The sequence below is a fragment of the Mytilus edulis genome, chromosome 12 (genome assembly GCF_963676685.1).
Source record: "Mytilus edulis chromosome 12, xbMytEdul2.2, whole genome shotgun sequence".
In the NCBI taxonomy this organism is placed as follows: Eukaryota; Metazoa; Mollusca; class Bivalvia; order Mytilida; family Mytilidae; genus Mytilus; species Mytilus edulis.
In genome coordinates, this window is record NC_092355.1 from 47,091,655 (window position 1) to 47,163,743 (window position 72,089).

General features: G+C 31.4%; 2 protein-coding genes across 5 annotated transcripts; one reads left to right on the forward strand and one right to left on the reverse strand.

Moving 5' to 3' along the window:
* Positions 1–826: 826 nt before the first annotated feature.
* On the forward strand, positions 827–27,168 carry LOC139498660 (uncharacterized). Of its 4 annotated transcripts, none has more exons than XM_071287157.1 (9): positions 827–874; positions 10,890–11,038; positions 13,441–13,600; positions 14,311–14,371; positions 14,997–15,088; positions 15,744–17,005; positions 20,998–21,179; positions 21,939–22,050; positions 26,241–27,168. In XM_071287157.1, exons 3-9 carry the CDS (start codon positions 13,485–13,487, stop codon positions 26,714–26,716), a joined length of 2,301 nt encoding a protein of 766 aa, XP_071143258.1. In that variant the 5' UTR covers positions 827–874; positions 10,890–11,038; positions 13,441–13,484; the 3' UTR covers positions 26,717–27,168. The 4 variants fall into 4 exon arrangements, with proteins under 4 accessions (XP_071143258.1, XP_071143261.1, XP_071143259.1 ...); XM_071287160.1 differs by having other exon boundaries at positions 851–874; positions 10,890–10,961; XM_071287158.1 differs by having other exon boundaries at positions 863–949.
* Positions 27,169–39,629: 12,461 nt separating this feature from the next.
* LOC139498635 (platelet-activating factor acetylhydrolase-like) lies at positions 39,630–61,546 on the reverse strand. Its single transcript, XM_071287117.1, has 9 exons — positions 60,928–61,546; positions 50,572–50,686; positions 49,937–50,099; positions 48,033–48,204; positions 47,596–47,709; positions 46,166–46,257; positions 44,734–44,907; positions 43,663–43,811; positions 39,630–43,211 (listed from the first exon to the last, which is right to left on the reverse strand). The coding sequence occupies exons 1-9, from the start codon at positions 61,189–61,191 to the stop codon at positions 43,120–43,122; spliced, it is 1,335 nt and encodes a 444-aa protein (XP_071143218.1). The 5' UTR covers positions 61,192–61,546; the 3' UTR covers positions 39,630–43,119.
* Between the last annotated feature and the right edge of the window lie 10,543 nt (positions 61,547–72,089).

The following is a 72,089-nucleotide window of genomic DNA, read 5'->3' on the forward strand; positions in this document are numbered from 1 at the left end:
TTTTTATTTGATAGTATTTGCATAATGCTGCATGATTTTTTTTTATGTGATAGTCGGTTAAAGAGCTCACCAGAGCTCATGTTTTGTCTGTCACAGTATTATGTATATATATGCCTCGGGGAGGGGGGGGGGGGTTATTTTTTTAACTTAAATATCGAGTTGTTGTTCAGAAGCAAAATAGTCGCAATTTAATATCCTTTTCTTTTCCAATAAATTCGTCACTTCTTAAACACTTTATTCTTATTGTCCATTTTACATTTATCATTATGAAGATTTAAATTTGAAAATACAATACATATAAAAGACGTTTGGTCAGATCATAGATGGTATTAGTATATACATCTATGGTCAGATAAATCATGTAATATCACCCCAGAGTGTAACACCTTCACTGATTTTAACATGTTTAAATATTAATTAAAAACTGATCGTGACAAAGTTACATTGCCGTTCCCTCTTGAAGGATGCTGTCACAATGGAATTCTTTAAATAACTGTTATCATGTTTTATGTATACAAACCCTTGAATGTTAATAAGGTGCAAATGTCAAAATAGTTGGATTTATTGCATCTATCACTGGTATCAGTGGAAATACCACATCACCCTTTTCATATATCATAGAGCATGAACAAGTCACCTATTCCAGCGGCTCATCCCTACCACTAATTTTATAGCAAGTGCCCCCCCCCCCCCCCACCCCCACCCCCCGAGATATATGCCGACTCTAAATAAAATTTACTTTAACTTGCAATGTACAATCATACTTTGATAAATCCGGAAAGAACGTTTTCAGGTTTACCGAAACTGTTTTTTTATAATCCGGAGCTGCATAATATTGTACTCGTGAATAATAGATAACTTCCTGTTTTGAAAGGTAAAATTATAAGCTTGTTTATTTGTGATTCACACTGATTGCTTATACTTTACCATTGAAAAGCTAAATGCTGAGGTACAGACTGATTTTACTGTTTACACCAATAGAACATGTTTTTTCCCCCATCTCAGTTCATAACTTCAATTTCAAACAAAAAACAAGATAAATTATTTTTCAACTGTTCAGATGATTTCCCCACCGTTGATTTTACTGCATCTTTACCTAGTTGGGGGAAGATCCTTATCAACCCTAAATCAATTATCAGTTCACAATGATTACAATTTTGCTTCTTGATTTAAAGATTTTATTTATATAAGATGTATAATATGATTGCTGTCCACCAAAGTTCAAATGAAGTTGAAGCAAACATAGGTACCCTGGAAGCCTTCAACAAAGAGAAACCCCATTACTTAAATCTGACTACAAAAGGCCCTGGCATGAATAATATGAAACGTAGTTGTGAAATAGTCTAATTTATAAAAAAAAAACACCCCATATACATATACTGTATATACAATGTATGATACAGGTTGGGAACAAACCTTCTATATGGTGATTATACCTGTATAGAGGGATAATCCTTCTATAGAGGGGTACATTTATCCCTCTATAGAGGGGTATTTTTGTTTAGACTGGATTTAAATCAAAATAGGGCAGAATGGCATTCTCTACTTATTATGGCAGTAACCTGGAACAGTTGATGCACCAATTGATGTACTTAATTTAATATGCACATGCCCAGTTTGATGCTTATCTGACTAAATATAAAATCTATTGTTCACCATGATTGAAAGCTGTGATGATCAGGTAAATTCTACTCACTTATGCCTCACTGAACAGAATTTCTGTTGTTAGATTTAACATGAAATTTAAAGGTCAACTATTCCTTTTGTTGTTGATCAGGTGTTCAGAGAGGTATACAATAGATTGCAAGTTTTGTCACTTTAGCAGAAAACTGGTTATCCCAATTTTTAGTAAAGTGCATATGTCACTGTATGTTGATGCATATAATGCTAGAGATTATAGCCAATATAACTAGAAAATGCCATTCTGCCCTAATTTGCTTTAAATCCAGTGCAAACGAAAATACCCCTCTATAGAGGGATAATTTTATCCCTCTAAAGAAGGATTATCCCTCTATACAGGTATAATCACCATCCAGGGGGTTTGTCCCCAACCTGTGATATACAACATGTACAATGTAGTCCACATAAATTATTTAGTCATGACATTTTACAATACACCTTATCGCTATTTGTCCGCCATTTCGGGAAATCACACAGGTTCCCGTAATATTTTGACGTCATAAAACAAAATATCTGACGCCACAATGGAAAAGGGATTGTTGTTTGCGTCAAAATTTCAAGAGGCCGGGTCAGCCAGGATTAGCGATAAGGTGTATGCTTGGTAATTAACAGTGTTCCAGCTTGGTTGTTTTAACAGGACGACAATCAGCCCGTCCTTCTACAAGTGCCACCCTGTGCCCTTCTTCTGACGCCCTTCCCTTTTTAGCATGTCCATGCCTTTACGTTTATTGTCATAATATTTTGGTGAATTACCATTATTCTACCTGTCTTAATATATATTTATGAAAAGTTTATGACCCTCGGCTAGTTAATATTTACAGCAGGTGTGATATGTTGTGATAACAGATAATACGTTTATCGCCACCAGAAGGTTGATTGTAAAAAAGAAGATGTGGTACATGTACAAAATGTATGATGCCAATGAGACAACTGTCCACAAGAGACCAAAATGACACAAAAATTAACAACTATACCATGTATACTGTACATGTAGGTCACCGTATGGCCTTCAACAACAGACTACACGAAATACGTCGGACTGTCGGACAAATCCCGTGAATAATGGATCTGTCTGGTAAAATTTTGTTAAATTCCGGTCCGAATGTCCGGTGTGTTTTTTTCATGGATTTTTTGTAACAGTCTTGCAAAATTGCCAAACGATTTCAAATTCATTTTCATCATTATTATTCATCACAGCGATGTTTATTTTGTTCAACCGCTAGCTTTATGCCGAAAATCGCCAACCAGAAATGTGTAAATCCGGGTAAAAACGTATCTGACTGTCAAAAACAACAATGGCTGCCATCATTGGCACAACCGGAAATGTAAATAAAACGTTTAAAACCGATTCTGGAAACGGATAAGGATAATTCCGGGTTTGCCGATTAAATACAATAAATGAATAAAAATCCAAGCAGATCACAATATTCAGCTATGAAATATAAACACTAGAATTGAAAACCAAAAAATATGAAAAAGGAAATAATATTTTATACAGAAACTCTAAATTATGTTTAGTTCACAAACATTGTCAAAATCCAATAAAATGGGACATTAGGCCATTTAATTTTCTGGGGGGGGGGCCTATGGTTTTTTTTTCTGTACAAACTTTTATTTACGCGACAAGTCGAAAACAATTTTTTCTTTCAATTTTAGCATTACATTTAGTGGCAGATGAGGGTGTAATAAACATTTTTTTTTTTTCAGAATTCAAAACAAATTATTTTTTTCTCCTAAAACTGGATACAAACTTTTTTTTCAAGAAAATCAAATGGTTGCTGCCTTACTCTTCACTGATATGCATTCAAGCAATTGTGCACAACTTTCATAACAATATACCCTCTTGTAACATCATTTTGTTTTTGTGCATTTAGGGAGGAGTAGGGCACAACAAAGTCATATGTTTGTTGTTTTTTTCCGGATAATATACAATTAGATGTAAAAAAAATCGGTCTGGTAAAATTTCATTCGGTCTGGTAAAGCTAGGATGCCTACCAGACCGAATGTCCTGTAAAAATAAAATTCATTCGTGTAGTCTGCAACAATGAGCAATGCCCATACCTCATAGTCAGCTATAGAAGGCCCCAAAATGACAATGTAAAACAATTCCAACCAGAAAACTCACTGCCTTATTTTACATGTTTTATATATCATGTATATATATATATTATAAAAAAAAATGAACGAAAAACAAATATATATATGTAAAACATAAACAAATGACAACCACTGAATTACAGGCTCCTGACTTGGGACAGGCACATACATACATAATCATGATAATGAGGCAGGGTTTAACATGTTAAATTGGGATCCCAGGGATAGAAATTAAGACTTTGGCAGTGGTACAAAATGTGGCCCACAGCTTAAATTTTGTAGCCAATATATAAAGTCCTATACAAGAAAAGCAGAAATCTAAGTAGCCCACACCAAATTTTAGGGGCCATTGGCCTGTGGGCCCCTGCTAATTTCATACCCTGGATCCAAATCCACCCCTAACCTGGCCTGGGACAGTGGTCAGGTGGTATAACAGTACAACATAAGAGTGAACTATAAAAATCAGTTGAAAAAGGCTTTTAACTCATCAAATGGACAAAAATACAAGTGGAAGTGGATTAATCCATTAATCAAACCTCATTCATTGTCAATGATCATAATTGACCATTGTAAATATTTAGCCATTACATTCTGTCTGTCGGCATTTCAATTTCAGGACATCATGGACATACAATGTAAATGCTCAAAAGACCACAATTTGCCGTTTGTTTATCCCTGGACGTTTTTGTAGTTTTGTCAATTTAACAATTGTTTTTGTTTTCCCCGTTGATTGATAGTGTTGCAGTAATTTAATTTCAAAATTTCTTTGAGGATTACTTACAAATGTATTCCAACTTGGTTGACGTAGTTTCGTCATTTGAATGTATTTTCATCGCAATTTATAAAACTTTTCATTGAAATCAAACTTATTTTTTACGATTCAAACATGTGCTTTCTTTATCGTGAACAGTGTATATGTATATGTATGTGTGAACGTATCTTTTATAAATTTAATACTCACTTAAATGTAAAATAGGAAATTATTTAGTATCAAATTATTATTAACCAGAGAGACAAATATATTTTAAAAAATTTATAATTTCTTGTTTAAAAAGCACAAGTACATGTAAATGTGATTTTGAATGCTCTAATCTCTTATTAAATACATTTAAAATAGACATGATGGACAGTCTTTATAATAAGTCGTTACAATTTCATTTATGCCTTGAACATGTCAAGAAAAATGGAATCCAACTTTTGTTGATCAGGATGTCCAATTAAATAACTGAAATTGTGAACTAAATGTTCTGGTTCCTTATGAGTTGTTCTTGGATGTCTTATCTTCTTATTTAACCATCAGTGATCACACCTGGTGGTACTAGTAAAATCATTCCACTGCCTACATTTATTGCATGCCTAAGGCATTTAAAGATCCTTGTCCTTGAAGGACCTGGGCATATTTATAGCTAGTTTTAATACTATTAAAAAGCCTTTATCCTTTACTGTTACCCAAAATAAGGTTTTGATTTTCATCTTGCATAAACATGATAAAAGGGATTAATCCCCCTAAAAAATTCTTGCTGAAACCCCTGCAGTCTACATATACATGTACATGTATAAGACAATTTTTGGCTTGCCCTTTATTCAATCATATTTTTAAAGTGCCATTTTCATGATTATACATCAAGTTTCCATACCATATAGGGATGGTTAGGATTGATTTTGGGGGTTATGGCTCAACCGTTTGGGAATAAGGTGTAAAAAAGTGGGAAAACAAGGGTTTCTTTGTTAATGGACAATTTTAAAAAAGGACAAATTATATGCTTTTAAATTATGTATTAAGAAATGTTGTATTGTCTTGAGGTGATTATGCCACACCAATTTAATTCCTTGTTCGACAGACCCGCCCGCAGTTTAGAATTATTTTTTTTATTCCCGCTTTCAACATCCGGAAATGTAATCATGTCTATTTCCCGCACTGTTTTTTTTTTGGTAAATGTAATAAAAAGATATTATCACTTGTTTTAAAATCACAGTCTTATGTTATGCACCTGTCCAGATTGATTTGGGGCCATTACTATTTATGTACCAAAAATCTGTAGTACTGGAAATCTACTTTTAATAATGAGTACTTTTTTGTTACTTAAGAATTATTGTAATATTTAGGTACCTGTATTTTACAGTACTTGATTTGTACTTGAAATTTAAGTACTACAGTAAAGTAAAGAAATAGTACTAAATATTACAAGTAAATTTCCAGTATTACAGATTTAAGGTACAAAAATAGTACCTACAGATGCATAAGTAGCTGTGTAGAAAGCATTTTTTTCCTTGATTGAAAACTTCTGATATTAACTCCAATTTCATTTAAGTTTAACCAATATTTTTACATAACTACATTGAAATTCAAATGCAGAAAACATTTAGTTCCAATTTTACTTTGATGGTCGACATAAATATATGAGCTCACTTAATTCAAAATGGAAGTTAAAACCAGATTTCATTTATTGACAAATTGAATAAATTTTCTTTTCCATAAATTCGTTTATAATATGTGTTTTCTAATTTTTGTTCTTTATTAACTTTTTGAGCCTTACAGCTCATCAGTATAAACAAGTACATGTATAGTGTATACATATGGCATAATATTACAAACAATATACATAGTAAACAACAGGTGACGTCAGAAGATTCATTAGTACAAAATATATTTTATTAAAATAAACTGTTTCTTAATTTAAAGAGAAATGTATATATTTTCCTGAAGTAACAAAGCTGTTTTGTGTTTTCACCTGACAATAATTATTAATTAGATCAAGTAATAAAAAATTTCAAACAAAATAATGACAATCAACCACTTTTTATTTTGATATGATAATCTTTCTTTATTGCATTTTATATATTGATATTGTTATTAAGACAATAAAATTTTACTACCCAATTCCAGCTCACCTATTGTTTGTTAAAAAAAATGGAAGTGGTGATTAACGCCTGTAAAAACATTAATGGGTGTCAATTATGTCCCAACAGACAATAAAACTATACTTAATTAATTTTTCCTTATTTGTTCAGGTTTTTTGTTAATTAGGCAGTTGGTTAAAATTTGTAGAAAAAAATAAAGTTACATCTTTTACATAGAGAAAGGACATGCACTTGTCTGTAATAGCTATTTTATCAAATTACACATGTTACACACTGTACTTGTCTATAAATTCTTTTAATTAAGGCTTTTAAAAAAATCACCAAAATTAGCTTTTTTGTGAGGATAAAAAATTATAAAAAAAAATTTGATATTGCAATATACAATGTAATCATAAGTAATCTAAAGTAATCATGATTACTTTAAAGAAAAGTAATCTAATGTAATCGATTACATTTTATTAGCAAAGTAATTGTAATTTAATCGATTACATTTTAAAGTAATCGACCCCATCCCTGGTGTACACTAGTAATTTTGGGGTCCCTTATGCCCTTATAGCTTGCTGTTTGGTCTAAGTCAAAGCCCTGTGTAAAAGGCAGAACTATGACCTGAATTTGTTATTATCAGGTTGGGAACAACCCTCCCTCAGGCAAGGTGTCATTTTACTGTTGTAGAAAAGAAAATAGAAAAAAACCAAGGATTTGTTTAGTACTACTATACAAATTCTTGGAAAACCTTAGAATTTTTTGCTTAAAAAAGAGCAGAAATGCATCATATTTCATAATTTGAAACTTGTAACTTTTCTAAAAGAGGGGTCCACTTTAATTTTTTGAATAATTTAAAAGTAAATAATATGTGTTAACAATTGGATCATGGTTAAAATCCAGGAATATTACAAAATTTTTGTACATGTTTTGACCATTTAATACCAGATAGATTTTGGGAAAAGTGTATCCCTTTTGTCATGTTTGCACTAAAAAGTGTTTTTTACAAAAAAAATATATTATAACTTATACATGTTATATTGCAATGCATTGAGCCCTCATAAAAGGGATATTTTACAACATTGAGGGGTTGTTCTAAACCTGATTATGACTTGGATGGAGCCATTGGCACACATATTTACCACATCTAATCATTGCTAATCATTTCTTGGTGAACACTGAGGGAAATAACACTTCATAAATTAAAGAAATGTGAGAACACAAGTGATATATATCAAGTTTTAATATTGTCATAACCTACTATTTTATGTTTACAAAAAACTGTAGTGCAAGAATTTAAATTGGTGTGGCCTTAGCTGTCAATTTATTTTTAGAAGCTACTATTAACATGATTAATATTTAATGCTGATTAAGGAATATTAATTTTAGCCATGAATATGTACAAAATGTGTATCATTTTCTATTTTAAGACTTTTATGATGTATTTAAATGGCATGTTCTGGGTAATTATGATTGCAAACTTCATTTGAAATTTGAAATGCTGTAGATTTTGGTTAAACTCAATCAAAATACAGTAAACTATGTATTTGGTTTCCTTATTAATGGTACGTATATATACATGTACATGTATTGTAATGCACATACCATGTATACTGTGGATTCATTTTATTATTATTCGTTGGATACCAATTTTTGTGGATTTCGTTGATACAGGCGAACCAAGAAATTAAATATTCAACAAGGAACATATTTTCTATAGGCTTGTATGCAGACTTTTGCAAAACTACGAACTTAAATATCCACTTTCTAACATGTAGGTTTTCCTTGATCCACGAAAATTAGTACCCATGAAAATAAATGAATCCACAGTATATGTATTAATTCAAGATCTGAACTTCATGAGAGGTTATTTTTGTCATAGCATACAGTATTGTATACTCAGTGAATTTGTAACATCATCATGATTTTATCATTTGCATGATTTGTGTACATGTTCCAAAAAATGAAACACTACAGTTCTTTCAATTCTGAAAATATTGATTTAACTGCAGTTAGATTCAGTTACAACTATTCATTATCATCATGATCATAAAATAAAAGTGAAACTCAGGTTACAATAATGATGATAGCTATAGGACATTGAATGATTTTTGTCTTAAACATGTTAAATATGTTGAAACATTTTAAATTTTGTTACTGGAGAAATATGTTGGACTGAATGGTTTGTCAGTTTCCCTTTTGAAATCAATTTTATATTTGTATATATATATATGTTGTGTACAAGTTATCATTTTGTACAAATTATAATTTGTACAAATGTATTGTACAAATTATAATTTGTATTTTGACTTTGTACAAATTGTAATTTGTACAAAAAGTGCTTGTACAAATTACAATTTGTACAAAAACGGGCAAAAAATCACTTATAACTTGTACAATAATTTATCATATGGATATTTGTGAAAAAAAGCATTGATACACATTATTGAATTGCTATTAAATGACCTCACAGTACATCTAAGTTACAAAATTCAAAATTAAGCAGGTGATGTAGTGATTTATGAAATCGTGTATTGCACAACATTTTTTGACTCTCAAATCAATGACGACCAAGTTTTAACTGCTTCACATAGCAAGCGATGAAGCTCATGAACCGTTGCTGTGAATAAAAATGTGTATTTCACTGTCACAGTTAGGGGTTTAGAAAAATAAATATCCCTAAAAGAAAGCAAGATTAAACCCACGATTTGGTTAGGAATATGACTTTGCTAAAGTCAGGAATATGTCAGATGTTTTTCTGTCGTTTTTTATCAATGTTTTTTTTTTAACAAGGATCTTTGTTTTATAAATAAATATGACTGTGCATACAACTTAACAGAAATCAGTTGAGGCAATAAAAAACTTTAAAAACAAAATACAACTTATGCAGAACAGACAGACAGACTTTTATTTTTATAAGAAAATTAGTTGGTGTAGTATTATAAAATCATCAGACCCAATGGCATTGAACCATCAATCTTTTCACAAACAAAATTTAAGTGGAATAAGTCATGTAAATCCAATCTTTTGATTTACCAATTACAAATATAAATCATCACTTGTTTAAAGAAAGATTTGATTGTTTCCTTGGACTTTTTGAAATAATGAATAAGTGGCAACAAATCTGTCGAGATCCTTTTCACGATCCATAATATCAAATTTTACAAATATACTCATTTTTGCAAAGTTTCTGAATTTAAAAAAAAAATCCAAATATCGACTAGAACTAATTATGCAGTACTATTGAATGATACTTTTTTGTAAAGGAAAAGTGGTTTATGTATTAAAAATTTGAAAAAAATCGTATTTGTTTACTTTTTTTCTCTCAAAAATTACGAAATTCAATCTGCCTTTTGTAGTCGTGTGAAAACGGTGTATTTTGTTTATAAGGTTTAATGTGTGGTCAGTAAATTACATTTCTATATGTGAATCAATGCATTTTTCACCAAAATTCATATTTAAAACTGTTGTACAAGTTATAAGTGAATTTTGGTCAAATTTTGTACAAATTGTAATTTGTACAGGCACTTTTTGTACAAATTATAATTTGTACAAAGGCAAAATACAAATTATAATGTGTACAATATTTTTGTACAAATTATAATTTGTACAAAATGATAACTTGTACACAACATATATACTGTATATATTAAAAATGATCTTTCTTATATATTTTCAAAAAAGAGTCAATTTTAGATTTTTGCCATACATTGCCATACATCATTTTTTTGTACATTGTAACCAATGTAGGAAATGACAAAATGTTTAAGCATTGTTTAGTATTATTGTTATTAGGTTCAGCAACATTTCAGTTGCCATAACCTTCATTAGACCTTTTTTGTATACATTTTTAATTACTACAAACTTGTGTAACTTTGAATTTGAAATATATACATGGCATGATACAGTTGTACTTAATCATCCACCAAAGACAAACATATGCCTTCTCAACACAATTATTAGTTCTCAATGGAGATCTGACCCCTTGCAGTAATGTTAGATTATTGACATTTATTGTCTTACAGAAGGGAATTCTTATATATATTAAAAAACAAAATAAACTATTTGTGAAATATAAGAGATAATGTTCACACACTTTACAAAATGTATGTTTATCTTGAGTTTATAAGACCTTGCCCTTTTGTACATGTATTTCAATAATGTAAACATGAAAATTAACATTTTTTCCAAACAAGATAGATTATCAATAATGATAGTAAGATGTAACTGAAGGCCATAATTTGATCATTTAACATTATTTGTTACAGGTGAAATTCTTGTATCCTGATGAATATCTATGTTTGGACATTTGTGAATGAACATGAATGGAATACCTGGGGGTAGGATGACTAATTAACTGTGTTTAACATATTGATTATAAAGTATTGATGTTTAGAAAAGGATAGGTATAAATAAGGTAAGAATGCATCCACATGTCTTTGTTTCTGGTACTTAACTAAAGGGGTGTTTAACTTACATGTTAGGGACCCCCCTTTACACATGGTCATGATTTTTGTTAAAGAGTTTGGAAGCAGGTCTTTTTAATATCAGCAGTCATTTCTAGGACCAGATTATGCATCTTTGAAGCTATTTCACCTTATTCAATTTCCTAAATTCTTTCTGTTTATTTTATAACTGGCATGCTTAGGGAATATTGGGGCTAACTTCAAGTCTCCAGTAGAACAGCATTATACAGGTACTACATTTGTTTTGATCATAAAAAAAATGATTGAAATGGATATAAACAGATAAATGGAAGCTCTGTGATAAATTCTAGGATACTATTATCATGATTATTGTGAAGCCGATATATATGTACCTGTTATATAATTACATAATTTGAAATCTGCTGAAGACCATCTTTGGAATGAGTTTAATCTAAAAAAACAAGATGTAAAACATTGTTGTACATTTGTGTTGTACATGTACAAATGATGTACTGGTATTTAAATTTTTGACCTTTCTACAAATGACACTTCAATGGCTCATGATAAATTAGAAAAAATACTCAATATGTAATACATCAATGTTTAATATATATATATATAGAAGGATAGTGATTGCAGAAATAATAATTTGCTAAAAGGCACAAGCTAAGATATACATTGTACTTATAAATTCAAATTGAAAGTACTCAGCCATCTGGCCATGTAACCATGCTTTTTGACAATGGTAGAATGCTGGAAGTTTTTGTTGTTGTTGAAATCGGTGCCAAATGACATGTCTGATCAAATTGAGAAACAACAAAAAATAATATTTTCAACAGATAATTAATATTGCAATATACATGATATAGACTTAATTTGAGTCATTTGGGACAATAACAAAAATATCAAGTTGTTTCATTTGCTTCCAATATAAATGATATATATATAATAATATATACATGTATCATCATTGATCATGACTTAAAAATTCTATGTAAATTTAACTTAAGTAAGTTTGAATTTAATCTACACATATATATATATATATATATATACATGTTGATATGTAAATGGAAATGAATGGGTTAGAATTTAGATTCAGTCTGAATCATACCTTGATTTTGATACACCAGGTACATTGTATTTAATTAATATAGAAACTGAACAATGTTTGTCAGTTTGAGTCTTGAAAGATCTAAATTACATCACTATTGACATTAACTGACCTATTGTGTTTTTATATCAGAACAGTAATATAGTTATACTTGTTAAAGAAGGATGAAGGAAGATGGAAATCCTAAAATAGACTTAATACTCAGATAACTTTGCACTTAACACATGCTTAAGAATTAAATTAAAAGTATTTGTATGTCATTTTCATAGCAGAAAGAAGCAGATTTGATGTATATATATTTAGGGTAAAAAAATAGACATTATATACACGATACTGTATATATATTAAAGGTTTAAATTCAATAGAGCATGAGCTATTTGGATGTAAACATCGATTCAATTTGAAAACTTAAAGGAGGAAGTAAAATTTAAAAATACTTTTTGTTGCTGTAAATAGATAAACTGGATTTTGTTGAATAGTTGTTTTGTTAGGGATAAAAAAATCAGGAAGTAACTTCCCTTGGCATCTTTTCTGCCAGTGAAATAATTACTGGTTGCATGTAAAATCTTTCTTTTGTCTTCAGGAAGTTACATGTACCATGTGTACCTGCATATTTAAGGTAACATTTCATTTTGTTTAAAATTTTCTTTAAATAGTAGAAATGTACAAAAATTCATTTCAAATTTTTAAAACATCTAATCCATTCAATGTTGATCACAACTGAAGCTTCATGAGTATAAGGTAGGACGTCTTGGAAATTTATATTTTCAAACTTTGTCATTAACTCCTACACATTTTCTGTTGTTTATATAAATTCTTACATGTGACTTTTTTGTAAACTGACATAAATGACAAGAGTAACCCCAGTAAGTCATGAGAGTTAGAATTGAAGTAAGCAATTATAGGCATAGGTCACCATAAAACATTCAGTATTGAGAAAAAGCATACTGAATACATAGTCAGCTATAAAAACTTTTAAAAAAAATTACCAGTATGTTCATCATGTTCATCATTTCACTCAACTCATGTGAATGCCAGGAACCTTATCATTAGTTAAGTTAAACTGCTTAAAATTCATCTAAAGAATATAATAGTTTTATGTCTAAATGATGGACACAGTACTTGATTAAACAGTGCTAGATGTATTCATGCTTGCAGTTTAAGATATCTTGTTTATAGTCAGTATTTTATTTCAATGATTTACCTTATGTTAATTATAATTATTTCCACTATCAACATACCAGAATCAATATATATGTATAATTGTGTTTTTTTCAGGTTTTGAAACAAGAGAGCTAAAAATGTAAACTTTGTATGTGAAGATGACTGTTGCTGTGACAACAAGTTTGTTGTCCCAGTCGACTGCTGTAGCTGTTGGTGGTCTGGTTTCCTGTATTGTACTGTTTGTGCTGGTTCTACTTTGTGTTTGTGGAGACAGGTAAATTACTATGTATAGACAGTAATGTGTTTGTTGAAAAAATGTAAATCAATAGATAATTGAGACATCTCAAACTACATGCACTGAATTTTGTTCCTGAATTGTTTACTACTCAGAAAATTTTGTAAATCGTGCAGAATACATGTCATAAATATATTTTTTGCAAAATTTACTAGACAGAATGTTAAAGTATAAATATTAAGAAAGCAATAGTCAATTACTGGACAATAAAACAAACTACAAAAACCATCTGTACATGCATATAATATATAGACATACTCCATGTAGATTCATGATACACAAACTTCAACTCTACTTATACATGTTATACATTAAGATGTAAAATAAATCTAGTTATGTCAAATAAAAATACCAAAATGTCTTATTCAAGCTGAACCCTGGGGAGCATTTTATTTTGGTATTTTGAGACACTATACATATGAGGATAGATTAACTAAAGTTTTAATAAGGATAGCTGGTCATCTGTCTATATCACTGACTATTATATATGTGGTCAAAGCATCTTATGGAGCATGTTTGATATAAGGCTACCAATCTGAATAAAATATCTGCCATATATACAAAATGTTGATGGTGTCAGACAGTCTAACATGGTGTAATATGTGTTCTCTTATAATTAATTAGTTTAAAATTCATGTTACATGTACATATATTTTTAAAGTTTGGAGCATTTACAATATATTTTTCAGTGACAAAAGGAAAGAAGATGAAATAGCAGAAAATGGCAAAAGTGGTACTTTTATCAAAAATGTAAGAGAAAAGTCTTGTGTTTAAAAGTAATATTGATTAAAATACATTGTAAATAAACAGCCAGCAATTACGAAAAAGTGCAGATTTTAAATAAAGAATCTACATAAAGATTAATATTTTTTTGTAAGATTTGTGTTACATCGATAAAGTCAATACAAATATATCAAATACTCCATTACCTGAAAATGTTAGAAATCTGCTTTGATTACCAACGAGAGAGTTTAAATAAATAGACCACTTTTGAGTTTGTCCTTCCCCGGGAAAAACTCATCAATTATGCATGCCTTTATGATGTCATTTACCAGATAGAGGGGATCGCCTGTATCCCTGTTCTATTAACGTTCATCAAGCTTCTTACTTATCATCTTTGTGCAGGATAAACTAGAAATAATGTTTGTTCTGTAGGTACTTAATCACAATTCCCTAATGACAGCAGTGCACAAAATAAAATTTACATAAAGACAAAGACAACTTCTTTGAAATTTAGTTATAGTTCAGATTGTCAGGTCAAGCATATTTTGCAATACTTTTAATACAAGGTTGACATTGTCTTTGACTTATATAATCACAAAAGAACATACAAATACATAGAAGAAGTTATAAGATATATTTGTTTCTCTTACAGGAATCCTTGGACCCCCAGAGTGTAGTTATCAATGTTGATAATGGGGTAACGCCAGTAGATAATGGTCATTTACCACCAGAACCAGGGTCAAGGTATGAACACACTATTAAATAGCATATTACTAGCTTTCATTAATAATTGATACTGACTTAACATGCTGAATAAAGAACTAGAAATAGTCTAAAATATTATAAAGACAAACAAATTATATAATACATATACATTCTTATATAAGAATGAGTACAGAAATTAGCAATACAATTGTATAGAACAACAGATTTGAAAGCAAGTGATAGCTCATTTGCATAAAGCTTGGAAAGATTTAGAAAAACTTTCTAAATCCCTTTTATATTGCTTAATACTTTCAAAAATTTAATTAATTTCTTAGATTCAATTTTAAAAGAGTTTAAATAAACATGGGCAGCTACTGTAATTAATAAAGCATTTAGTTTATATTAATGTTATGAGATAAAGGATGAAACCCAATGCATTGATGTAATGTTTTTGTCTAACTCATGACATAAGATTGTAACAATTGAACACATACTGTAAATATTTATTTCTATATTAACTATTTTTCAAAAACACTTAAGATTGTCTTCATGGATAAAAGTTATGTGACAGCAATGTATTTTGTTTAAGATTGTCTTCATGTATGAAAAATATGTGACAGCAATCATGCTAATGAATTTTGTTTAAGATTGTCTTTATATATGTTATGTGACAGTAATGTATTTTGTTTTCCAGAAGTTCCTACAGAAGTTCTGGTTCTTCACCTCAGCCTGGTGGACAAAGGGAATTGCCAGCGCCACCTACATCCTCTTTAAATTCCTCCCTCAAAACAGCAGAAGATGAGGAGGAGGAAGATGCTGATTATGATCATCTTACGACATCTAAAACTTCAGCCAAGCGTGCCTCAAATTATGACCACATTAAGATGTCTGCCGAGGGAAAAGTTCTAGTAGAAGAACATAAAACCCCAGAACATTTTTATAGTGAAGTGAAATCCAAGAAAGAGAAAGACAATGTGATAATTGATCGGCCATTATCTAGTGCTAATAAAGTGGCTGAGGATGAAGAAGGAGATTATGATACACTAAATGAAGGAAGTGATGGCTCAGTGGCAGAGGTCAAAAGAGTGTCAGTTGTCAAGGTTAAATCAATTGAGGATCCATATGCAAAATTGAAAGAAGAAGGTTCGGGTGGAAGCTTTACTGACATTGATCCGTATTCAAAGGTCAAGGATGATCCTTACTCAAAGTTTAAAGATGACTTTGAATCAGATTCGGGTCAAAGTTTTAATCCATATTCCAAAGTAAAGGATGATCCATATTCCAAAGTTAAAGATGATCCTTATTCCAAAGTAAAAGACGATCCTTATTCAAAAATGAAAGATGACCCTCAATATTCTGGGGTTAAAGATTATGACCCATATAATAGGGTTGATGATGATATAGATTCACTAGCCAATAGTCAGATTGAGGATCCGTATAATAAAGTGAACGAAAGAGACATGGAAAGTGGTGCTTCAGGAACATCTACAGTTATTGATGCATATGCATCAGTGGAACCAAAGTCTTCAAGAACCAATCAAGTCACAAGAATAAATGTTACAAAAAGTGCAAATATATCACACAATGGAACAGAGTTTAATATTGTGGAAAATTCAACCAATGAATATGCTGTGGTGATGAAGTCGAGGTCTGACACAACACCAACACCTACCTCACAACATCCATTTACTTTCCAGTCCCAAGAAACTGATCCTTACATGTTACCGCCAGAACCTCCAAGAAGATATAATGAGTATGCTGAGCCTGATGATGCTATACTTGGTGGGGCAGGGTCACAAAGGTCATCAGTTCAAGGAGATTCACAAAGGTCATCACTGGTACAGATCAGTTCACAAAGGTCTTCACTGATACAGATAGGTTCACAAAGGTCATCATTAGTACAAAGTGATTTGTCATCACCAGATCAAGCAGTCGCAGCTGGTGCAGGTGCAGCAGGTAAAAATAACAAAATATAATGTGTTTTCAATTAAAAGGAGGGATTTACAACTAATGTACACAAGATCATGAAGATAGTACATCATAACAAATGTTTTACTATTCATTGAATCAAACGATATATGAAAAGTAAAAACAGCTGTTGGACAATGTGGTCAGCTTGTGATCAGCAGCATGTTTTGTTTCCACAAACAACTCATTCAATAAGGGAGATAATCTTTTTATAAAAAAAAAGTACAAAAAATGACTTAATAAATAATATTTCATTAAACATGTTAAAGATTTTCTACAAATTTATACAGAATACATATCATATGAAATACTAGTCCTGTCTCCAGGTTATTTTTTTATTGCGTAATAAATAATTTTCTCAATCATGTTAATTTATGTTCTAATGTATACATGTATATGACGTAGATAAGCATGAAAACACAACACAACTGAAACAGTCCCAGAATTGCTCTTCTCTAAGAGGGAAGTCACGTCTCCCTCTTCAAATTCTAAGACTAGGCTCTGACATTTTTAAAGATATGTAGAGAAACTATTCATAACAACAGTTCAACAAACGACAGATCTTTACCGCAAATCATAACTTTTTAGCTCACATGGCCCGAAGGGCCAAGTGAGCTTATGCCATCACTTGGCGTCCGTCGTCGTCTGTCGTCGTCTGTTGTCGTAAACTATTTCAAGAATCTTCTCCTCTGAAACTACTAGGCCAAATTCTTCCAAACTTCAAACTTCAAGTGAATGTTCCTTAGGGTATCTAGTTTATAAATTGTATCCAAAGTTTTGATCTATCAACAAACATGGTCGCCATTGCTAAAAATAGAACATAGTGGTCAAATGCAGTTTTTGGCTTATAACTCAAAAACCGAAGCATTTAGAGCAAATTCGTCAGGGGTAAAATTGATTATCAGGTCAAGATCTATCTGCCCTGAAATTTTCAGATAAATCGGACAACCCGTTGTTGGGTTGCTGCCCCTGAATTGGAAATTTTAAGGAAATTTTGCTGTTTTGGTTATTATCTTGAATATTATTATAGATAGAGATAAACTGTAAACAGCAATAATGTTCAGCAAAGTTAGATTTACAAATAAGACAACATGACCGAAATGGTCAGTTGACCCCTTTAGGAGTTATTGCCCTTTATAGTCAATTTTTATTAACCATTTTTCGTAAATCTTAGTAATCTTTTACAAAAATCTTCTCCTCTGAAACTACTGGGCCAAATTAATCCAAACTTGGCCACAATCATCTTTTGGGTATCTAGTTTAAAAAATGTGTCCGGTATCCCAGCCATCCAAACAAGATGGCTGCCACGACTAAAAGTAGAACATAGGGGTAAAATGTCAAAAACCAAAGCATTAAGATCAAATCTGACTGTGGTTGAATTGTTTATCAGGTCAAAATCTATCTGCCCTGAAATATTCAGATGGATCGGACGACACGTTGCTAGGTTGCTGCCCCTGAATTGGTAATTTTAAGGAAATTTTGCAGTTTTTAGCTCACCTTTCCTAAAAGGAAATGTGAGCTTTTCTCATCACTTGGCATCCGTCGTCGTCTGTCGTCGTTAACAATTTTTCAAACATCTTCTCCTCTGAAACTACTGAATGGATTTGGATGAAACTTGCCATGATTGTTCCTTAGATTATCCTGCACAAACTTTGTGCTTCGATTTTTGATCCGTCAAAAAACATGGCCGCCGTTACTTAAAATAGAACATAGGGTCAAATGCAGTTTTTGGCTTATATCTCAAAAACTAAAGCATTTAAAGTAAATCTTACATGGGGTAAAAATGTTAATTAGGTCAAGATCTATCAGACCTGAAATTTTCCTATGAATCAAACAACCCATTGTTGGGTTGCAGCCACTTAATTGGTAAATTTAAGGAAATTTTGCAGTTTTTGGTCATTATCTTGAATATTATTATCATGATTATAGACATGATAGATAAAGATAAACTGTAAACAGCAAAAATGATCAGCAAAGTAAGATCTACAAATAAGTTAATATGACACAATTGTCAATTGACCCCTTAAGGGGTTATTGTCCTTTAATGACAATTTTTCACAATTTGTTCATCATATTTGCTAACTTTAAAAAATCTTCTCCTCTAAAACTACTCAACCAAATTCAACCAAACTTCATTTGAATGATCAGTAGGGTGTATAAAATAAAGTTTGTGTTTTATTTTCTATTTCGTCAAAAAACATGGCCGAAGGCATTGTTTACCAGGTGAGCGATTCAGGCTCTTGAGAGCCTCTTGTTCTAAATGAAATGCAATGTTAGTAATCAGGTCACTGGTGTTCATATCATGTATATTACCACAGAAGACATCTCAATCCAGAGGAATATTACGGATATGGTTATCATGGTTATACTTTTTTTGGTTGGTTAAATGATACATGTCAATTAATTTTAAAATGATGACAACACTGTGCCTGATACTACATGTATACATGTAAATGTATATATATCATGTATATACATATTTGCTGTTACACAGATCAAAGGATTGATTGATTAGCAGTTATCTATCAACATTTAATTCACTGTTATAAGTCATTCTTCTCTGATAATTGTGGATAATTTTGTTACAAGCAAACATGACTCAATCTACATAAAACATTAATTATGAAAAAAAGACCTTGCTGAAGTTTCATTTGTTTCTGATGAAGAGTTGTCTTATTGCATTGGCAACCATACCACATCTTCTTATTTTTATAAGCACAAATGCAAATGCTCAGATTTTTATGCGACTGCAAAAAAAAATAAAAAAATGGTTGTATATTGGTATCACGTCAGCGACGTCTTAGACCGATGATTTCCAGATAATAACTTTAGTATAAGTAAATAGAAAGAAATCAATAACATTTTAACACAAGGTTAACATGTATAACCATTAAAGGAAGGTTGGGATTGATTTTGGGGGTTTTGGTCCCATCAGTTTAGGATAAGGGTCAAAAAGGTTCCAAAATTAAACTTTGTTTGATTTCATCAAAAATTGAATTATTGTGGTTCTTTGATATATATGCCGAATCTAACCGTGAATTTAGATTCTTAATTTTTGGTCCTGTTTTTAAATTGGTCTACATAAAGGTAATATGAAGGTCCAAAGGGTCAAAAATTATACTTTTTTGATTTCAAAAAAAATTGAATATGTGCACGTGGGGTTCTTTAATTTGATATGCTGAATCTCAATGAATATAACCTGGCATGTATTTAGATTTTGATATGTGGACCCTGTTATCAATTGAGATCTAAAGGGTCCAAAATTGAACTTTATTTGATTTCATCAAAAATTGAATTCTTGGCTTATACATGTTATATATGCTGAATCTAACCATGTCATGCATGTATTTAGATTTTGGATATTGGATTATAAAGGTAAACATGGTGAATGTCCAATATAAATTTTTTACGTTCTTAGACCACATTTATTCTGTGTCAGAAACCTACATGTATGCTCAGTATGCTGTGTCAACTATTTAATCACAATCCAAATTCAGAGCTGTATCAATTTTAAAAATTTTTATTTAACTATTTATGATTAAAACATAATTTTTCTTTTTTAGTTAAATGAAAATCCCCTTCGAGTGCCTTTCACATTCCACGAAGTTGTCAATTTCAGTAAGACCTGTTAGCATATTTTGATTCATCCAGTTTTAAAAATGTAGCTAAAAAGGTTATGACCCTTAAAATCATCCAATGATCTTTTGAGATCACCGGCAACCACACATGGATTAAATATTTTTATACAATGGGTTCGGAAAGGGATAAATTTCCAAAGAATTAGAGAAACTTGTTTATGTATTGCCATAGCATGTTATTTATGCTTTCGCATATAAAATATTCATTCAATAGACTTGTTAAAAATTTGTGTTGACATCAAATGCTCTTATACAACATTTTCACTGATTATAGCAAGCTTGAGTAGCAACAATAGTGTCCTCAGACATATTCATCTTTTATTTATATAAATGTAATTTTAGGAACAACACAGCAGACCACACAGAAAAGAGAACCACCATATCACAAGATAACAGCTAGAGAATCCTTAGCTAGTATCAACCAAAGATTGGCCAGAAATACTTACGAAACAGTAGCTGAAACTGTGGCTGATGTACAGACAGAAGCTGTAACGTTACCATTATTGGAAAACTTCTACGCAACAGTAAATTTTTTTTTATTAATCTGACATAATTAATGAACATTAGCGAGCTTGTTAGTTTAGGATAACCAGGAAAAATGTTAAATGAAGTATAAATACCATATTAGTTTAAATTCAAACAGACTTAAAAAACCATCAAATGAAATATTCAAATAATCATCTGAAAATCATTTTTTGTCAAAATTGTTACCCTCAAGTATAACCTTATTATATGAATTCACAGTAATAAAAGGACCAAAAATGAACCCACGACCACTTGTATTTTTGTCCATCTGATGAGTTAAGCCTTTTTCAACTGATTTTTATAGTTTGTTCTTATGTTGTACTGTTATACCACTGTCCCAGGTAAGGGGAGGGTTGGGATCCCGCTAACATGTTTAACCCCGCCACATTATTTATGTAGGTGCCTGTCCTAAGTCAGGAGCCTGTAATTCATTGGTTGTCGTTTGTTTATGTGTTACATATTTGTTTTTCGTTCATTTTTTTAACATAAATAATGCCGTTAGTTTTCTCGTTTGAATTGTTTTACATTGTCTTATATAGGCCTTTTATAGCTGACTATGCGGTATGGGCTTTGCTCATTGTTGAAGGCCGTACGGTGACCTATAGTTGTTAATGTCTGTGTCATTTTGGTCTTTTGTGGATAGTTGTCTCATTGGCAATCATACCCCATCTTCTGTTTTATATACTAACCTTATGTATTGTTGACTTCGTTTGCAAAAAAATGTTTAACATTAGTTGATAATTAAATGTGTTTTTCAGGTTGAAGGTGGCTCTGGAGATGGTGTTGTTACAAATCAAGGTAACCATGGTAGCAGGAATAGATTAAATCAATCTCCAATTATGGACCATTATGCTGAAATAGGTGCCACAGGTTTGTTTGATTAGTTTATTAATATATATATATCATATATATATATATGTTAGCGGCAATAAGTGAAATAAGGCTTATTAAGCTTAAATCCTAGGCAATAAGCTTACGCCTAGGCAGTAAGTCTATTGCCCAAATGATTGTAGGCATTAGTCTTAAATCCTGAAAAAAGTGTGCAGGTATTAGGCCAACAAAATTTAATTAGTAGATTTTCATCCAAATTTTTGAAAAAAATGTGGCGGGTGGGAGGATTTAATTTTTTATTTTTTATTTCATATCAAACCATCTTGTGACGTTTCCTTCATATATGCAAGAGTAATAATAAGCTTCTAGCATGTATATATGTACAAGGAATCGTACATGATTTTTCAAATTCTTAAAATTAATATCTCTGATTGGCAAACACTGTTCTACATGTATTGGGGCAGAGATTGTTTGCTGTTTCTGAACAAAAAAACATGGATAAATCTACAAAATGTATGTTTGCCGACTTTTTGAACTCAATATATCTCAAAAATCTAACAAGTTCGAGCTTGTGTTAATTGTTTTAATCCAGTTATTTTTGTACCAACGTGTTCCACAATTCTTGAGCTTGGGATATCGATTCATAGTCCAAAATTCCCGACACAAAGTTTTTGACATTTTACAGTATCAATAATAATTTCCACGGTTTTTGTCGAGCCTGCAACTTTTGTTGCAGAAAGCTCGACATAGGGATAGTGGCGGCGGCGGTGTTAGCTAACTTCTTAAAAGCTTTATATTTTAGAAGGTGGAAGACCTGGATGCTTCATGCTTTGTATATAGATGCCTCATACTACGAAGTTTCCGTCAGTCACATGTCCAATGTCCTTGACCTCATTTTCATGGTTCAGTGACCACTTGAAAAAAAATTCAAATTTTTTGTAATGGTTGAATTCCCTCTTATTATAAGTAATAGGATAACTATATTTTATATGTGCGTACCTTGCAAGGTCCTCATGTCTGTCAGACAGTTTTCACTTGACCTCGACCTCATTTCATGGATCAGTGAACAAGGTTAAGTTTTGGTGGTCAAGTCCATATCTCAGATACTATAAGCAATAGGGCTAGTATATTCAGTGTATGGAAGGACTATAAGGTGTACATGTCCAACTGGCAGGTGTCATCTGACCTTGACCTCATTTTCATGGTTCAGTGGTTATAGTTAAATTTTTGTGTTTTTGGTCTGTTTTTCTCATACTATATGCAATAGGTCTACTATATTTGTTGTATGGAATGATTGTAAGGTGTACATGTCTAGCAGGCAGATGTCATGTGACCTTGACCTCATTTTCATGGTTCAGTGGTAAATGTTAAGTTTTTGAGTTTTGGTCTTTTTATCTAATACTATATGCTATAGGTCAACTATATTTGGTGTATGGAAATATTTTATGATCTTTATGTCAGTCGCGCAGGTTTTATTTGACCGTGACCTCATATTCACGGTTCATTGCACTGTGTTAAGTTTTTGTGTTTTGGTCTATTTTTCTTAAACTATAAGTAATAGGTCAACTATATATGTTGTATAGAAGCATTGCTAGCTGTACATGTCTGCCTGGCATGGTTCATCTGACCTTGACCTCATTTTCAAGGTTCATTGGTCTTTTTTTAGTTATCGTGACAGATGTTATAAAGCATAACTTTATACTTAGGACTATCAACATAATATCAATGATTAGTATAGAAGGCGAGACATTTCATTGTGTGCACTCTTGTCTTATCATAGAAATTTGTGTCATGCCGCAGCGATTTGCATTCTTGGAACAGCGTATTAATCGTAACCTGAATATGTTATGCCCTTCCCGTAATCAAGCTCTATTCTCGGTAGATGATGTTGTCATCATAGATCTGTAGAGATATTCTAAATTACTCGAAGCAATATGAAAAACGAAAATTGAAACAAGAAGTTTTGAAAGAAACGAAATCATTGACGTTTACCGGTAACGGAAATTAACAAAACCCGGAAATCGTAAATTTTTCAAAATAAAAAAAATCTGGGCGGGACGATTTCAGAGGGGCGGGCGGGGGATGAAAATCTATCAGTTAATTTTAATTGGCCTTAAGCTTAATGCCTAAAATATTAATGCGAGTAAATAAAAGACATTTATTCATATAAATAAAAATATATTTGTTACATAATAACTTTATGAGAACTGGGGCCTGTTTATCAAAACTGTTCCAAGATCGCTCCTTTTTAAATAATCTTAGGACAGAAATAATGATACGGTTAGGTCCAGCTTACGACATGTTCCAGCATGCACATCGAAGCTCAAACCAGCGATGAGTTCAAATTTTCAAATAAATATTATAATAATTCTATAGAATCTCCCCTTTTTTAATTGGATACAATCATTTAAAAAAAAAAATCTTTTTAATACCACAAAAACATGAAAAAGAATGAGTTAATTCTATTTATAACTACTAAAATTACTAAATAAAATTTCTAAATTTGAAGATCTGTCAAATGAATTTACAACTATACAATCATGTAATATTAGAAATATATTTAAGAAACGACTTTATATCAAGAATAAATCACCAAATATGCATAAATTCCAGATTTTACTTATTGCCTAAAATTATGTTCGGCAATAGGATGAATAATCATCATCAGATTTCACGAAATAAGCTTAATGCCTGAAAATTTCAGGCAATAACTTAATGCCTAGGCGTTAGCTTATTGCCTAGGATTTAAGCTTAATGCCTAATTTCACTTATTGCCGCTAACATATATACAAGGTTGAAAAAAGTACCGATCTGATATGATATTATACAGAAGACATTAATTTTTACCTAAAACTACTTAGTTTTAAGGAAACTACATTTTTATGCCCCACCTACGATAGTAGAGGGGCATTATGTTTTCTGATCTGTGCGTCCGTTCGTCCGTCCGTCCGTTCGTTCGTCCGTCTGTCCCGCTTCAGGTTAAAGTTTTTGGTCAAGGTAGTTTTTGATGAAGTTGAAGTCCAATCGACTTCAAACTTAGTATACATGTTCCCTATGATATGATCTTTTTAATTTTAATGCCAAATTAGAGGGTTTACCCCAATTTCACGGTCCACTGAACATAGAAAATGATAGTGCGAATGGGGCATTCGTGTACTGGGGACACATTCTTGTTTTAATTTGAACCTATATTAGTACTGTAGATTCAGAATTATTGCGATTTTGTCATTTTAGACTGAAATGCAATTTTAATTTTTACGATTTTGAGAAAAAGTCCTTTTTAATTCATATAAAACATTTCAAAATGTGAGTTTAGATTAAAAACCTTGCAATAATTTCTGAATTTACAGTATATGATCCATATGCTTTTAACAAAATTGGCTTTATTTCTGGTCCCTACAAGCATTTTCATTTTATTTTTAAGATTTAGTATCTTTTCCCATGAACCTGTGTCATATATTATGACTTTTTGCAAACTTTGGGTTCCAAATGACATCATTAAACATTGGTTTTCCTTGGTGAAGGGACAGTCTTTTGGGAACTGGAAGAGCACAATGGATTCTGAAGTTACTAGGTCACTTAACATGTTCCCATGAGTGTCCAGTTTGGATAGATGGTCCCTTCATCATGGTAGAAACATTTCAGATTTGACATTGAAATAATACCTGTACTTACAGTTTCATGATTTTAAAGATTAGTTATTTCTTTTAAATTGCAGTTGTCCTAGAAATGTTGAATCAAAAGAATCTATATTTTTGTAAACATTTTTTTTTACACAAGATAGGCGTTTAAGATATTGAACACCTGCTTTGAAATAATTGAAGTACTGGTTTACGCCTGATAGTTCTTCTGTCTGTCTCATAAGGGTTGTTTTTCTATTTACTTAGAAACTTCACAGAGCTTCCTGAAATTTAGTATCAAGCTTCTAATGAACATGTTATACTATGTGATACATTTACAAATTCAATAACAAAGCTGATCTTATTCCAATATTACATTAGATGCACATGATTGCTGTCACAATTGAAATTGCAATGTCATTTGTATTTTGAACAACGCAGGAGATCAGAATGGACATTTGTGTTGGTGTTGCTTACCAGGAATTTAAATAAAATCTATTTTAAAGTAACTTTACATGAATCTGTTCATTTTTTCATTTTTTATCTTGGATGTGTATCATTAGGTGTGTCTATAGTTTTATAATAATCTCAACTTATATATTTTTTTAGGAGGACGTTCTCATAATGTTCCTGCACCTCCTTCCCTGGACAGTTTACACATTATGACTAAATCAGCTGATGGGAGACTACCAAATGGAGCTGGCTCACCAGTAGAGAGTGACTCCAATCACAGAAGAACCTTATCTAACCAGGAGACCATAACTCTGGATCCTAATTACCAGACTGTCAGAGACTGCATATCTGACATGGCAGCGTCAGCAGATCCTAATTATGAAAGTGTTCAAGAAGCAGAATCTAAGCGACCTTTTAGTATTGTGACAAAACAAAATGGAACCAAGTTAATCAGAGAACACTATTATGAGGAAGTCAAGCCTGCAAGTGAAGCAGACAATGTAAAGAAAAGAGTTTTGAGGAGTCATATGTATGAAGATATTGATGATGTTAAGGAACAAAAGAAACAATTAAAAAAAAATCCCAAACCTGATGATGTGTGGAAAAGAAGATCTGATGCAGAAAAAAGTTAATTGTATTTATTTAAAAAACAAATATATTCATTCTAACAGTTAAAAAACCACTAGTATATTGTAAAGCAGTTTCTTTTTTATTAAATATTTGGTTGTCACATTTACTGTGTCTGTTGTCAAACAATTGGTTTGTTAATGTAAACATTTTCTGTAACCTTCAGAATGATAGTAACTTCTTTCTCTCAAGAAAACAATGTTGTTATTTGAACTTGTCACTGGACTGTTAATCATATTGGGGTATTTTTCTCTACATTAAATGACATTTTGCTGTGTTGTATAAGAGATATGGTTTTTATTTATAAAGGTTTAAAATTTATTAATTTAATTTTCTTTGAATTTTACAGTGTAGGTTTTATCTATGTACTTCTTTTTTGATGGTTGTAAGTGTAATTTATTTCTAAGATTTGAGTTATATCATGTTGGATAGATTATCATTTCAAGGTTGACTAAAATTTAAAAAGTATCAAAATCAAACATTTTTATTTTTTTATTAGAAAGATATCTTCTTGATTTTGAATAAAATGACTGTTTAAGTCTGTTAGATAGATATATTCACATCTTATTTTAAAACATTGCATAAACAAAATTAATGAGAAATATTTGGTTCCTTTGAGCTTGTAAGAGGTTTTCAGTTCCCTTTAGGTTGTCATTTACATCTTTCCCCAGCAAGTTAAATTATTATCTACAATTTTTTATTTTGTGTCAGGAATATCGGAAGAATTTTTCAGACTTTTTTTCATTGCTGAGATTCTGTTTTTGCTATTGAATAACATGGTTGTCTTCATTTAATCAATGTACTTTGCAAGTGCTTTTTGTACATCAATATTAGATTTGTATTTATTCTTTGATACGTTATATGTGTGATCATAAAATCACAGACACATTTCTTCTGTTTTTATCAGATTCAATTAATTTCATCTTGTCACCTCTAACATGTTAACACTAGAAATTTATAATGTTGTTTAATTTTTATGAAAAATAGCTATGGATGCATTTAAATACCCACAGGTTTGCAATCTAAAAAATTCTGGTATAAGCCTCTTATTTGCCACTCAAATTATATTGATATGGTGCAAATTAAGCATTTATTTTGGCAGAACTGAAATATAACCTTGTGGCACTACTAAAATACTGCATTTTTCAAATGTTATTTATATTTTTGATGACCAATGATCACAGTATATATCACATCCTGATTGCATCATCGGTATTTTTTACATCAACATTTTCAATACTTTAGTTTTCTGCATAATAAGTTGTTTTATATATCTTTTACAAATGTAATATTATTTTATTGATAATTTTTTTATGCATTAATTTTTTTCTATTGGATTCTTTGATTTACTTTACAATCTTATTTTTATATTTGATTAACATCTTCTCATTGAAAAATATTTTATATAGATAAGATCACACACAGGCTGTGTTTTTCTGCTATACATAACAATTTTCATTTTTCCTTATTTTTAAAATTAAAAATTTTGATAGAATCATGGGAAATACAATTTAGTTATCTATCCTTATTTATAATGATAGTTTGATCATAACATTGATACTGCAATAGCATATCTTGATAAATGAAAAATATTTAGTCCAAGTAAGTAAACTATATAGGGGAGATAACTCAACTAGAATTTTTAATTTTCAAATTTCTGAATAATTTTGTATACATATATAAATTCTATGTAATGACCTTGGACAATTTTAGCCCAGTTTGATAATATTACTTTCATGTATTTGATAAATCTTTTGCAAAGTCTAAATGTTGTATACTCCTACCTAGTTGCTACCACTGCTGAGTCGATCAGTTACTTGTCATAGTTAAATGTGTGTAATGACCTAGATTCAATAATTACAAGTCATAGAGAAATGTCATCGACAATGTCTGTTTTCCCATGTTTAGGAATTTTGGTGATAAATTTGAGTCTGCCTACATCTTACTCTGAATTGAATGAAAGTGTTGCATCAAGAGCATCAGCTAAGTTATAGAGGATAATATTTCATATTGCCACACTTTTTAGAATGCTATCAAGTCCATGATCTTGTCAGTCTGTATTTTTTGCATTGGAAAATGAATTACTGTGATGTAATTTTTTTTAACATAGTCACAAGAACCATTTTTTTGTATTTTTGATGCTGCATTGAAGTTTATGATACAATCAATCTGGTCAACAAATAAATCATATTCTTGAAAAAATTATCAGTTTGTATTAGGTCTAGTTCTACAAACTGTTTAAAACAATATTTCTATGAAATAAGTTTATTTTGCACAACATACTTAAACATGTCAAATTTCTGCAACTGTAAATATGTTTAGGTTTATGTAATTCTTAGCTACTGGTAATTTTGAAAATACTGCTTGTATTATATTGTAATTATTACTTAGTGATCAAAAATGAAAGCTTAATGACAAATAAAGTGATTTCATGAAATGCTCCATACAAATCAGGCATTCAAAATTGAAAATGTTAGTTTTGATTTATGTGTGACAAATTATTTTGCAATTCATGTAAAAAGGTGCAAATTCTTAAAAAAACAAGTTGAAATAATCAACTTTTCAATTTGCGCAATTTCGAAAGAAAATAGTATTTTAATAATGCCTAGTTCTTCAAACTATCTCTACTTAAAAACAAACTGCTTATTCTGCAATCAAAAATTGATAAATGAGAATGCATATTTTTTTATGGTTGAATTGGATTTACCTCTGTCCGTGAAGTCAAAATTTTAATCTAAGATAAATATATCTTTGGTTTCATGGATAATTAAAAAAGAAATAGTAACTTTGCAATGACTTAAAAAGACAATTTAAGTATTTATTATTCTATTTCTGATACAAAATTAGTTCTCTGTTCTGAGCTGTGTTGTCTATCTAGTTTTACATACAGTTGAACCTGTAACTAGAGGCTTTTATCTGATACCTACATTAGAGTTGCCATGGATGAATGTAAAGTGCAATAACCAGCATCTATACCTATGTATTGCTTTAAGTAACAAACTGATAGAATTATATGTAGACTTAATGTTGTGAAATAATAAAAGCATAAAAATATAGTATATACCAATACACATAATTAACAGCGCCTGGTGATGTTTGATAGCCTGACCGGTTTCGGTCCATAAAGGACCTTCATCAGAGGCAGAATGGTGGATTAATGTTTGCACCCTATTTATATAGATATGGTAACCGGCGGTTGCGTTAACCGGCGGTTGAGTTAACTGGTGGTTGAGTTAACCGGCGGTTGAGTTAACCGGCGGTTGAGTTAACTCAACCGCCGTTAACTCAACCGCCGATTAAGTTAACCGGCGGTTGAGTTAACCGGCGGTTGAGTTAACTCAACCGCCGTTAACTCAACCGCCGGTTAACTCAACCGCCGGTTAACTCAACCACCAGTTAACTCAACCGCCGGTTAACGCAACCGCCGGTTACCATATCTATATAAATAGGGTGCAAACATTAATCCACCATTCTGCCTCTGATGAAGGTCCTTTATGGACCGAAACCGGTCAGGCTATCAAACATCACCAGGCGCTGTTAATTATGTGTATTGGTATATACTATATTTTTATGCTTTTACATTTTTCTCACTGATACACATAGTTAATATGGCTTCTACTAACGAAAGCTCCATGGAGCTAATGTGTTTAGAGACTACTTATGTCAGTACACCTTTCCTATATTGCTTAATGTTGTGAAATACTTAAAGATACATTAATGCATATATAATTTATAATTGTTTGGTTCCAATTTTAACCTAACATGATAGTTTTATTTATTTATTTGTAGTTTTAGTATTGTATTTATAAGGTTCTTTAAAATGATTTTTTTATGGAAATTATTTTGTTGATTTGGGTTGTTTGTTTATTTCGTACACTGACCAACCATTTATATAATCATTTTATAAGAATGTAATTTATGTTAGTTTTTTAAGTTTTTTTCAAAGTCAGAAAGCAAGTCTCTTTGATAATATCTATAATGTTTCACATAAAACTGGTAACTAAATAATATTGAAAAATAATCGATTTTAAATGCTTTACAAAAATAACTATATGAATAAGAATAAGAATAACATTGTTTATTATAGTGTCACATATTGATTGAAACAAGTCATTCACACAATATTCATATACATATATGTATTATACATATATATACATATATGTATGTCCACATTTTTGTTTAATATTGCATTTCATAATGGGAGATAACTCCGATTATCCTGTACTAATACCTGCAGACTTATAATACAAAGTGACACCAACCCACAGACATGAACTACAGAGTGATACTTACCCAGTAATCAGGGATTTGGTTTACAGGATTTTCTTTAAACATAGTAAAATAGTTCAAAGTTCATCTATGATTTAGCTTCATTAGGCATTAATAAAACTTGAGGGTAATTTTGGTAATTTATGATTTATTTTTTATTTGTTTTTCATGGTGTGAATTTTGAAAGTAGAGCTCATTTCCTGCATTTTCAAAAAAATATGTCCTTGACCATCCTGATCATGTAAGATAAGTTTTGTTATATTTGTCAAGCATAAAGATAGGTCTATTGCAGTAAAATGTTTGTAGACCGTCTTTTTAGTGTTTTAGCTTTACATATCAATAAGTTCCTATTTATACCATTATGTTCATTTTCCATTAATCAGAATTTCATTCATATGAATTAATTGATATTATTGAGAATATCACTATTGTTATCAGTCTTTAATTGATGTAATCCAGGAATAAAACTGATTAAAACACAAATTTTGATAGAAAATGTCTGTGTTTTTACTTAATGTTAGAAATAATTGCCCTGGATGTTTGATGTTGAAAATAGGCTACAGTTGCATGAACATTATATTCCATGTGAAGTTTAACAGAATGAGTGGTACAACATGTCGAAATGTTGACCTAGCAAAATAAAAATAATAAACACACCTCAGGACTCCATATTAAAAATATTATGGATCTATTAGAAAAAGATACATATCTGACTGATATTGTAGTCATTGTTAAATTTATTTACACCTTATACCAGTGCAATATTCAAATCTGTTATATTGTACTGTTGAAGCCTGTATTTTATCCTAATATCTTTTGATTTGTTTTAGTGGTTTTTATTTCAAATAAGTCATAAAGGGAGACAACTCTAGGAATTTCCAGTTGTAGCATCTCATTTTTGAATTCTTTTGCATCTTTTGGGAAGGAAGCCATATCCTGAAATTACAAGCCTGCATATAATTTTAAGCACATATTGATTTACACTTGTTGAATATGTTAATTTGTTGTTCACTTTTACCCTAGAAATTCATGACAATTGATATCCCAAGAATAATAATGAATCCACAGTATTGTTGACATGGTCAGGTTCTCTTTGTTATTGGCTTACCTAGTATTCTATTGTAGAACGTACCACAACATCAAAACTGGATGACATTTTAGACTGAATTCTTCAAATAAAATGCTAGGTGTGAAAGAATATAAAAAGATTACCAATATTAAATTATTGCAGAAAATAACAACACTTACCACAGTAAAAAGAATGGATAGATTTCAAATGAATAGTGTAGAAGAACAATAGCCTCTAGTTACTTCATATTCAGTTCAAATACCAAGATCTTGTTTTCATTTACAAATTACACAACCTTAAAATAAGACGAAAATAAAAAAAAGAATGAGATGTGATATGATTGCCAATGAGATAGTTATCCACCAAAGTCCAATAGAAGTGGATGTCAGTAATTAATGGCAACTGCATGGCCTTCAAAAGTATATCAATCAGAAGAAATTAGGCAAGTGTCAACCTTATAAACCTTCAAGTGGATAATTAATGCTGAGAAATTTTCTATTGGCTGATTTGCCATAATATAAATTATTTAAGGTTGTTTCTTACAGAAAACCAACATATCAGATCGCTAGGAACTCAATATTCAGAAGCAAATGTTATCAAAAGGAGAGCAGTTGATATAAAAATATCTTGAAAATGATTTGTCAAATTTGATAAATTTGAAGTTTGTAATTTTTCCTTACACAGTGGGAGATTTGACCTCTTCACTTTCAGAATACTGATCTTCAAAGGGAAATTGACAAATACAAATAAATATTGTTTCTTTTGACACCCATGTTACCATTATACAAGTTAATTGTATAAATGTTATTTCGAAAGTGTGTGTATAAAATGGGAATATTATAGTGTTCTTATATTCATAAGGCCAAATAAAATCCACCAATCAGAAGTTTTATGACCCTCGTGTGTTTCATTAGCTCATTACCTTTAGCTGCAGTTTAACAAAGACTTTTAATTTAATAACAAAATTTTCAACAGAATATATATTTTAGTGAAAGGTGATGTCCTTTGATAGGTTGTGGGGAGGGTTGAACTATAACATATTTAACTCTGCCACATTCTGTAAGTGCCTGTCCCAAGTCAAGAGCCTGTAATTCATGGCTGTCGTTTGTTGCTGTATATCATATTTGTTTATTGCTTTTAATATCAACGATGGTGTTAGTTTTATTGTTTTCTATTGTCATTTCAAGGCTTTTTGTTGAGCCTCCATAATTTATTTTGCAAAAGACATTACACTTTAACACTGACCACAGGGTACGGCAGAACTCCTTAAAAGCTTTTATAGCTTGCAATGCTGGTTATTGTCAAGCCTGCCACTTTTGTCACAGAAAGCTCGATATAGGGATAGTGATCCAGTGGCAGCGGCTAACTTCTTAAAAGTTTTATATTTTAGAAGGTGGAAGACCTGCTTCATACTGATTATATAGATGCCTCATGTTACAAAGTTTCCATCAGTCACATGTCCAATGTCTTTGACCTCATTTTCATGGTTTAGTGACTACTTGAAAAAAAAGTTAAGATTTTTTGTAATGTTAAATTCTCTCTTATTATGAGTAAGGGATAACTATATTTGGTATGTGCGTACCTTGCATGGTCCTCATGCCTGTCAGACAGTTTTCACTTGACCTCGACCTCATTTCATGGATCAGTGAACAAGGTTAAGTTTTGGTGGTCAAGTCCATATCTCAGATACTAAAAGCAATAGGTCTAGTATATTTGGTGTATGGAAGGACAGTAAGGTGTACATGCCTAACTGGCAGATGTCATCTGACCTTGACCTCATTTTCATGGTTCAGTGGTTATAGTTAAGTTTTTGAGTTAGTCTTTTTTTCTAAAACTATATGCGATAGGTCAACTATATGTAGTGTATGGAAATAATTTATGATCTATGTGTCAGTCGCACAGGTTTTACTTGACCTTGACCTCATTTTCATTGTTCATTGCTCAGTGTTAAGTTTTTATACGACCGCAAAAATTATAATTTTTTGGTCGTATATTGCTATCACGTTGGCGTCGTCGTCGGCGGCGGCGGCGTCGTCGTCGTCGTCCGAATACTTTTAGTTTTCGCACTCTAACTTTAGTAAAAGTAAATAGAAATCAATGAAATTTTAACACAAGGTTTATGACCACAAAAGGAAGGTTGGGATTGATTTTGGGAGTTTTGGTTCCAACAGTTTAGGAATTAAGGGCCAAAAAAGGGCCCAAATAAGCATTATTCTTGGTTTTCGCACAATAACTTTAGTATAAGTAAATAGAAATCAATGAAATTTTAACACAAGGTTTATGACCACAAAAGGAAGGTTGGGATTGATTTTTGGAGTTTTGGTCCTAACAGTTTAGGAATAAGGGGCCCAAAGGGTCCAAAATTGAACTTTGTGTGATTTCATCAAAAATTGAATAATTGGGGTAAATCTTTGATATGCCGAATCTAACTATGTATGTAGATTCTTAATTTTTGGTCCCGTTTTCAAATTGGTCTACATTTAGGTCCAAAGGGTCCAAAATTAAACTTAGTTTGATTTTAACAAAAATTGAATCCTTGGGGTTCTTTGATATGCTGAATTTAAAAATGTACTTAGATTTTTAATTATTGGCCTAGTTTTCAAATTGGTCTACATTAAGGTCCAAAGGATCCAAAATTAAACTAAGTTTGATTTTAACAAAAATTAAATTCTTGGGCTTATTTGATATGCTTTATATGTACTTTGATTTTTGATTACGGGCCCAGTTTTCAAGTTGGTCCAAATCAGGATTCCATATCAAGTATTTCAATTGCACAGTATTGCACAATAGCAAGAAATATCTAATTGCACAATATTGTGCAATAGCAATTAATTTTCAATTGGAGTTATCTTTCTTTGTATAGAATAGTAGTTGATAATATATGTTGGAAATTTGCCAGACATGACTATGATGTCATTTTCTATTTTATTTGCCAATAACTTTATGTAAATAACTTCATTGGAAATTTGCCAATATAAAATGTTGCTGATGAAGCTTTTTTTCCTTATCTTATCTAAAATGTTTTTAGATAATGTATGTTGGACATTTGCCAGACATGACTATGATGTCATTTCTATTTTTATTTGCCAATAACTTTATGTAAATAACTTCATTGGAAATTTGCCAATATAAAATGTTGCTGATGAAGTTTTTTTTATTGTTTTATACAATAAACAATGTATATTCACTTTTACTACCAAGGCAAAAAAAAACTTAAGTTCATTAGACCACATTCATTCTGTGTCAGAAACCTATGCTGTGTCAACTATTTAATTTTAGATTTAAAAAGTTTGAAGAAGAAATCTTTAATTGATTTGTAAAATCTTGACATTTGTTTTGTGTAAAAAAAAACCATGTAATGTCAAAAATTTGATCACAATCCAAATTCAGAGCTGTATCACGCTTGAATGTTTTGTCCATACTTGCCCCAACTGTTCAGGGTTTGACCTCTGCGGTCGTATAAAGCTGCACCCTGCGGAGCACCTGGTTGTGTTTTGGTCTGTATATACTGTATGCAATAGGTCTACTATATTTGGTGTATGGAAATATTGTAAGGTGTAAATGTCTAGCTGGCAGGTGGAACTGACATTGACCTCATTTTCATGATTCAGCGGTCAAAGTTGAGTTCTTGAGTTTTGGTCTTTTTTTCAATACTATATGCAATAGGTCAACTATATTTGGTGTATGGAAATATTTTATGATCTATTATCAGTCGTGCAGGTTTTATTTGACCTTGACCTCAATTTCACGCTTCATTGCTCAGTGTTAGGTTTTTGTGTTTTGGTCATTTTTTCTTAAATTATAAGTAATAGGTCAACTATATTTGATGTATGGGAGAATTGTAAGCTGTACATGTCTGCCTGGCATGGTTCATCTGACCTTGACCTCATTTTCATGTTTCATTGGTCAATGTTAAGTTAATGTGACAGTTGTAATAAAACTATATATTTAGGACTATCAACATAATAATTAGTAAATAAGGCGAGACATTTCAGCATGTGCACTCTTGTGGTATATATGCATTGTCTCATTGGCATTCATACCACATCTTCTTATTTTTATATCTAACATTGACATCAGATTCATACTTCTATGGTTCATATTTATAATAGAACCCAGACTGAAGTATCTCTCCTGCTTTACTGACCATGATTGAATTTTGTTGAAAGTCATTAAAACCAAGGTTTAACTGAAAGTATCACATAAACTCAGCATTATTAATGATCCATGAAAATAAGATCAAGGTCAGAAGAAACATGCCAGGCAGAGATGCACACCTTGCAATCATTCCATTCACCAAATATAGTTGACATATTGCTTATAGTATCTGAGACAAAAAACATAAGCTAGAACACTCAATTTTGACCAATGAAGCATGAAAAAGAGGTCAAAGTCAATTTAACTTATCATTTGACATCATCTGCTCTATGGTCAGGTTGTTGTCACTTTGACACATTCCCCATTTCCTTTCTCAATGTTATTCCTTACAATCATTCTTTACATCAAATTTAGTTGACCAAGTCATTATAGGATCTGGGAAGACTCCAAAACTTAACCTAGATGGTATTTATGATAAGTGATCCAAGAAATGAGTTTTAGGTCAGGTGTACCCTGTATGACAGCCATGTTGATCATGTCCAATATACAAACTATAGTTATCCTAAAACTCATAATCAGTGAGAAATTCAAGTGATGAGAAAACTTTATAGCACTCGTTGAACCATATTTAAAGCTTGATGCAAATAGCTTACGCTGTTGCCACCCCTGGATTAGCATCCTTATTTCTGGTTGACTTTTGTAAGACAAAAATGATTTCTCAAGTTGGACTATCAATTTAAAGTGTTCATAGTGCTATAATCAATAATGAAGAAACTTAGTTTTATTTAATTTTATTGCAAAAATAGTAAAAAATCTGGATGTGCACAATGCAATGCTAACAATTGGCTCAATTGGTTGATAAAACTTAATCAATTGTAACCTAATAGTAATGAATAATAAATAATAAAATATTTCAATTGAAACTTTTCAATTTTTATACTGTTATAGCTATGATATTTCTAAAATAATATTTGGTTGTACAAACTTAGAATTTTTGTTTTTCTATAACCATTTCACTTTCTGCATAATTTTTTTTTATCTTTATTACTAAATAAAGCTGGACTTGAATATCCTTTTGTGTTTGATTTTATTCCAATCTAATATTATATATAATGTTAATAAAATGCTGTATTTATCCCTGCAGATAAAAAAAATATTATTTTAATAAAAAATATAACAATAATTACCTCTTCACAGACAATGAAAAGTACATTTTCTTGAAAACCAAACAGGTTAATTACTAATCCTGTAATATACTTTAAATCTTGTACCATGGAAATATTGTAGTCCTTCTTACAAATGTTCTGTAATTTACAAGATCAGTCTCCCTTTCAGAATAGTATTATGTTGAGTGTTTATGACTTTATTAAGCTTAACAAATGAAGTTGTGGCGTCAGCTGGTCTCTAAGAGTTGTCATGGAGACTCTAATTTATACATCTGTCCAGGTATGTGTGTATTATATATATAATTATCAAAATCCAAATTCATTTGCGATTTTGTGGCAATAAATAATTTTATAAGGAAGGTAAAAATATAATTGTGCACAGTAAAAATCAACTAAGTGGGAATGAAGTTGGATTTTTATCTAAGCTATACAAAATAAAAGCTTAAAAATAAAATACCAAGTACACATAAAAGTGATAGCTAACTATTTCCATGGTCATACAATATTACACATACATAATGGGTTATTTGTAGTGACGTCAAACTTCTATTGTACATGTGCAACATAAAAAATATAGTAACAAAACAATTAATTTTATAGTATTCTAATTGTAAAAGAAACAAAGAAACAAAAAACTAATAATAACAAACAAGAAATGGTTTAATGAAGTATAAAACTTTCAAGTTACCCTTCTGTAATACATGAGTCATTGCTAATATGTTAGTAAATACTGAAGCAAGCTTCATGCTTATTCTTTCATTGATCAACTACATGAGTTATAAATAGTGAAAAATATCACATATTGAAGACATAAATGGATCTATTTCTGTTTTCATTTTAGGGGTTTAGTTATAACAAATTACATTTTAAGTCATGGCTTTTTTTAGTGAATCTTATCATTGTCAGGGTATTTTTTAGTGAATACCATTTTCAGTGAAGGACTTCATATCATTATAAAAGAATCACATTTTCAGTTCAGGCTTTTATCAGTAACTCACATTTCATTACCGGTATTAATTTATATTTATATGGCATCTAAAGGCACTGGACTAGAAAAAATATATAAAATGGTCTCCTATGGAATCATTATCAGTAAAAAATAGACATAAAATCCTGCAACAGTTGATTGCTTCTTGGAAATATATAATTGTTAACTATTGACCAATAGAGTGTTGGATATGACATAATCTTTTTCTCATTTACTTTTTATGATGACATTTTTTTTGTTTTTGCATTGTCACATAGAGGTTTAAAATTTAATGAAATGTTGTTATCTCAGATCAAAACATATCAAAGTGCATTGAGTTTGTCAAAGAACAATACTGTTACAACATTCTCTGACTTTACTTTAACTCCCAACTGTCTCGTTCTTACAAAAAGAAATGTCTTGTATAAAAAAGGGTTAAACATCTTGTGTAAAAAATATATACTAGTACCAAGTATAAAATTATCCTAGATTATTTTGTAACAATAGTTTATAATATGATATGAAACAGACACCAAATTTTCTTCATTTCATTTGAAAGGTTTAAATGCTGATATTTTTATTGACTACATTTTCATTAATGCCGTTTAAAAAAAAATTGTGAAATGTTACAAAATTATGGACAAATAAGGAAAGGTTAGTGAATACTTGCTATTAATTTACAAGCAATTGGAAAACCTAAAGATTTAGCATTAAAAAAATTAGTCACTGGATTTTTCATTTGAAAGGCATTGAAAGAAATCAGTATCTATCTATTCAAAAATATATCAACAATAACATGTATTTTTAATATATATATTCAGATTTCTATTTTAAATATATTATAGAAAAAATATGTGGAAAAAAACCTGTGTTGCTGAACAAGAACTTTTAAAAATGATATGATTCTATCTAGGTTTTTTTTGCAAAAGCAACACAAATTCAATTATCTGAGACTACATGTGTGAAGACATTTAAAAAAAAACCGGGGAAAATCTTTTTTATAATAAGGCACTTAATTTTTCAGAAGCTATCAAATGTTTTTTTCTGGTTAAAAGAAAAATAGAAGTCCTAATTTCCTATATAAAAGATCTAGAATGTCACACAGCTGAATTTCACATATATTTAATAATGTGAAACTATTTAAACATTCAGTAAAATATGTACATAAATGTTTAGAATGCAACGGAAAATAATATAAAAACAGAGAATAGAACACAAAGAGATACAGTCTAGAAAATCTACAGCAATACTGCATGCGAGACAAAAAATATCTCATATCTCATTTTTTGTGAATAGAAAAATATAAATTATTTTAATTCACTTCATGGAAAACTTATACAAAGATGTAGCACCAACATTTAATCAGCATATATTTTGACAAAAATATTGGATTGAACACTTAACACATACCAATAATTGAGAGAGTATTCACAACAAGATGGTAACATATGATTTAAAAAATCCGCAATAGATACTCCATTATATGATAACCAGATGCTCCACAGGGCGCAGTTTTATATGACTGCAGAGGTCAAACCCTGAACAGTTGCAGCTAGTATGGACACAACATTTAAGCTGGATACAGCTCTGAATTTGGATTGAATAAATAGTTGACACAGCATAGGTTTCTGACACAGAATGAATGTGGTCTAATGAACTTAAAATTTCTATGTTTGCTTTTGAGCAATTCACTATGCTGTTGAATATTAATCCTCTCATTAAAAAAAAAAAAAAAAAAGTTTTGAAGAAATTTTCTTTTTATTTTCTGAAATCTGAAATGAGAAAAATTGACCCCCCCCCCCCCCCCCCCCCCCAATTTTTATTTCACCTCTCCCTTTCCCTTATTCCAAATGATCTCAATTCAAATTTCTAATGGAGTTTGCAACAATAACTATACTCATAAAGCATTGGTTTTAGGTGATTCAACAACCATCTGGACAAAGAAAGATAACTCCAATTTATTGTCTTAAACTACAAAAATGCTTGTTTTTGGCCCCTTTATGGCCCTTTATTCCTAGACTGTTTGCCCCATAACCCACAAAATATATCACAACCTTCTACTTATGGTATTAAACATTGTGGTACAATTGCAGAACAATTGAAATACTTATACTCAACTTTTTGTATTGACACTAGATAAATGCTCCTAATTCCTGAACGAACCTTAAGGACCATAACCCCCAAAATCAATCCCAAGCTTCTTTATGTGGTTATAAACATTGTGTTAAAAAAATTTTGATTTCTATTTACTTATACTAAAATTATTTCTGGAAACCATCCGTCTTCGGACGACGCTGACGACACCACCGCCAACGATGACGACAACATGATATCAAAATATGACCGCAAAAATGTTATATAAAAATGACACAACATAAGAGATACGCTCCAGGGCAAGAATATGGAATCTTATGCAAGACTATAAGAATTATTCCCGGTAAGAAGATAAATACTCCATCACAAGACCCAGTGTAAGAGTAAAAGAAATACTCCAGGGCAAGAATGAAATAATTACTCTAATATGAGATTAATAAAATATTTTTAGACAAAAAAAAGTTTAAAATGTTCTGGTGAAAATAAGTATGAAAACAATGATGGAGCAAGAAACAAAAAAACATTAAAAGTTTAAACCTAACGGTATACATGGTATAAAAAAATGTTTTTGTTTAAAGAGTTATTATTTATCTTTTATATATCAAAACCGGAATCATATTTAGTTACTATTATAAAATATCATCTACTAAATAGAACATTGTAAACATGCTTGTTGTAATATATATTAAAATTCTGAAATTTTTGCTATGTTCTTCTCAATAAGAATACTGCAATTAGATAGGTTTCACATAAATAAAAACTTGCATTTACAAATTGTAAAGTATAGTTTGTATGGTTTGTATACAGCACTTCTTCAAATCACAATAATAAATCTCACAATTTTATCTATTGTTGAAACAATCTCCACAAAAATTGCACTAAAAAAGTCCTGAATTTCCAGTAGTATACTGACAGAGTACCCCAAAACTACTACAGACATATCATAAATATCACAATTCAATATACATGTACCGGATACTTTTATACATAGAGATATAACATCATTTTAATTTTCAAATTCTTAGCTTGTTTCATACCTCTCATGACAGTTTAACAGTCTCTAACACTGGATTGACCTTAAATTGACGAAAAATTAAATGTATGCTACACATTTGAGTTTGCACTTAAATCATATACATACAAAATCCATGTAAGTACAGATAAAAAATATATATATCATATTACAAAAGACAAAAATATCACAGATTATATGAAAGACACTTGGCATGGTTTTTAAAGTTTTGCACTTTACACTGAGCAAGAAAAAATATATAAAAATATGCAAACATATATATTAACATATACAAAATTGCTAGCAAATTTAACAAAGTACATTAAACAAAGCACATTTAAACACATTTATGTCATAGTCATTCAATACAATGTTCATTGCATGCATATATAAAATAAACGTTACAATTATATCACAATATTCTTTATATTTGTTATTTTGTCAAGTATAAATTTGTCCACAATAATAAAGTAACTTAAGCTGTAAGCAATAAGGCAAATGGTGAATTTGTAAGGTCAAACACTAAACAACTTCATTTCACTGTGCAGAGAATATCAAGTAAATTAAGGCATAGGTTTCTACAGATGAATGCATGCAGGGCCTTAAACTCCAAGACAAATTTTATATCTTTTAAAAAACAGTTCTGTATACCTTTGAAGAAATATTTTAATCAAGCAAATAGATATTTTAAAAAATACAACTCTTTTTAGAAAAAAGGTTAAAATTGCTAGCCACCTATCATATTAGTACTAGAAACATTAAGATATACGCTGCCATCATGCTTTTATGTGTTTCTATTATATTAAAATTAAGTTTAATAAGTTAAAAGCTAGAACTAATTTTACCAATTCCCAGATTTTTCTTATAAAATCCTGCATGTAATCACTTATCTTTAATTAAGAGTCACGTCTTTTCTATATTTACTGTAATTATTAGATCAGTTGAGGTACTTTTATAAGTCCCCTACAAAGTTAGGAGGTGGGTTTTAGTTTTCCTGAGTAAGTCAATATATTAGACTCTCTTTCTTGTTATAAAGGTTAGTTCAGTATTGATCTTGTCTCTGGTTTATCCATAAATATATGTATAAGTCAAGTAATAAGAAGTTGTACAATCAACATTTTTTCTTAATTATAATTTACATAAAACTATATCATTGGGACTAAAATAATATCTTTGATTAAACAGGTTCCTCTCCATTCCATTATCTTGTGTAATTATGGCCCTTGGACTTAAACAAATACAACTGTTTGTCCTTGAATATTGGTGTTGGGAGACTAATTGCACTATCTAGATCATGAGAATGCCTGGTGCCACATTTGTATTATAGCTTCCACTATTAAAGGAAAGATCACAATTTGTCTAAGCTATACAGAGAGTATCAACATCAAGGGGGAGCGTGTATAGATGAGTGATAATCTGGTGTAGTATATTTTTCAAACGAGTTTCTCAAGCATTGGACAAGATAGATGTCACAAGAGAATAGTTGGAAATGCCCTCAATCCTAAATATACCTTCATGTTGATAGGACAATAAGTACATGTCATTTGCAGTTCATTTCAAAAGAAGGAATATACAAACTATAGTATCAAACAAAAACAGTATAAATATGACTGAATCTTCTTGTAATTCTATTTGAAACTTTTGCATTGATTGAACAATGAATGCCAAGTAAATGAGATCATGTGTTCCTGATTTATGGATTTTTCATTGGTCCTTTGGTACAGGAGCTCTCAAGCTGGTCTTTCTCGTGCAATGATTGGACCCAAGACAGTATGTTCATGTTCACCAGCTATGATACTATCGTATTTATCTCCTGTTTGGCCTAAAAGAGGAAAATATATAAAATTATCTAGTGATAGTTCTTTATCAATTGAAGTCACAATAGATATATACATACATGTATCAACATTTTATAATTTAAAATCATTTGCCATAAAAGCCTGACATATTTTAAATATCCATATCTAAGCCAATTAGTTTTTTAGTAGCAACTGATTGTAACGTTTCCTTGACCATTATATGTTTTCTGCAGGGGCCCCCTCCCCAAGCCCCCTTTTTGTGGAAAAAAGTTGGTTGATTATAATGGGAATCACTGAATAAAATTGAAAATGGAAATTGGGAAGCATGACTGGAGCAGGCCTCGTACTAAGCAGTCGCTGGACCCCCTCTTATGAAATTTTTTGTGTATGTCACTGTTCTGTTATGTATAAAGAAGCTCATAAATTCCTCTAATAATTTCAGTTATCATGCAATCAGTTATGAAATAAGCTTACCAAGGTGCTTCCTAAGAAATCCGAGTGTAGCTTTATTTGAGACATCTATTGCAATTTTTGGAGACAATGTGTGTCGAACATCCATAAACATACCAATTTGTTTTTTTACTAAAAATTGAAAGTCAGTAACACTTTGATGACAGGTTCCTCTGCAAGAGAAAAGATATTGTTAGTCTGGGAATTAAAGATTTACAAAATCAGACATAACAAAAATCAACAACTGCTTAAGAGCATAAATAATTTGACGAGGATTTTTTTTCATTTCATTATCCAAATGCAGAAGAAAAAACTTGAAGAAAAAGTGTTTTTCGTTAATTGTGCTCATAATTAATGAATGGCTATTATCTATTTTGAATTTATTGAACCATAAAACTAATTTTTGACTCTTCACATTGAATAATCAGCGAAGCGGATTATGTAAAATGTGAAGAGTCAAAAATTAGTTTTATGGTTCAATAAAATCAAAATAAATTATTGCCATTCATTATAAATAAATTTCTATTAAAACTAAGGCTCAAAGAACTTTTTATATTATTTATATTAACAATAACAACGTACACACATGTTGGCGTATGAATAATACACAACATCAAAGTGGGCGTGTCGCCATCAAAATTGACAACATTGAAAATAAAACTAATAATTTTAACCAATCAGAAGACAGTAAAAACACAAAATTTATTTATTTTGAAATGTTGAAACTAAATACAATAGGACAATTTCTTAGAGAGTTTTCTATGCTTAACTATTTCTTTGCTTGGTAATTTTAGTGAATTATGGTTGTGAGATAAAATGTTGAACTGATACTGAGAATTAAGTTTTCTTTTTCTTTAAATGGACTTTAATTAAATTGTTTAAGATGTATAGATAAAAAAAAATTTTCAAATGTCTATACTGTGAGTTCAACTCAACATTAAAAATTTCCAGAAGAAATATCAAATAATTCCTTAATACAAAAGATGAGTTGTATGAAACTAGTTATGAAGTTAATTAAAAGACATTGCATAATACCACACAGTCTGCAAATAGAAAATAACTATCCAAAGTATTAAAATGTTAATTAACTCTTACTTAATTGTAATCATAGGTCTCTGGACCTTGGGATCTTGTTGAAGACGTTGCATTTGATCCACATTTTCCTGCCATTGAAATGTCTCCATATTAATCATTAGTACAGGCTGGGTAATGTTTTTATACATTTCTTCATTAAGAGGATGCATCCACCCATCCATCATAACTCCAACTCTGAAAGTAAACATATTTTATTATTATTTACCTGGTTTATACAGGAGTTAATGACATGCACAATGATATTTGATTATATTTTCCAATTTTCTATGAAGACAAACATTACCTTGTCAACATTTTACAGTGTCTGTACAAAGTTTAAGGCTACTGTGGATGCATTTATTTATTTATGTGGATATCAATTTTCCCTATTGAGGAAAACTTACATTTATATAAACAAACATAAATTTTCCTGTAATAATTTGTGTTGCTTTGTACATTTTGAGACTGTTGTAAAAGTGAGAGGTTTAATTTAGCACTATAAAGCCAGGTTCAATCCACCATTTTCTACATTTGAAAATGCCTGTACCAAGTCAAGACAGTTGTTGTCCATTCGTTTGCTGTGTTTTGTATTTTGATTTAGTCATGTGATTAGGGACTTTCCAATTGAATTTTCCTCAGTATTTTTGTGATTTTACTTTTTATTAAAACAAACACAAAAGCATACTGTTGCTTTGTATGTGACATAGTTATCAAATCAAACACATTGATGATTGTTGATAAGACTTTGTTGTTAAAACATACAAAGTGTCATTTTGTCATTACTGTGTTATAAAAATAAACACACAGTAACTATACTGTCAAATTATGTCAGACAAATTCAAACAATACACACTGTATCTTCCAAGACTTCACACATGCACACTTAGTATAGTTTATCTTAAAAGCACACAATACAGATGTGGATCAAGGAGTTTGAAAAAAAGGCCCAAACTAGCCAAAGTTTGAAGTAAAATAGGTAAAAAGTCTGAATTAACCAGAAATGTAGTTTCTCAAGTAAAAAATAAAGCATAGTTTTTTGTGAATACTTTTGTGAACTTACCAAGTATAAGATAAAACTGTTTTCCATCTACCTAACACAAGAAAGAGTTATTTCCCTTTGCTATCAATATGTAGTCATTTTGAAGGGAAACTTGCACAAAATCCCTTATTAAACAGCTAAATTCAACATACACATCTGGATAATAGACTTGTCTCATTGGCAACTATACCACATTTTCTTTTTTATATTTTGAAAAAAGTATTTTTCTAAATCTACTGATTTTCTTTTGTTTTTGCCTTGAGTAATTCTGCTAAGTGAGTGAGTGAGGCATTTTTAGTGTAAAAGGAATACAGGCCCTAATCAGTAGGAGATATTGTTTAAAGAAAGACAGACTGAATTATCCTGGTAAAGTCATGCATCTTGAAAATTTTCTATTATGCACAGTCTACTTACTTGAATCTTGTGTCTTTTGATAAAGCACATACAGTGGTAGAACCACCAAATGAATGCCCAACAAGTGATACTTTTGACAGATCAAATAAATTCTACAATGTAGAAACAGAAAATATTATAGTGGTACTAAACTATAGTCATTAAAATAGTCAAAGTTCCCTTATTCACAGAAAGCAATATGTTAAAAGATAAAACATTTGAGTCATAATGAAATATCAAGATAAACATTAATTTGAACATGAATTGAGCCATTAGTTTTCTTGCTTTAATTATTTCAATCTATTATTTCGGGGCCCCTGTACCTATTTTACTATGTGGTATGTGCTTTGCTCATTGTTGAAGGCTGTACAGTGACCTATAGTTGTTAATATCTGTGTCATTTGGTCTCTTTTGGAGAATTTTTTCATTAGTAATCATAACACATCTTCTTATATTTCTAATTACAATTGTATATTGTATACACCTAAACCTATCATTGGTACCTTATTGTATAGAATATCTTACATTTTCAAATACTAATTACAATTATAGAAAAATTTGAATCAACTAAAAGAAACAGTATAAAATTGTGATTTATTCATAAATTATTTTAGTTGTTTGTGGGATTTTTTAATGGGTTAAGATATGACAAACTCTGGTCGCCCTATGTCCCCCATGGGATGAAGTGGATTAAATCAAGTAAGTCATATGACAAACTCTGAGTTGAAGGCACAGCCCCATATCATTAATATGAACACTGTGACATTTTAAGTATAGGATAAATTAGACAATTTAAGCAAAATTCCACAAAAAAAATAATAAATTAGTTAGATAATGATTTAAGAACCCATCCATATATGAATTATTATTATTATATTGATGTTTTAGGAGGCGAATTTCCTGGTACGGAACTTGCGCCATATTTGAATATAGAAATGTGTGTCCTTTATACTGTTGCTTTTCTCATGTGACGCTGGTAAGGATAGAAATATATCTCCTTTATACTGTTGCTTTTCTCATGTGACGCTGGTAAGGATAGAAATGTGTGTCCTTTATACTGTTGCTTTTCTCATGTGACGCTGGTAAGGATAGAAATGTGTGTCCTTTATACTGTTGCTTTTCTCATGTGACGCTGGTAAGGATAGAAATGTATGTCCTTTATACTGTTGCTTTTCTCATGTGACGCTGGTAAGGATAGAAATGTATGTCCTTTATACTGTTGCTTTTCTCATGTGACGCTGGTAAGGATAGAAATGTGTGTCCTTTATACTGTTGCTTTTCTCATGTGACGCTGGTAAGGATAGAAATGTGTGTCCTTTATACTGTTGCTTTTCTCATGTGACGCTGGTAAGGATCAGACTTATGTAGAACACATTTCTATCACTTTCTGTGTCGCCTTCCAGTATAAACACTAATAATAATATTAATGTTTTAAATAATCAAATACTTACTTTAAACAGTTTAAGATTGAAATTTCCACCAAGTTGATTTAGTATTGTTACTCCATTATCGAGATCCGTTAATACATTCAGTGCTCGTGTACATTCCTCAGCTCTTGTATACACCTTAGTTTATAAAAAATAAAGCATAAGTAAACTAACGTTTAATTTTTATTCAATTTAAACCTCAATTCTGGCACATATAGCATAGTTTAAAAGGAGACCATTTTCATTTTTTGTCCAATCTTTTAAATGAATAAATGTGCATTGTGTAAATGCATTAAAAATCGAATAATACAAATCACATTTATTTAGCTTTTCTATGTTTTAGTTTCAATTTCGAAAAAGCATGTTCCATATCAAGTTGGTGTTTTGTGTTTGAAAAAAATATATGAAAAATTCTGTTCTCGTGGTAAAGCTCATTGACACTGTATGATGGTAAAGCTCACCTGTTTGTTTCTACTTTCATAATCATCCCATCGAGGAGGTGAGAAATCAAATGGCATCCATTCTTCAGTATAACTATGTGTTCTGTGCATCTGACTACTGTTACTATTAGATACATTTACTGTACTTTTGATGTCCTCTTTGAGTTGAAAGGTCATGGATGCTGAACCATCCCTGTTAGAAAAAATAAATTAGTACATGTATGCATCTTTCATATTTACAAAGTGTATGATCACTGTGTGAATATTGAACTTCTTAAAGGAGTTTGTCCAGGTTTTAAGTGTAGATATTTGACACTAACTATATTATTTATTAGTTTTCAAGGACTCGGGGCAAAGTTCAGTTTGACATATACCGGGTATTGTATAGACACTCAGTTTTTTTATTACAACAGTGTATACCGAGATGCCTTTTAGTTTTTAAATGCACTATGGTTATATTTACCCATATCACCTTTTATTCAAAGCATTAGCATTATGGATTGCAGTTAGTGTAAAGCATTAATTCATATTTGATGAGCTTCATCTTTTCCTAACAAGTCATGATATTTATACATATACATTGTAATAAATTATTTTCTATGAAACCATTTCAGCCAAACAAAATAAGCAGAATGATTAGCCTTATCTCATTTTTCAATATTATATTAAGCATTCATGATAGTGTTTTCATAAAGTTTATAAATTCCTCACTGAAGATGTTGTATTTATTTCCCACCTGTTGCCAGAGGGTTCAAATGAAGAAAAAAATTGAAAGACAAGTAAAGTTCAAATTCAGATTGAAGTTTGATTATTAAGATCAGAACATCTTGACCTCAAATAACCCTTCTCAGAACATCTTGACCCCAAATAACCTCCTTAGAACATCATGACCCCAAATAACCCTCTTATACACCATGGATACAACCTACATATTTGCAGTAGTTAGGTAATTTAAAATAATAAAATCAGTTTATTACAACCAATGAGTAGAAAGAAACCTATTTTCCTTGTTATTAATAATTATTATATTTAGGGGAAATAGGTGATTTTAAGTTTTAAAAGGTTATTTGTGTAGCTGTACTTGAACATGACTTGTGCAATTCATTATGTTCACCCATGTGTGAAAGCTTATTTCAATGTTTTTTTATTACCTGATCTGGTCACACATGAAGTACTTAAAGTTTTACTTTAAATTAACAATGTTGAGTTGACCTCCCAAAGTTTAGTTCTGATCTGTCAAATTAGCTAACTTGACAGAAAAGAAATTCAAATGATTTTTAATCCCTTTTATTTTTACAAATGCTTAGTGGTTCTTTAATTTTGATTATCGGCAAACCATGAGAAATATAAATTTCTTCAGAGTGAGCCCTTCAACCCTAATTTAATGCACTCCATTGCATTTCTATACATTTTATTCATATTTTTTTGTCCTGTAGTGCTTTTAAAGCCCAAAATAACCTCCATGCATGATAGAGTTTACACATAATATTTTGGGTATAAATTTATAAAATCTGTTTACTAGTCTTAATCTGGTAATTAACTAATGTAAAAGTAACCATAAACAGACATATTTAGAGTTTGACATCATATACACTTGATACTCTTTTATTAATGAAAGCCATATGTTGACCTCAAGATATCTTTAAATTTTATATGTCATTGTATTGCTGTGTCCATGAAGCATACTCAACACATATTATTATGTTTATTTTTTTGCTTAATTTTTCAGAGATATTCAATATGCTTACGACTCATTAATGTATTTAAATACAGTGTTATATGACATATTACAAACAATATTAACACTATGCATAAATAACAATAGATGTACAAGTAAGTTACAGATAACACCTTTTTCTGTATTCATTACTGTTTACTCCTAATTGTATCTCATAGATAATGGTCATGTTGCCATGGTTTCATACCTGTGTTCAACAGCTGCCACAATATAACCCTGAGAAGCCAGTTCACAGCAGACGGTGGTGTTACATGTTCTGTTACCACCAATACCATGAGAGAATATCACCACTGGGTACCGTTTACCAGGGAGGGGATAGTGCTGCCACAGTGCAGGTACATAGACATCACCTACAAAACCAAAATATATTTTAAAAGACATAATTTCTAAATAAAACAAATGTTTCTTAATAGAAAAGTGTAACCAGGTGCGCTAAAACATTATACATATACATTTATTTTGGTGTTTGAAATGATTTTCTTGATTGACACACTGCCTGGTCATGATACTCAGAATAGCCCAAAAGTTTGGAAAAGAGTAATATGAGCAACAAAACAATCACATAAAGGACATATGAAAGAATAGCTTAACTGGATATGGTATGCCTTAGAAAGGTTATGTATAGACCTCTATTTTATTTTGCTTATGAAATGCTAACTTAACATACTAGGCAGCAATAGAACGGATATATACATGATGCAGCTGACCTGTTAGAATTAGTCAGTCTTTTAAATTATAATGCATGAATTTTTTTCCAAATATATTGAATATAGATCTTAACAATTACAATTAGAAGTATTCATTTAGCACCAGTGTACAAACCTCCCATCCAATTAAACATTTTCCCAAGCACTGACTTTGAGCGTCTGATAAAATATGCATATCCATTTCCATACTGTTTCCTTGGCAACCACAATGGCCACTGCTTGTCACGTTTCTGAAGAAAATAATGATAAAAAAAAATATTATAATCATATAACACTTTAGTACATGTATATATATTTTCTTCTGCTCAATATTCAGAAATTGTTCTGAAACTATGGGATCTACTCACCTGGCCAAAGTTGACTTTAGATGATTTGGCTATTATTTTTACATACTTTTGGGTAAAACATTTGTATAGTAACTTTACAAATCCTTTGTTAAAGCTCTTTAATTGTTTCAGCTCTGAGCTTCCATGATGGAGGTGAAAACAGAAAAAAATCTCAGATGAATTAAATTTAAAGTGTTGTTATCATTTGTTAAGTGTTCTGACAGTCAAAAAGGTATTATTTTAGTGCTGTCCTTATACTCTTATATTTTGGAAGTAAGAGAAGAGGAAATGGACTAATAACCTGCTAATTGGCATGCAATATTTATATTATTTTAATGTATCTAGATCTCCAAAATGGTTTTTATGATATCTTCTATTTATTATAAGATATATACATTTTTTATTAAAAGATATATATTGAATATTATAAGAATTTAAAAGATAATTATCTTAAATATTTCATACTATCATAGGCAAATATAGGGGTCCAGTTATGCCACCTCCCTCCCTCTCCCTCCCTCTAATGCAGCTTAATTAATGATTAATTCAGACCACAGGTGCTTGGGTATGTGATACAGATATTTTTTTATTTTTTTGTTGTTGATTAAAATATATACATTTTTCTATATTTATAATACATATCTATCACTTCTGTGCATGTCTCACCTAGTTTCGAGTGATTTAAACGATTCTGAAGAAAAGAAACAAATTTGTTTCTTAGTATGGATAGTAAAATTGGAGTTTTTCTCCTAGTGAGTCGTTTAAATGGATTTGTATGGCAAGCCATTTTACTATTTATTCAAATTTCAAGATATCTCCTATAATATATAAGATATCTTAAATAATTTATAAGATATCTTATATAGTTTATAAGATATCTCATATAGTTTATAAGATACTCTTATATAGTTTATGAGATATCTTATAAAGACAATTATATAAGATTTCTGAAGATATCTTATAAAATATATGAGATATTTTATAAACTATATAAGAAATCTTATAAACTATATAAGAAATCTTATAAACTATATAAGATATCTTATAAAGTTTATGAGATATCTTATAAAGTTTATGAGATAACTTATAAAGTTTATGAGATATCTTGAAGTAAGAATAAATAGCAAAACAGCTTGCCATAGTTATGCTATTCTGAATATAGAAAAATGAATATTTTAATCAACCAAAAACTTTTTTTTTTATCTGTATCATATACCCAAGCGCCTGTGATCCAGAAGTCTGACGTCTCATACATCTTTTAAAAAATATTCAGTTCTTTTCATGGGATATATCAAGCTTAACCCCAGACTATTAGGTCAAGCTTATAATAAGAATGGTGTTCACTTACTCCCAAATAAAAAATAATTTACAAAACCAGCTGTATAAAATAGCCCTCACATTTTTTAAAGGTTAAATATGAACAACTATTAACATATTTCGCAACTGAATGGCAACTTATATTTGCGTCAATTACATAGAAAAACTTTTGTATGACATACGCCTAAACTTTATGGTACACTTCATCCTCAAATTGCTGGTTTAATAGACTATACCAGTTATTTGAAGTTCCCACATTTAAGATGTTTAAATATCATGTATTTCAATTATACATTCGATTTACTTGACAGTGACAGCACAAAGTTTTGATTACTAACAATGCATTGCAATGCATCTTTCTTCACCTACATGTATTTTGCAACAGTTTCTTTCGATGAGGCTATATATAATATCTAGTGTGTTCCTAACTACAATCCCTCCTTTACAGCCCCAGAATAAGTCAGCAATTCCCAATATACAAAAGTAAATTGCTGAGGCAACATCACAAATCTTGACAGAACACAAGAGGAGGACGGTTATAGTTGTGATATTGCTGAGGCAACACCACAAATCTTGACAGAACACAAGAGGAGGACGGTTTTAGTTGTGATATTGCTGATGCAACACCACAAATCTTGACAAAACACGAGAGAAGGACGGTTTTAGTGGTGATATTGCTGAGGCAACACCACAAACCTTGACAGAACACGATAATGGGACGGTTTTAGTGGTGATATTGCTGAGGCAACACCACAAATCTTGACAGTGCACGAGAAAGGACAGTTTTAGTGGTGATATTGCTGAGGCAACACCACAAATCTTGACAGTGCACGAGAAAGGACAGTTTTAGTGGTGATATTGCTGAGGCAACACCACAAATATTGACAGAACACGAGAGGAGGACGGTTTTATTGGTGATATTGCTGAGGCAACACCACAAATCTTGACGGAACATGAGAGGAGGACGGTTGTAGTTGTAATATTGCTGATGCAGCACCACAAATCTTGACAAAACACGAGAGGAGGACGGTTTTAGTGGTGATATTGCTGAGGCAACACCAAAACTCTTGACAGTCTAACACGAGATGAGGACTTTTTTTATTGGTGATATTGCTAAGGCAACACCACAAATCTTGACAGAACACGAGAGGAGGACGGGTTTTATTGGTGATATTGCTAAGGCAACACCACAAATCTTGACAGAACACAAGAGGAGGACAGTTTTAGTGGTGATATTGCTGAGGCAACACCACAAATCTTGACAAAACACGAGAGGAGGACGGTTTTAGTGGTGATATTGCTGAGGCAACACCAAAACTCTTAACAGTCTAACACGAGATGAGGACTTTTTTTATTGGTGATATTGCTAAGGCAACACCACAAACCTTGACAGAACACGAGAGGAGGACGGGTTTTATTGGTGATATTGCTAAGGCAACACCACAAATCTTGACAGAACACAAGAGGAGGACAGTTTTAGTGGTGATATTGCTGAGGCAACACCACACATCGTTACAGAATACGAGTGGAGGACGGTTTAAAGGTGGTACGTGCATAATGTAAATAATTGATTCGATTTTTGTTCCTTAATCTTGAAATTCGTGGACTTTTTTCTCGTATTTATCACTAAATGAAAAATTATTATTTTCGTGTGGTGATGTTAATTCAAAAGTCACGGATCAATCTTATTGCTACAAATACAAATATCTTTACTATAAATCAATATAATTTATAAATATAGCACTTCAAAGGCCTTTATCTTACTATATATAATTTACTCTGAAGATTTTAAGACCTTAGTAATTAATGAAGTTCAAAAGGGAAAAAAAATATATACCACATTTTAATTTCTTTGAAAATAGAAGAGTCCATTAAGAGTTCAGTTTATGAGAATCCTTAATTGTTACTGTCGTCTTCGTTCCATTATTATTCATGTGAATTCCGTAGAGGTATATTCAATGAAAGTCAAGTATAATCATTTAAATTACATAAAGTATACTTAAAACAGAATAGTTCAGGTCAAGTCATTATTCCCTGTGGGTTTTTTTTTCGCCCATCTAGTCAATATGAGTGTTGGTCGATATAATAGGACTTTGAATAGTCCTATGTTTAATTTCTGATACTTGTGCTTCTTTTTTTTTTTTTTTTTTTTTTAGAATTTCCTTATTTTAGCTACACTAAAACATTACCATTAAAAATGCAGTACCTGCAGTATACAGTTTATGACATATATATTTTTAAAAAAATTACATAGTGTCAAGCACGAAGCTGTTGTTATCCATATATTGTAAATTATCCATATATTGTAAATAGTCACTTTAACCTCTGTCATATCGAAGTCCGCAGAAAACACATATAAGAGTTAAATATAGATTTAAAGGGGAAAAGTACAAATTTGTTGAATCATTATAAGATGTAATAATAATATTTAAAACGCTCATATCAACTACAAGTAGTAAAACTGGGGTAACAAACAAACGCGAGTCGTTAGTTTCAATATTCTGTTTAACTGGACCTTGGTATACATGGCATATGTAAAGAAATGAATCGTCATCTAAATTTATATGCATTAAATTAATATATGACATTAAGTAATACTTTGTAAGTCCAACAAAACATGTCTTACATAGAGGCTTTATTAGAAATATGTCGGTGAGACGAACTGAACCAAAGGTATGCTTGATATATTTTAATTAATAAATACTTATGTATGCAATCTTTTAAAGGTAGAGGGAAATGTGTATACAACCAAATAAAAGGTATATAAATCCTTATCAATAGTACTTTTCCTCCAACGTACATCTCATTAATTCCTTAGTGATATTCTAATATTTGAAATCGATCCGCTGACAAACCAAAACATTTTTTTGAAACCATGGAAGCATTGCGGCTTTTACCCAATCTTGTTTATGAAATCATGCAAGATCATCTTTACTGTGCATTGTACACGAAACCAAGCAAGCATCATCTTTACTCAGCATTGTACACGAAACCAGACAAGCATCATCTTTAACCTATATTGTCTGTGAAATCAGGCAAGCATCGTGTGTACCCTATACGGTATTGTTCATGAAACCATGTACGCATCTTATTTTCCCTGTATTGTCCATTAAACCATACAATTATCAATGTATTCGTTACCCTATACTGTCAATGAAACCAGACAAGCATTGTCTATGAAACAATACAATTATAGTCTTACCCTACATTAATTGTCTATGCAATCCTGCAGGCATCATTTTTACCTTATATAGCCGATGAAACCATTGAACCTTCGTATATATCCTATATATTATTCATGAAAAAATGCAATCATCGTCTTTATCCTGCATTGTTTGTGAGATTATACAACCATCGTCTTTACCCTGCATTGTTCATGAAATAATGCAATCATCGTCTTTGCACTGCATTGTTCATGAAATATAAATGCTATCATCATCGTCTTTACCCTACATTGTCCATGAAATAATGCAACCATCGTCTTTACCCTGCATTGTTCATGAAATAATGCAACCATCGTCTTTACCCTACATTGTTCATGTAATAATGCAACCATCGTCTTGACCCTGCATTGTTCATGTAATAATGCAACCATCGTCTTTACCCTGCATTGTTCATGTAATAATGCAACCATCGTATTTACCCTGCATTGTTTATGAAATATAAATGCTATCATCATCGTCTTTACCCTGTCTTGTCCATGAAATAATGCAACCATCGTCTTTACCCTACATTGTTCATGTAAAAACGCAACCATCGTCTTTACCCTACATTGTTCATGTAATAACGCAACCATCGTCTTTACCCTGCATTGTTCATGTAATAATGCAACCATCGTCTTTACCCTGCATTGTTTATGTTATAATGCAACCATCGTCTTTACCCTGCATTGTTCATGTAATAATGCACCCATCGTCTTTACCCTACATTGTTCATGTAATAACGCAACCATCGTCTTTACCCTGCATTGTTCATGTAATTATGCAACCATTGTTTTCAGGCATAGGTTTCCTTAGCTGTATTTGGCAACACTTTTAGGAATTTTGGATCTCAATGCTCTTCAACTTTGTACTTTTTTTGGCTTTTTTTTTTTTTAACTTTTTTGGATTCGAGCGCCACTGATGAGTCTTTTGTAGACGAAACGCGCGTCTGGCGTATATACAAAATTCAGTCCTGGTATCTATGATGAGTTTATTTACTTTACCCTGCATTGTTCATTGGATTGTGCAACCATCGTATTTACCCTTTATTGCCTTTTTAACTTTTTGGGATTCGAGCCTCACTGATGAGTCTTTTGTAGACGAAACGCGCGTCTAGCGTAAATACACAATTTAATCGTGTTATCTATGATGTTTTTATTTACTTTACCCTTTATTGTCTATGAAACCATACAAGCATCGTCTTTATCCGGTATCTGACAAAAACAGTATAGTAATGGAAAGCAAACGTTCGTACGGTCAACTATGTATAATGCAAAAGGATGCAATCGAGGGTGATCGTATAAACTTATGAAACTCGATTTTGAAATAAACAGCAGTTAAATGGAATTAAAAATATGAATTATTTATCTTACAAAGGCATTTTTTCTGTTTCATCGATATCACTACCATGAAAAGTCACACAGCAAGATTGATTTTGTATTCATATTTGATAGGCCTACGCCCTTGATATAGAAAACATGTAGGGAAATAAATAATTCATTGCTCAGAAAAAAACACCCTTCTAAAATGAAACGTTTCACGAAAAATGTAATAAGATTTTATTCAATCAAAGTTAACTAACTTTATAGTCGAAGTTTTCTTTAACCGTTAATAGAGAGCAGAAATGCCTTTTACCGCCAGTCGTCAAATTATCATTTTCGGCTACTGTTAGCGTCAAATGGGTCAAAATCTTTACTTGTTTTTACATAGGCGGTAATGGTAACGTTTTTTCCTGTAGCTCAGTCCATATCGTAAACTTGGATATGTATGATAGCTCGTTTCGAAGCTGTGACATTTTCACATATATGTGGTTAAATTTTCGGGGTACGAAGTGAGATTACTTTTTCCGTAAATTAGCATACCCCGAAAATCCTTTTGTGATGCGGCTCTTTGAGGTAATATATCCCCTTTTTAACACAATAAGTTCTTTGAAAATTTAATACTTTGAACACATTTAATAGCTCCATAGTTTTTACACATTTATTCTATGTTCCACTACTTTCCTAATCACCACAAATGGTTAAGTTCAGTCATTTGTAAAAAAAAATAGAAACATGTCCAATATCACTACACAGAGATTTTTTCTTTACACGTGACTTTTGAGTTCCTCATTTCGAGGCGCACTAGTTCCTCATTTCGAGGCGCATTAGGGATGTTGTCCCAAATACTTGAAATGTAATCGTACTTCGTTAAAATCTAATGTCATTGTCGTGATTCGAAAAATATCATGATTAGTCGTTACCGTTATTTTTTGGAGAGAAAAAAGTGATTCGTCGAAATAAGTCGATTTTTTTATCGTCTTAAAACAGATGTATATTTTATCGTCATGCACCACGAATTATCGTCGATGTCATTTCTTTTGGGTGCTGGAACTATACGTTGTCTCCACCATGGAACGAAAGCAGAAGGGAGAATCGCCAAATGGAAACTAACGAATTGAGACGGTGTGCCGATTGAAACTTTGATGTTAAAGAATTCCTTTTGAGTCAAATAGTACACCCAACATGCATACGTAAACTAACTAACGAAACTAGGAAGTTTATGCTCATCGAATAGGGTTTAAAATACAAATAAAGCCGATTTCTGCAAAAGCAATTGAATTGTCAGATAGATATCGTTGTGTTTACCGAGTCACTCTGTAATCAGTAATCATGTCGTCTTACAAACATGTACTTAGTTAAACTTATTTCTTAATCAAGAAGAGGGTGGATTTTATCATGTAGACATTATAACATATAAGTCTTTCGTTTTTTTGATAAATCAAATTCAAACTGATATCACTGGGTGTTCTAGTAGTAATAAGTATTATACCAAATGTGGTAACACGTCATAACAACCAATACATGTATGTTTATTATGTTCTCTTAGTATACAGTATGTAGGAGGCGGCAAATAGTTGCGGTCTTTGAGTGGTCCACGTTTTAATTTACATTAATTTATTTGAACAAGAGAGACAATTTCCTTTTGCCCTGCTGGTTTGTGAAAGTAAAACAACAATTGAAAATAACAGAATACAAGGTTACTGAATACTGAATTTACTAAACCTGCACAGTTTTAAATATGTATACATCTTACCAAATGTCAAGTTTGAACTATTAACCCATCGAGATTAACCCTACTCGATCTAAAAATCTGAATGCGTGGGAGAAATGTAATCTGCGGTTTAACATGTTTAACGAATGTATTTAGATATTAAAACTTATGAATTTGAATCTGCTTCGCAAACTCCATATCGAGTTTAGCTGTAAAATATGCTGACTCAACATGGTGACAAAACACGAAAAAAATAATATGTATGATGTGTAAAGATCTATAAATTAGTCATGATCAATAGTGTAGCTATCATATTTTTTTTATCGAAATTTTACAAAGTTACATGATAAATGATTATACGTGGGCATAAAAAAACAATATCGAGGAATGGTGTATACTTGTAAACTTTGGACGTGAATACAATGTATTTGATGCAAACATTATCAGGGTGGGTTTTCATTTAAGTATTTGGGCGTATCTCATCTTTACAACAAAAGAATGTAACAATTTTAACTTTACACGACGTCTTTATAAACATAAAATGTGTTTTCTTATTTACGTGTGACAATACGTTATGAATATATTTTATTTGATATTATTAGAATTGCTGCAAGCTAAATACGAAATCATTGACATTTGACATATTTGAGAAAAATTGAAATATTTAGAAATGTTGTCAAAATGGTATCAGTAAGAGTTACAATTTAACATATAAATGGTGTGTAACTGTTTTCATGTGTACACCTATGTAATGTTCACTAACACCAATGCTCTAAGTAAAAAGGACGTAATACATGTAAGAGATATGCAAGATAGCCCGACAGGGTATAATGTGTCTAATCATATTACACTATTATATTATAATTAATGTAATATGACAATTTTTAACAATTTAGAAGGAAGTCTTTCGTGAGTTTGACCTTATTTTCAACCATGATAAATGCATAATTGGTGTAAATGTACAAAAAATGAATTATACACGTTGCTGTAAAGTCAGAATACCAACTTTGTCAACTTAATTAGACTGCAAATGTAAATAGGCCGAGAAATAGGCTTAGAGTTAGACATGTTAGACTCAATACCTCATATCTTATTGAACATTCAAAATTGTATGTAGGTTTCTCAAAATCACACCTAATTGTTTGAAACTCGAATAATTGAACAAAGTGGGAATGAATGCAAATGAGACAAACTTGAAAAAACACAGGTACTAGAACTTTGTTTTTTCGTTCTCACTTAATTTCTTTAAGAAACTATATATATATATATATATATATTAATTCGATGGATACCAAAGTGAAACTCGTTAGTATTGTTATTTTTGTTATTATACGTTAATTTCCCCACATTCTATTCATTTTTAAATTCATGTTTAGTATCTGTGCAAGGAGCTAAGGAATTCATTAAATTTTGTTCTTAAAATTTATCTATCAAGAAACAATATTACTATATAATACAAAGCAGAAGTTGAACCATTTATCGACAGTTATAAATCTTTTCCAGAACTTTATTGTTTGTTCAAGGTTAAGAGTGTTAAAAGAACAATGACATTTAGACAACTTTTAATATTATCTATCTTACACATGTGAATATGTTTCCAATCACAGTCATGACAGGTATAGAATAGACAAACCAAAACATATTCTATCTGATTATGAAAATGTCTGTGGTGTCATGGAATAGAAGATCCTTTATAATTTCCAGCGAAAGAAATATTCTGGAAAATTGTTTCGGAAGTACTTTAGTATTTTTTGCCAACTTGAGTATAGAATAATTGTTCCAATAGGGAAAGATATTATATTAATGTTTATAGCAAAGTTTTTAGACGAACTTTATCCAATCAAGGAACAAAAATAAGTTGTCAATGGAACTAAAATATCATGCATAAGATTGCCGAAAGTCTATCATGTTTGCCTAGGTTTATTCAGATTTGTCAAAAAAGTGGGGATGGATCAGTTGCAAAAATGTGTACATTGTGTAGTTCCGTTACTACTTAGTAAGTTAACCCCAAAAACGAATCCAATGTTGAAATGAATTAGATTAGGATGATAACTATGACGATTTTGAACTTGTAAAATGAATAAAATCGATTTAGTTATTAAATTAGCATTAAATTGTTGACATGCCGGATACACATACAGCGTTAGCAATTGTAACTTATTTAGACTTTGTACTAATGATTCATGAAGCTTTGACCAATAAAATATGCAAAGTAATTTTTTTTGGCAGAATACTCAAATCCGGCGCTTAGATGTCAATTTTGGATTACTGGTTTTTAAATGAAATAATATTTAAAAATTCAGAGATACTCTCGTATGGCAGTATGTATAAGGGGAACCCCCCTTTTTTAAGGGAATTTAAATTTATGCTTTAATGCACTTTTATACTAAATCTAGATGATTACCTACTAGTAGAGGTAACGTTTGACAACCACGTGTTGCTGTTTAGCTAAGATACCCGATATCCGACTTATCCAACAAGTTTCTTAAATTGATTCATTAAGTATGCATGAATATATCTGAATAAGTATAAAGTTATGCATAAGATTTTGTCGATTTTGTTTACATTTTTGTTAAATAAAGAGTATACACTTACGTATATATCTGTCTTCTCAATAGGGTAATACAACCGGAAGAAAGATCCCTTTTCAGAATGATCACACATAATATCCAGGCATCCTACAGAATAGTCTCCTGTTCCAATAGGGAGATGTCTCCGTATCTTCTCCTTTTCCTTATCTTTTGGTTTAAAAAAACTGTCATTTCGTCTGAGGGTCTTGAATTCCAGTGAACAATCACTTTGTGATTTATGTAGCCCCTGTTGTGAGAAACATTGATGAAATATGGAATCGGAATTCATTCCCTAGGCAGTTGACACCGGTTGTATTCCCTTTTGTCTCCGTATGGATTTCAGATACTAGGATTTCACAACTCCATTCATATCTCCTGTATGGATATGTTTACTACGTACACACGGTACATTTGTCATAGCAAACCACACTTAGTTACCATGCATGATTGAATGTTTAAAATCTATCGGTGTTTACCTGTTACAAGAAAGTAAAGAAATATAATTTACCTGCAATTATTTACAGATCTTACTGTGACACCGTTAAAAGACCACAGATTAATTTGACCAAATCGATAGAGATTAACGCGACACTACTCCCTGTTGGGTGTGTTCAGTCGGAACTGTTACACGTACATAACTCACTGACCCACATATGGTTTAAAAATAGTAATGCATTATTATGTTAAAAAGCCCTGAAAAACCGCGTAATAGGCATAATAGTCCGGCCGATTGGTGCAGATATAGAGCAGAATTGTTCACTTGATGAGGAAAGCATGAAACTTTGCATAGTAGTTCTTGGTTATATACCCTTTGATTTCAGCTATGGACCCACTCTGAAAAATCCAATATGGCTGCCATTTTCAAGATGGCGGAACAACGGTATAAAAATCAAGATTGTCCTAAAGGTATTATATATAATTTCGGAAATTAAAGTTATGATTCTTCAAAAATGGACTTCATGTTCTTGAATTTGTTATCAATTAATTTTAAAATATAAAAAAAATTAATTTGGTTATTTCTATTACACATACATTTGCAAATATGGCTGCATATACAAAAACAAATAGTGAAATTAAAAATGTTAATCAATATGTTACATGTTATTCTTTAAACGCTTTCAGTTTTGATGGTTGGAATGAAATAGGTTGAAACGAGTCGATTGAACGTTAATATAGGTCGGTTAAATGTGGTGGAATAGTAGGTAACTCATCTGAACTTTGAGGCAGTGCCGAGGGCACCCTGTCTCGTGTCTCTTCAATGTAACGTCTTACGTCACTTATCGCGTTTTCATCTGCCGTACCCACTACATCGTCAAATTGTTCTATGTAATCAATAGGTGTACCTTTCTTCAGGCGGAATAGGCGATTGCCATCATTTAAAATGGTTAAGGGGCAACTATTTCCTTTTCCAACGACGTGCGAAACCAATTCGCAACTATTCAGCGAGCATGGTCCTAAAATGCACTCCTGGTCAGCACTTTTATTAGTCTTAATGGTAACAGTCATTTCTGAGTTGGTAGAACTGTGATGGTTCGTTTTATGCAAACTTGTTGAGTTGAAATCTCGTTTCCACCGTTAACAAATGCCGCATTTATCACTTTATTGTTGATGGTAAATGTGGGAGTACTCAGGTTTATCACTGCGCTCAGTGTGTCCAAAATATCTAGCCTAAGTATAACATCGTCTGTTTACTCTATTAATGTCGAGAGTCGTTCTTTATAGTCTTCCCAATAACAAGCTATTAACACAAACCACGTAGCGTTACGTTCTCAAAATCTCCATTTTCTGCCGGAATTAATTTCTCATTTACTAATGTTATCATTGCAGCAGTGTCCACAATCATGCTCACATTCTGGTCATGTATAGTACCTCGTACTGCTAAGCTCTTTCAAATGGTCCGTGGGCCTCTGTTCGATTTTGTGATGAGGTGATGTTTCATGGCCAATGGACTTTGGAATCGTGCGTTGGACTACTGGCCCGACCCTTTGCTGTTTAAAGACTCCATTGTTGGAGTTGCACTTTGATTTGCTCCGTATCCTTGTGAAGGTGATCGTTGTCTGAAATAACCGGGATTTCTGGAGTTTGCCCCTGGAGATGCTAACCGTTGTCTTTAGGGACTATATGATCTCTACCTTAGTGGGGGTGTTGCTGTAATCTATTAGGCGATCTACCGCGAATGTATTGCTCAGGAGATCTTCCATGTGTATATTGATCAGGTGATCTTCCATTGAACTGGTGATCTTCCATGATTATTTGATCAGAAGATCCGAGGTTATACTGATCGGCCAATCCACGGCTATGCTGATTAGTTGAAAGCATAATATCAGCTAGTTTTGTGACAATTTGTGCGAGGTTATAATATGCTCCTCATTATCCAAAGGTCTGCTCATATTTCCTTTTCGGTCGGTGATACTGCGCCATCAGCAAAGTAGACTTGTCGATGGTTATAATTGGCACTTTTTGATTCATATATCGCCATCTGGTTTGCTATTGAGGTTTTTAGTTGATTCAACGCCTTGTTGAAATTTTCTGAGTTCCTCTTTATTACATGCCTTGAAGAATCTTTGTCTTTACATTCTCGACGGAATGCTTCGGTTCCAATCTGGTTTGATCGTCTTTCTTGCTGAAGCGCTGCTCCAAATGAATGCTTTTTTTAAGGCCTTGGAATCATCATCTGTGCGAGCGTAATATGGGGCCTACACACATTTTTTCTGTTTTCCCATTGTCATCTACCGGCAAATCGTTCAAATTGGTAAATGAACGCCCACCAAGTCATGGATCCTCTCCAATTGAGTTTTTTGAATTTTTGGGAGCTGTGGGCTTCGTCTCCGGTCCCTTGCACCACGATTTTCTTGCCATCGGGTATATTCTCTCTCCAATGAGGAGTCTGAAGAAGAGGTGTTGCCAAACTCTTTTGGTTTCCTCTGCCCTTTCCTGGACCGGCCACTGGAGTCAGCTTGCTGTTAAGGGAAGCCTGTTAGAGTTCCAGGAGCTGACGAGGTTGTCATAATTGAAGTGATAAATGTGGGATTTGCCATTGACTCGACGGGAATGATACCGTAAGTAGGAACTGCATTCAGCATCGGAGAAACTTGAAAAAATCCACCTGCAGCCAATTGTTTCTGTAATGGTGTGCTGCTCTGAACCAAATATTATTGACTCAAAGTAGATGGTAAGTGTACGTAAGACGACACATAAGCCTGTTGCTGGTATCCTTGATAAGTACTAGAGGGTTTTAGTATGTTCTTAATTGGAGATTGTTGTTAAATAATTTGAACTGTTTCATGCAGGGCCAAAAACCCTGACATAGGACTTTTGACTTAAGGTGAAGACACCTTCAACAGAGTTGGCGCGGTTGCTGGTTCATGCGAACTATAATTTGGGAAAGACCCAAGGCATGGATTTTGTTGTGTACTTTTGGTAAACTTGAGTTGTACTGGCTAAGGTAAAATTTTGGCTTAGATGATGTGTCCATTGCAGGAATTTTAACTTCTTTATTTCGATTGTCCACTAATTCATTTACAACAGATGCCAGTTGTTGGAAGGTACCCTGCTGTTCAAATGCACTTTTAAATTGAACTGTGTCTGCTTCCTCAGGTGTTGTCGGCTTGTCCATTCGTCTCACAACAGCATTGAATATCTTATTGGTCTGACCATCAATTCCGCCAAGCAATTATTGTGGTCTATCCTGTCTTCAGACTGCTAAAGTTGCTGAGATATTGCTCTCATCTGTTCGTTATTAATATGCATTGCCTCTTTCTGTTCAGCTGGAAACGTAATGAGACCAACACATATTTTATCAATTCGCGATGATTTGCTCTGTTTTATATTGCGGTAATCTCAGCTGTTCTTTGGGCATTAAATTTACTACCTGCTAAAAATTCTTGGTAAAATTATTTAATAATCATTTCTGAGCTGTCCTCTGTTAAAGCGTCCGAGTTCAGCTGTGGGTTTCTCCATATCCCCAAGTGATTAATTTTCTGCCATTTCAATGTTCTTGTCCTTGTTGTCCCCAATTCCTGCCATTTCACTGATATGTGTTTAAATGATTCTCAATTCACAGTTTGATATCTCAAATCACAGCTTTTATGTGTGACCCAAGACAACAAATAGTGCAGCTTTTAATGAAAGCTACTACTGCAGCTTTTTATGAAGGCTACTACTTTGTGTATGAAATGACAAGCAAGGCAAAATCAAAAAGGACAGATACTAAATGACACTATATATCAATAAAATGCTTATATTCAGGTCAATTCTCAATAATGAATATTTGCTCCTTTTTAAGGCGGCCATTTTGAAAATAGCCGCCATTTTGTATTTCAAAGATAGACCAAAACAAAATCTTGCTAAGTACACCAAGTCATTCAAATATGTTGATTTTTGTGCTTCCAGCATCAAATCCACTGGGGTTTGTGTAATACTGGAAAATATTTTAGAACGTACGGCAGCCATCTTGAAATAAGCCGCCATATTGAATTTTGAGGGTGGGTCCATAGCTAATATTGCTCAGTACACAAAAATGTACCATCATGCAAAAACTGGTGCTTTCCTCATTATTTGAGCATTTTTTTCACCGATCGGCCGGACTATAATAAATACTGTTTAATCTAATGAATCGTATGTAAGAAATAACTTTCTATTCTTCAATAACATCATCATATGATTTGCTTCATTTTTGCGATATATACATGTGTTTTTGTATGACAATCATTTAATTGGTTAATATGACAATACAGCAATAAATTAATACTTTGCTTGGAATACTAATATACTAATAACTGTTGGCCTTAGAAACGTCAATGATCGTCAATTATACACGCAATGGACATTTTAACCTAATTGCTACAAAAACCTATTATATTACACTTTACATTCGCCGTCGAATTATTTAACTTGTTCTGGGACTAGGACTGTTATACTATAATAGTTCCAGACTTGTTATAAACAGTTTTTTATTAAGAGAAAAGCTGTATAGCCAGTCAAGGTCGTTAAACACTTCCATATATGTACAACGTACACTGTTGTTTAAAGAGAATAGATGATGAAGAACATTTCTGATTCAAATGTACACACATTGATACTTGAGTTTTCTGATATGTACATATGTCGTGTACTTTTATTATCCTTGTGATGTATTATATTATACTGGGTTATTTTGTTTATTTTCATAATATAATGATAGATTGTGCTTGGGTGAAACAAAATTTAATACTAGTACCAGATATTTCCCCCTTATTGCAAGATGACATATATCAAAAAAGGCAAAAAAGGTTTTGTTTTCTATTAAAACATATACTAATTCTCTTGGCAGCCTTCCTACCAGAGTGAGTGTCAAATAACTTATTTGACCCTTAGTGAGACCTATATTAACTTATAATTCTGAAATAACATATTTGGACTCATATATAACATATTTCAAAGCTAAAAAAAGAGCTTTGGTTTCTGGAAAAATTGTGGACCCATTTAATTTTATTGACAAGACTCCAATAGAAAACTTGCATCTTGGTTATTGCAAGTTTACCCTTGGCACTAACAAGAGTGCATCAAATTTTGGTACAAGGAACGAATTGGGAAGACTGCCTATTGAATGTCATATAAAAACCCAAACTATTATGTATTTAACAAGGCTTTTCACCTCAAATTTGAATCCCTTATTACATGAATCTTTTCAATTAACTAAAACTTTGGATTCTAGTGGCTCCTATTCATGGTTCACTTTTGCAAAAGATATTCTTTCTGAATCTAACATTGATATAGATAGACTAAAAACCTGTAATAATTTAAAACAATTAAAAAATATTAAAAGATATATTAAACCCCAAATAAACTCATATTACAACAACCTGTTGATGGATAAGTTGAAATCTATTGATGATAAAAGTAAATTAAATTTTTATAAAGGACTTGAGCCAAATCTATTGATCAAACCTTACCTCTCTAACCCAAACTTTGGATTTAGAAAATTAATTACAAAACTTAGAATCAGTGACCATTCATTATTAATTGAAAAAGGAAGGCATTATAAAATTCCTCGCGAAGAGAGACTTTGCAAAAAATGCAAAGTACTAGATGATGAGAAACATTTCTTAATAAATTGTTCTCATAATTCAAATATTAGATTAACATATTTTAATTGTATTAACAGAGAAAGTAATTCATTTGCTAATCTCACTGACAATGACAAAGTTACATATATACTTAACCCATCAACACCAACACAAGTGAATAAACTAGGATCCTTTATAAAAAAAAGTCAATGGAACTGAGGACAGGGGACCTTTTAATATTTACCTGAATTTGTGTATATATATTGAGTTACTTAGTTATTGTCTTTATTTGTTTTTGTTGTGTTATATGTCACAAACTGTATATAGTTTATATGACAATAAAACTTTGAATTGAATTGAAATTATATCAATGGTCGAATGCTCGTCTTAGTGCAGTATACACTACTACTGTAACGTATGTTCTACCTTATTCTACCAGATTTAGTTGATGGTACAATGTATCAGCTTGTTTGCAATTTTCTTCCCGGTAAGGAGCGGCACATGTACACAAAACTCCTTATCGTTCTTCAAGATTTATGTCAGCTGTTCAACATTTAACTACTTTTTCGAATACGAGACGCAACTTCAGTCTTTACTCGCATTACTATCAAAGGCAGCTTTTTTTTGCTAACCTGGCCTAAATGGCCAAGTAAGCTTTTCTCATCACTTGGCGTCCGTCGTCATCGTTAACTTTTACAAAAATCTTCTCCTCTGAAACTACCGGGCCAAGTTTCACCCAACTTGGCTACAATCATCATTGGGGTATCTTGCTTAAAAAAATATATCTGATGACCTCGCCTTCCAATTAAGATGGCCGACATTGCTTAAAATAGAACGAACGGGTAATATGCAAGTTTTGTCTGTTAATTTGAAAACCACTATAAATAGATAAAATCTGAATGGAGCAAAACTGTTCAGGAGTCAGTTTCATAACGAAAATTACTACCTAGATTAATCGTAAGTATACTGAATTGTCAATGACTTACCATCAATCTTATTCGTAAGTATTTTTGTGAAACCGACTCCAGAATGTTAAACTCTGCCAATTGTCCACACACGTCAAAACTGTCCGATGACTTCTAATAGGAGTAATTTCCTTTGAATGACAAATGTTTAGCTCAGGCAAAGTCAGCTTTTCTCATCACTTGGCGTCCGGCGTCTGTCGGCCGTAGCCCGTTAACTTTTTGTATTTTGAACTTCTAGAGAACCACTGAATGGAATGAAACCTGACATTGCATGCATATTCCTTATGAGGTGCTAACCAAGTGTTGTTACTTTGTAGCAATTCTACATACCAAGATTGCTGCATGCCAACAGGGGACTTAGTTTAACAAAGAACCATATAGGAAATATATACAAATGTTTTCTTCTAGAGAACCACTGAATAGAATAAAACCAAACATGGCATGAATTTTAATAATGAGGTGTTGATGCTACTTTGTAGCTGATTTACTGTTGAAGATGGCCAGCAGGAGAACTTTTGTTTAACATAGAACACTATGCGGAAATATATAACTAATGTTTGCTTCTAAAGAACCTTAGAATGGATTGAAACCAAACATAGTATTAATGTGCCTCACCGATTTGACTCAATTTCTTATATTTGGATTACAACATCCAAATTATAAAAGTGTAAAATAAACAATTTACGATACATGGACTCGATAAAATTATGTATCAACATTTCGTATGTTATTAATAAAATCTAGACGCCATATATTTAACTATCGATGTGACTTCCGAAGACTGCCAAAGGTAATTTAAACTGATATGAACAGAAATATTGATAAAAATAGATAGCGAACACGTGCACTTAGATTTTTCTTAGTCTGTTTAATTTCATATCAAAGGTTAAAACATATGTTAATCGTTGATTTAAACTGTATGATAGATATTCTTTTTAATCGAATCAGTCAATTAAATGGTTTACTTGTTTTACTTTCAATGTTGACATTCTTGAATACGCCTAGCCAATTTGCGAATAACCCATCTATAGGTAAGAGTAAGTTAAATTGAAAGTCACATGAATACGGATGAATTTAATGTGTCAATCAATGGCCACAGCCACACTGTTATGAATTTCATTCTATTTTCATATCTAAAAAGTGTTCAAACTCTTTCATTTCCATAAGCCTTACCTTGTTTAATTAGTTAAGTGTTGTTACATAATAATCCATCTTAATCTAACTGAATCTCTTCGTTTACAAAATAATTCTGGGAAATCCAGCATATCTTAATATATAACCTATTATATTCTATTCAAAATGTAGGATTAGCCAGAATTAACCGGCTTTAACGCCCCGTATTAACTATTTGAACAATTAATTTGAATAGCGTACCTAGTGCATAACTTTAATTAGCAATATTTACAATAATAAATAGATATAAAACAACTGATGACTAAGTTGACTATATAACTTAGTAGATCATGTAGATGTACTTTTCAATTGAATTTTTCAAACACAGAACATTTAAATATATTTTATTATTCATATCTTTGTTTTATAAATATAAAAACAAGGATTATGGGAGAAAATTAAAAGTACATGGTAGAAAGTAAAATCACAAAAATACTGAACTCCGAGTAAAATACAAAACGTTAAAATCAGTAGCATTCCTGATCGTTCGCTGAACTCACTCGCCAACCATGCTCAAATGAAAGATGCAGAGAGAAAGTATTAAAAGCAGATGGATTGTTCTATACAAGAGTATAGAAAGACTTTTAGAAAAAAGATGCAAAATTTAAAAAAACAGTAACTCTAAGGAGTTCTGGAAAATATTAAATGAAAAAAGGGAAAAACGTAGTCCAAAAATTTCCATCGATGTACTCTTTGATTTCTTTAAAGACTTGAATTCGTCGGATTCAGTCGACGATATCCCTGTTTTGCAAGTACCAAACCAGTTCAATGATATTCTTAATAGTATCATAACAGAAAAAGACATATTAATTGTATTAAAGATTTAAAAAATGGAAAGGCTATGGAGATGACAAAATTATTAATGAATATATTAAAGGTACATGCCATATTTTTATGCCTATTTATGTTCAATTTTTTAATATTGTTTTCGATTCCGGTAAGACGTCGCGTACGGTGTTGGTGATAATACGGGGTTTGCTTTCCAGTTCGCCTTGATTGCATTTGTTAGAAGTTTCGGAATTGATAACTAGTCTATATAAATGCATATATATCAAATTGTGTGTAATTAAAAGTAGAAATGGAATATGCCTTAAAATCAATATTTTTATTCGTTTTTCACTCGAATGATCCCTAATAACACTAATTTTGAGCGTGTAGACAAGTAACACCGCGACATATGATCAGCGTTGCTTTGAAGTTATTCTTGTCATATTTTTGGACGATAAGTTCACTTTGTTTTGTGTTCAAGCCGAAAATAGAAAAAAAAATATGGCTAGGGGTGGAGTTAAGACTGATTTTAAAAGGTAATTCAAATAGATTATTCCGAAAAATGATATATCTTTTTATTCCGTATATAATAAGGAAAACAAATAAAAAGTTTTGTTACAACATTTCAAAAGATCGTGGCAGAATTAATGATTTTTTTGAAATTTGCATTTCTGTCACAAAACCCAAATCTCGCATATTTTTTGGAGCTCTTCAAAATTCGAACGATTGCTGCAGATCCAAACCACAATTTACATATCCACCCTTCCTGTGTCAAAATTATACAATACATATACAACTTTCTATGTCTTATATTAGTAAGTATTGTTTAAATTAAGTCCTAAATTGTTCATTTTATTAAATCCGTTGGAATGTCACACTCGCCGTTTTCTGACGTTTTGGCGTATTTGTTAAGTGTCTTATTGAAAGTAATAGGCAGTTGCAGTCTTTTCTACGATATGAAATTTTAGGGAGCTACCATTTGATTTTTAGGGGGGGGGGGGGGGGGGGGATGAAATTTGAAAAAAATAGGCAGGACAGGAGTTTTGAGTAAAAAAAAAGGCAGGATGAGACAATTGCAAAAAAAAAAGTCAGGACGACAATTTAGGTAAAAAAAATCAGGATAAACTAAAAAAAAAAGCAGGACCGAACAGAGTGAAAAATAAAAATGCAGGACAGAGATTACAGCTAAAAAAAAATGCAAGACAAAATTATTCATCCTAGCCCCCCCCCATAAAAATCAAATGGTAGCTCCCTTATTCCAACGTGAAAACTTTTTTTTTAAGTGTATCAAAAAAAATTGTGTCGAAGTTTTAAGAGAAAATATTGAAAAAAAATTAAACGCGATCTTTTTGTTTTTGTCTAGTCAAAATGTCACAAAACGCCGTTATTTACATTTTTGTTACAAGTATGATAAGTCATATTAATCAGTTTTGGAGGGGGAAAATTTGAAATTACAATAACACAAAAAATACTATATAACATTAAAATCTACTGTTCAGGAATTTTTTTGAACCCATTTTCGATCACATGTCGGAAGTATTAACGACACAGTCAGCGACTACTTTTGTCTAGTCATAATGTCACACCATGCTTTTTTACTTGTTTTGACGTTACGTTCTGTAAAACGTGACATGTAGTGCCTAACGTCGCAAATTACGGAAGTCTTTACGTGCCATGCTAATTAACTATTTCCAATTTGATATAGCGAATTATGAATTTGATATAACAGATTATGAATTTGATATAACAAATTATCAATTTGATATAACAGATTATCAATTTGGTATAACAAATTATCAATTTGATATAACAGATTATCAATTTGATATAACAAATTATCAATTAGAAATAACAAATTGTCAATTTGATATAACAAATTGTCAATTTGATATAACAAATTGTCAATTTGATATAACAAATTGTGCCGAATTTCTCTACCAATAGTATGATTTAATTATAATAATGAGATTGATTGAAACATTGCGTAACCCAAATTGGCGCATTTTTTGTTTATTGATTCATTGTTTATCTGACGTTCAGCGACAAATATGTCATTGAATGCTTATTCAAAACTTTCTTAACAGGTTCAATGTTTCTGAAACCCTCTCCCTCCCCTTTTATCTATTAATTGGTGCAGTTTTGGTGACTAGTTTGAACGTTCTCTATTCGGTGCATGGGACCTGGTGTTTTAGAACGAACGATTATAATACAAAAAGGATCAATTTATATTGCAC

Excerpts from the sequence above, each read along its gene's own strand:
- LOC139498660 (XM_071287157.1), top strand. The coding sequence starts at position 13,485 with ATGACTGTTGCTGTGACAACAAGTTTGTTGTCCCAGTCGACTGCTGTA. Across the intron at positions 14,372-14,996 it reads GTGGTACTTTTATCAAAAAT|GAATCCTTGGACCCCCAGAG; the intron begins GTAAGAGAAAAG and ends TTTCTCTTACAG. Across the intron at positions 15,089-15,743 it reads CCACCAGAACCAGGGTCAAG|AAGTTCCTACAGAAGTTCTG; the intron begins GTATGAACACAC and ends TTTGTTTTCCAG.
- LOC139498635 (XM_071287117.1), bottom strand. The coding sequence starts at position 61,191 with ATGAATTCCGATTCCATATTTCATCAATGTTTCTCACAACAGGGGCTA. Across the intron at positions 48,205-49,936 it reads GTGGCAGCTGTTGAACACAG|GGATGGTTCAGCATCCATGA; the intron begins GTATGAAACCAT and ends TTTTTCTAACAG. Across the intron at positions 47,710-48,032 it reads ATGAAAGTAGAAACAAACAG|GTGTATACAAGAGCTGAGGA; the intron begins GTGAGCTTTACC and ends TTATAAACTAAG.